The sequence below is a fragment of the Microcaecilia unicolor genome, chromosome 6 (genome assembly GCF_901765095.1).
Source record: "Microcaecilia unicolor chromosome 6, aMicUni1.1, whole genome shotgun sequence".
NCBI classification, from domain to species: Eukaryota; Metazoa; Chordata; class Amphibia; order Gymnophiona; family Siphonopidae; genus Microcaecilia; species Microcaecilia unicolor.
In genome coordinates this window covers 237,714,272-237,786,360 of record NC_044036.1, presented here as the reverse complement: position 1 = coordinate 237,786,360, position 72,089 = coordinate 237,714,272, and positions in this window count along the sequence as shown.

Below are 72,089 nucleotides of genomic sequence, written 5' to 3'. Positions count from 1 at the left end.
AGGTTCAAAAGATAAACCTTGCTTTCTCTACCTCACCAGCTCTCCCTCCACTAGTCCGTTCCCCTCTCTCTCCTTCCCCTCATTCCCTTTCCTCCTTTCCTGAAGTTACTATTGAGGAAACTACACTTCTCCTTTCTTCCTCAAAATGTACCACCTGTTCCTCTGATCCCATTCCCACCCACCTTCTTAATGCCATCTCTCCTGCTCTTATTCCTTTTATCTGTCACATTCTCAACCTCTCACTTTCCACTGCGACTGTCCCTGCTGCCTTTAAACATGCTGTGGTCACACCTCTCCTTAAGAAGCCTTCACTTGACCCTACTTGTCCCTCTAATTACCGACCCATCTCCCTCCTTACTTTTCTCTCCAAATTACTTGAGCGTGCTGTTCACCGCCGCTGCCTTGATTTTCTCTCCTCACATGCTATTCTTGACCCATTACAATCTGGTTTTCGCCCTCTCCACTCAACCGAAACTGCGCTTACTAAAGTCTCCAATGACCTATTAATGGCTAAATCCAGAGGTCAATATTCCATCCTCATTCTTCTTGATCTTTCCGCTGCTTTTGACACTGTCGATCACAGCATACTTCTTGATACCCTGTCCTCACTTGGATTCCAGGGCTCTGTCCTTTCCTGGTTCTCTTCCTACCTCTCCCTCCGCACCTTTAGTGTTCACTCTGGTGGATCCTCTTCTACTTCTATCCCTCTGCCTGTCGGCATACCTCAGGGTTCTGTTCTTGGTCCCTTCCTCTTTTCTATCTACACTTCTTCCCTTGGTTCATTAATCTCATCCCATGGCTTTTCCTACCATCTCTATGATGATGACTCCCAAATCTACCTTTCTACCCCTGATATCTCACCTTGCATCCAAACCAAAGTTTCAGCGTGCTTGTCTGACATTGCTGCCTGGATGTCTCAATGTCACCTGAAATTAAGTATGACCAAAACCGAGCTTCTCATTTTCCCCCCCCAAACCCACCTCCCCGCTCCCCCCGTTTTCTATTTCTGTTGATGGCTCTCTCATTCTCCCTGTCTCCTCAGCTCGAAACCTTGGGGTCATCTTTGACTCTTCTCTCTCCTTCTCTGCTCATATCCAGCAGACCGCCAAGACCTGTCGTTTCTTTCTTTACAACATCCGTAAAATCCGCCCCTTTCTTTCCGAGCACTCTACCAAAACCCTCATCCACACCCTTGTCACCTCTCGTTTAGACTACTGCAATCTGCTTCTTGCTGGCCTCCCACTTAGTCACCTCTCCCCTCTCCAGTCGGTTCAAAACTCTGCTGCCCGTCTCATCTTCCGCCAGGGTCGCTTTACTCATACTACCCCTCTCCTCAAGACCCTTCACTGGCTCCCTATCCGTTTTCGCATCCTGTTCAAACTTCTTCTACTAACCTATAAATGTATTCACTCTGCTGCTCCCCAATAACTCTCCACACTCGTCCTTCCCTACACCCCTTCCCGTGCACTCCGCTCCATGGATAAATCCTTCTTATCTGTTCCCTTCTCCACTACTGCCAACTCCAGACTTCGCGCCTTCTGTCTCGCTGCACCCTACGCCTGGAATAAACTTCCTGAGCCCCTACGTCTTGCCCCATCCTTGGCCACCTTTAAATCTAGACTGAAAGCCCACCTCTTTAACATTGCGTTTGACTCGTAACCATTTGTAACCACTCGCCTCCACCTACCCTCCTCTCTTCCTTCCCGTTCACATTAATTGATTTGATTTGCTTACTTTATTTATTTTTTGTCTATTAGATTGTAAGCTCTTTGAGCAGGGACTGTCTTTCTTCTATGTTTGTGCAGCGCTGCGTATGCCTTGTAGTGCTATAGAAATGCTAAATAGTAGTAGTAGTAGTAGTAATTGTAGCCTGCTCTTGGGGAAGGCTTTCCTCAACCATCATCTTTCACACCGCTCCTACGTGTATCTTCTGTTCCAGCCTGTGTCTGTGTCATCTGCTCCAGCCTGCATCACCTACTCCAATCTGCATCGTCTGATCCAGCCTACATCGCCTACTCCAGCCTGCATCGTCTGCTCTAGCCTGCATTCTTTGCTCCAACCTGCTTCATCTGCCCCAGTCTACATTCTCTGCTCCAATTTATATCCTCTGCTCCAGCCTGCTTCATTTGCTCCAGCCGCTTCACTTGCCCTAGCCTACATTTGCTGCTCCAACCTACAACTGTACTAAGCTGAAACAATCCTAGCGAATTCTATACTCACAAGTTATATTATCAAAATGAATATCACAACATTATTTTTCATCATCTACTCAATCACCCTAATTCATCACATGCTTTCCACCCCCCTACCAGAAAATAATATTATCCCTACAATTTGCATGCCTCACCGACCATCCAAATACAATAATCATCGCTATAATAATAATAACTACCAAAACAATGGACTCATCACCTCAACTGAACATCATCAAAACAAAGAAAATAATAATCACAATAAACCTTTACAACAAGTTAATAGACAATTAAGAAAAATCAATATAATTCCTAACATATCTGATCCCTTTCAAAAAATCCAAATTGGTTATACAAACGCTAGATCAGCTGTCAACAAGACAACAACTCTATCAGATTGGATCACTGATGATAATCTGGATTTATTAATCATTAATGAAACTTGGATCCATTTCCAAAATGACCCAATACTAGCAGATCTCTGCCCTCCAGGTTACAAAATAATTCACTGGCCTAGAAATGGAAAAAGAGGAGGAGGCACTGCATTTATATATAAATCCCACTTCATAGTAACAACTATAGCAGAATCCATGTCTCCACAACTAGAAATTGCCTCACTTAATATTAACCATCCTACATTATCTGACCACCTAAACATTATTCTGTTTTACAGACCGCCAGGAATCTGGCAAGAAAGTCAACAAAATCTTATGGACTTCATCTCGAATTCTTGTTTATCTAATTCCAATCTACTCATACTAGGAGATATAAATTTGCATCTAGAAAACTATAATGCTAAAAACACACAAGAATGCAAAGATTTTTTTCCAGCTTTGGGATTTTAATTGGATAAATACTCAGTCAACCCATATCAAATGTCATACACTTGACCTCATTACATAAAAATTTACTCCTGATCAAACCTTTACAATAACAGATATCAATTGGACTCAAGTACCCTGGTCAGATCACTTCAAACTAAAAATATCCATGCAATGAAGAATAAAAATAAATTCGAGCCTGAATCAAGAACGAAAAACTTTCACCACAAGAGGTCACATTGATTCAGTATTATTCTGGCAAGTGGTCTACAGGAATGAATGGTCAGTACAAACAGACTCCAATCAATATCTTTTAAACTGGGACACAGGATGCAATAGCATACTTGATACAATAGCACCAATACAAACAAGAATATCACAAAGAAAAAACTCACTCCCATTGTTTAACAACGAATTGAAAAAACTAAAAACCCAAACAAGGAGACTTGAACGTGCTTGGAACAAAAAGAAAGATGAACAAACATTCACTGCTTGGAAATTAATGTTAAGAAAATACAAATATACCATCAGGCAATCCAAGAGGTCATATTATAATTCCAAAATAGGACAAAACCATAAAGACTTACACAAGTTATTCCAATTTGTACATAATAGTCTAGACACCACACCAGTTACCTTAACTAACACGGATACCCCATCAGCAGATAAACTAGCTACCTACTTCAATGAGAAAATCATTAAACTAAGATCCACCTTATCAGCTAACTCCTCCAACTATATAAAATTCATTGACGACTCAGACCCAACAACCAATGAGTATCCAGCAGATCGAATTTGGACACATTTTTATTCACTAACGGAAGATACTGTCCCCCAAGAGATCAACAAATTCACCAAATCCCACTGTAAACTGGACGCATGCCCCAGCTACTTAATAAAATCTGCCCCCCAGCATTTCATAGTAGATCTCACCTCCTACCTGAATCACATGCTTCAACATGGATCCTTTCCCAAGGATAAAGGAAATATCCTACTAACACCAATTCCCAAAGATCAGAAGAAAAAAACTAAATGATATATCTAATTATCAGGCAGTGGCATCCATCCCATTGGCAGTCAAGCTGATGGAAAGCCTGGTAACTAAACAACTTACCAACTACTTGAATCACTTCTCAGTATTGCACACATCCCAATCTGGCTTCCGTGCCAATCACAGCACCAAAACAGTTCTTTTAACACTCATGACCAAATTTAAACAAATTATTGCAAACGGTAACAATGTTCTTTTACAATTCGACATGTCCAGCGCGTTCGACATGGTTCACCATGGTATCCTATTAAACATTCTTGAATATTTTGGAATTGGAGGTAATGTACTGAATTGGTTTCATAGTTTCCTAATGGCAAGAACATACCGGGTAATATCTGAATCGATCATATCATCGCCATGGAGACCTGAATGTGGTGTGCCACAAGGATCTCCACGTTCCCCGATCCTCTTTAATTTAATGATGTTACCACTAGCCAGATCTTTATCCAACCTAAACCTTAACCCTTATATTTATGCTGACGATGTGACGATATATATCTCGTATAAAAATGACGTCTGAAATTGTAGATAAAATTAATCTCAGCTTCCAAGTTATGAATTCATGGGCGGATGCATTCCAACTAAAACTCAACGCAGAAAAAACACAATGCCTTATATTATCATCGCAGTATAATAAAATCAACTATACCAATATAAATATACTAAATCACACTCTTCCTGTTGCGGACAACCTGAAACTCTTAGGTGTAACACTCGATCGTAACCTTAGTCTAGATAACCATGTGAAAAATGTTATAAAGAAAATGTTTTATGCAATGTGGAGGCTTAGAAGAATAAAACCTTTCTTCCCAAGAGAGACATTCCGCAAACTAGTGCAATCACTGGTATTGAGCCATTTGGATTACTGCAATTCCTTATATGCGGGATGCAAAGCTCAAACCATTAAGAAACTCCAGACTGCCCAGAACACCGCAGCCAGACTGATATTCGGAAAGGCGAAATAGCTAAACCCCTTAGAGAAAAATTACACTGGCTTCCACTAAAGGATCGAGTTACATTCAAAATATGCACCTTAGTTCATAAAATTATTTATGGAGATGCCCCATCTTACATGTCAGACCTTATAGATCTACCAGAGAGAAACAACAAAAGTTCATCACGTACTTTCTTAAACCTCCATTATCCCAATTGCAGAGGACTTAAATACAAATCAGTACATACATCTAGCTTTTCATACATCTGTACACAACGATGGAATGAATTACCAACCACTATAAGAAAAACACGCGACTTGATGACCTTACGGAAACTACTGAAGACTTACTTGTTCAAAAAAGTGTACAAAATGGATCCCTCATAACGATCTGACTCCTAAACTACACCAGACACAATTTTATATTGGAACTCTTTTATTTTGCCTATTTTATTTACACCCTAATTACTGATAATCATACCCTGTCCTGATATCATTATGTTATGTTGTTATCCATTTATCCTAATTACTGACAATTATACCTTGTCCTGATATCACTATATTATGTTGTTATCCACTTACCCACTTCTTAATCAACATAATTTTCGTATGAACCTTAATAGCAACTAGTAAAAAAGGCCCGTTTCCGAAACCAATGAAACAGGCGCTAGCATGTGGTTTTTTTTTGTATGTGTGTGTATGTGTCACAGAGTTATTTTGTGTGTGTGTGTGTGTGTGTGTGTGTGTGTGAGTGTGTGAGGATGCGGTGTGTGTGCAGGTTGTTGATGTGTGTCTTTTTTTGTTTTGTTTTTTGCTTGGGGGTTGTGGGATGTGCTGTGCTGGCAAAGTGGGTTGGATTGGTGTGTGGCTTTGAGGGTGTGTTTCTGTTGTATTGTGTGTGTGTGGTTTTGTCTGTCATGGAGGTTTGTGGAGGGGGGTCTTTCTGTTGGTGAAATGTAAATGTGGTTGTAGGGGGGTCAGCATTTGCTGAGTGGTGGTTTTTTTTTGTGTTGTGCTGAGGCAGCAGTGTTGTTTTAGATGGGCGGAAGGTAGAGGAGCACGTTCTTTGTCTGTTGGGTTTTTTTTGCCCTTTCAGGGCTGCTGTAGGGGAACGCTGGAAGAGAAATGTGCTGTGGGAAGCAGCGCTGTCTTTTTCCGTTGGGCTGGGGTTCTGGGCATCCTGGAGGTGGGAGACGGCTTGCCTGAGGACGGGGATGGTTGTTTTAAGTTGGCGGAAGGGAGAAGAGCACGGTCTCGGGCCATCGGGGTGTGATCCGGTATGTTTAGTCCATTTCAGGCCAGCTGCAGGGGAATGCTGGAACATTTATGCGCAGCAGGAATCTTTTTCCGGGTGCTCGGGGAATCCCCGAGGTGGGAGACAGCTTGCCTGAGGCTGGGGATGGTTGGGCACGTCCTTGGCCGCTTCGGCAAAAGGGGAAGAGGAAGGGGATGGGGAGTTACCTGCAGCCGCCTGAGAAACCATGTATTCTTTGTTTGTTTTGTTTTATTAGTTTGCATTTCTGTTGAAGAAAGAGTGGATGCCTTTCGAATGATGGAGGTGGTGCGTCGGTGTGCGGTTGTTTCGTTAGTTTGGCAGCCAGTCTCCAGCGATTCCTAGGCAGGGAAGGAGTACTCCTCCCCCTTCCTTGGTCGCTGTTTGCTGCTGGCTGGGTCGCGGGTAATCCTTCCAGCTGGGCCGCAGCTTGTCCTGTTCGCCCACGTCCCAGATGGTGACGGGCACGTTGTTTTCCGGCTCCTCCGACTCCATGTCAAGCGATCCCAAATATAGTCTTTGCTATAGGCCCTCTGGCACTCTTCAGTACTGGCATTAGGCATTTAAAAAAATCTTCCCCCCCCCCCCCCCCCGGTCTATTTTTGCATATACCCACAGCAGGAATATTCTTCTCTCGTTCCAGCGGTAGTTCTGTGCTTTCCGTGCTGCACAGATAATGAGCCATTCTGCTGGGGAATACTCCTCCCTTATTGTCACGTAGTTTCCTCTGATTGGTCCATCTTACGTTGCCTAGTGTTGCCTGGGAACGGTGTTGTGATGGTCCTTTGTGTTTCAGAATGTTGAGGGTGTTTTTTCTGATTGGTCCGTCATGCGAGGGCGGGGCAGAGAGACATGGTCAGTGTTGTGGCTTCACCACCATGAATCCATGAACCCTTCAGGGAGTGACTGAGTGACTTCAGAACGTTGTCTTCAGAACGTTGAGGGTGAGTTTTATTATAGCAGATAATTCTGAAATTCTTCTCCGTTAATATGATTGCCATAATATTCCTATGCACCTTATATGTTATATATACTCTGATTCTCTATTCCATCAATGTGATTGTAGTTGTATTATATTGTAAGCCACATTGAGCCTGCAAATAGGTGGGAAAATGTGGGATATAAATGCAGCAAAATAAATAAATAAACTCCTTTTCTAAAGCTTCCTTTCCATTTATTTCTTTACTTTCCTCCTTTCTTATTCATTTCTTGTCATCCTACTATATAAATGAAGAGTGACCGGTGCCGCGCAACTCACTTCCCTGCCACAGCTCTGGCTTTCTTCAGCCCTGCACCGACAAAATCCTGGCTCCACCCCATCAGCCCTCAGGCCCCGCCCTATCAGCCCTCTGATCGATGTGACCGTCACGAGCTCGACGCCGCATGCTCTTCCCTGCCACAGCTCTGGCTTTCTTCAGCCCTGCGCCGACAAAACCCTGACCCCGCCCCATCAGCCCTCAGGCCCCGCCCTATCAGCCCTCTGATCGATGTGACCGTCACGAGCTCGACGCCGCATGCTCTTTCCTGCCACAGCTCTGGCTTTCTTCAGCCCTGCGCCGACAAAACCCTGATTCCACCCCATCAGCCCTCAGGCCCCGCCCTATCAGCCCTCTGATCGACGCCAGATCCTCCGTCCACGTGATCTGCTTTGCACTAGTCAGGGCCAATCGCTATTCCCTCCCGATCTGACAGGTTGGATTCGCGCAATTTTTCTCCAGTCGGAAAGAAGATGGTGTAGAGTAGGTGGAACCTGCTGTGGGCACTGGGCAGCAGCGGGAAGACAGGTTTAGGAGGATAGAGAGTGATGGCAGTAGGGGCAGGACTCCAGGTAACACTTTCTCTGTCTGTCTCTCTCTCTCTCTCTCTCTCACACACACTTACTCACTCTCACACTCTCCCTCTCTTTCAGACAGGCGCACACACACACACTTTCTCTCTCTCTCTCTCTCTCTCACACACACACACAAAATATTACCTCCTGTACTTTTACAAGACAAACAGAAGCAGGGAGAAATTTATCTTCTCCTTCCTTGACTCTCTCTCTCTTTCAGACAGGCGCGCACACACACACACATTCTCTCTCTCTCTCTCTCACACACTCACTTTCTCTCTCTCTCACACACACACACAAAATATAACCTCCTGTACTTTTACAAGACAAACAGAAGCAGGGACAAATTTATCTTCTCCTTCCTCGACTTTCTCTCTCTTTCAGACAGACGCACAGACACACACTTCCTCTCTCTCTCTCACACACACACACACTCACTCTCTCTCTGAACTCACTCTCACACTCTCTCTCTTTCAGACAGACGCACACACACACACTTTTACTCTCTCTCTCAAACACATACGCAAAATACTAGAACAAGGGGAGGGGGGCAGGTGACTCAACAATGAGCCATGCTTTGCTGCCTCAAACAACTGGCTATAAGGAGCAACTGACCCTCCACTGTCACAGGGATACCTAGAAGCTCTCTCTCTCTTGATGGATATGGATGGGATGGAAGGGCAGGGCAGAGGACAATCTCTGGGGAGGGCAGAATTGCCGGACACGGATAGGAGGCTAGGCCACAGGACAATTGATGGACATGGAGTGGAGGACAGAATCGCAGGACATAGAGGGGAGGGCAGGGCAGGGCAGTGGAGAATCGATGGACATGGATGAGATGGGAGGAGAGGAGAGAATCACGGGACACAGATGGGAGGGCAGAGGAGAATTGCTGCACATGGAGGGGAGGGCAGAAATGCGGGACATGGAGGGCAGGGGAGAGGAGAATCACTGGACATGGAGGGGAGGTCAGAATCGCGGGACAGGGAGGGGATGGGAGGGGAGGAATGAATCGCTGGACATGGAGGGGATGGCAGGGTAGAGAGGAAAAATCGCTTAGACGAGAGCCTTCCTAGGGCCAATTTCAAACGGGCTTGGTTCCACTAGTACATCCATAAATAAAAGCTGGGTTCTCCAACATGGAATTGACTGGAGGAGGTATACGTGGATCCAGCTTTTGCCTATTTTCTCCATCCATGTGCAGTTTTTCTCCTTTCTTCTCTTTCCCTCATCTCCATCCATGTGCATCTTCTTTTTTCTTTCCACCCGTCCATCCATATCCAGGTCTTCTCCTCTCTTCTCCCCTCCACCCAAGTCCAGCATTTCTCCACTCTCTCCCCGCCAACCCCTCCATCCATCCATCCATGTCCAACAATTCTCCTCTCCATCCATGTCCAGCGATTCTCCTCTCTCCCCTGCCCTCCCCTCCCATCCCTGACCAGCGATTCTCATCTCTCCCCTGCCCTCCCCTCCATGTCCAGGAATTCTCCTCTTTACCATGCCCAGCGATTCTCCTCTCTCCCCTGCCCTCCTTTCCCATCCATGTCCAACGATTCTCCTCTTTTCCATGCCCAGCGATTCTCCTCTCTCCCCTGCCCTCCCCTTCCATCCATGTCCAGCGATTCTCCTCTCTCCCCTGCCCTCCCCTCCCCTCCATGTCCAGCGATTCTCCTCTCTCCCCTGCCCTCCCCTCCCATCCATGTCCAGCGATTCTCCTCTCCCCTGCCCTTCCCTCCCATCCACGTCCAGCAATTCTCTCTTCCCTGCCCTCCCATCCATGTCCAGCGAGTCTCCTCTTTTCCATGTCCAGCGATTCTCCTCTCTCCCCTGCCCTTCCCTCCCATCCATGTCCAGCGATTCCCCTCTTTTCCATGTCCAGCGATTCTCCTCTCTCCCCTGCCCTCCCATCCATGTCCAGTGATTCTCCTCTCTCCCCTGCCCACCCCTCCCACCCATGTCCAGCAATTCTCCTCTCTCCCCTGCCCTCCCCTCCCATCCATGTCCAGCAATTCTCTCTTCCCTGCCCTCCCCTCCATGCCCAGCGATTCTCCTCTCTCCCATGTCCAGCGATTCTTCTTCCAGCTCATCCTCCTCCCAGCCCATCCTCCTTCTCCACTGCCTGCCAGTGTCGGACTCAGCAGCACGAATGGTGCAGGCAGCGATTGAAAGAGGCTGTCAGCATCGGAGCTTCCCTCTGCGAGTCTCACCTATACGGAAACAGGAAGTTGAAACAACACGTAGGTGGGACTCGCAGAGGGAAGCTCTGATGCTGACAGCCTCTTTCAATCGCTGCCTGAACCATTCGCGCTGCTGAGTCCGACGCTGGCAGGCAGTGGAGAAGGAGGATGGGCTGGAAGAAGAATCGCTGGACATGGGAGAGAGGAGAATCGCTGGGCATGGATGGGAGGGGAGGGCAGGGAAGAGAGAATTGCTGGACATGGATGGGAGGGGAGGGCAGGGGGGAGAGGAGAATCACTGGACATGGATGGGAGGACAGGGGAGAGAGTTTATATATTACCCCCTCATTCTATAATCTTGAGTGCAAATGTTTGTGCTTACCAGGCAACATTTCACATACAGGTTATAGAATACTGCCAGTTATGCATATAACTTAATTGGCATAATTAGGTTTGAACAAATACTAACAAACACAATTCAGTGATTATTGGAGTTGATTGGCCCAATTTGCAGTTACATGCATAACTGCACTTAGGCATTATTTTATAACTAGGAAAAAAGTCCCGTTTCTGAAAGAAATGAAACGGGTGCTAGCAAGGTTGTCCTCTAATGGCAATTATGTTTTTAAGGGAACTGTTAGGAGAGAGTATGTGTGAGAGAGAGTGAGTATGTGTGAGAGAGTGCATGAGTATGTGTGAGAGAGAAAGAGTGTGTGTCAGAGAGAGAGAGAGAGAGTGATTGACAGAGAGACAGAATGTGTGTGTCTGTCTGTGTGAGAGAGTGTAGTGTGTGTCCCGTGTGCACCAATTATGCTTTAATATTGTGATCAAATATCATTCCACACCTGTGCTGTGCTGAATCCAAATTATGGATTCGTGGAGTAAGGAAAGTGAAACCAGCTCAGAATGTGGATTTGCCACCTGGGCAGTGAAAAAGTACAGCACAAATGGGCAGACCCTCTGATCACAGGAACTTTACCTGTTTCCGGAAGGGCGGGACCAGAGGCAGAGCTGAGACACATGCGAAGGCAGTCTGAAGCGCCGCTCACCTTCACTGTGGACGCCGCACCCCAAGGTAAGATTTTTTAAAATACAGCCAGCACTTAGGAAGGCGAGGGGCTGCCGGAGGACAGGTCGTGCTTGGAGGACAGAGAGAGAGAGAGAGAGAGAGAGAGAGAGAGGGAGGGAGGCGCGGGGGTTGACAACTATACAGAGTTCCCTCAAGGACGGGGCGATTATGAACCCTACGAACACTACATGGCTTCACTGTCACGGAGTCAGCTTCAGAACGTTGGAGGTGCAAATTATTATCTTAGATGTTGTGCTATAGCATGTAACTGCGAGAGAGGCATAGGTGGGGCAGGGGCATGACAAGCACTTACCCGCATGACCTCACCTATCTCCCACAATCCTATGCCTCCACAGTCTATGCGTAAAAGACTGCCAAGATAGAAAGTTGTTTCCTAACCCACTCTAAAGACCCAGATCCTCTGTGTCTAGCCTTGAACCAGATCTGGGTTTGTTTGATTGTTTGTGACTGTTTGAATTTATTACACAGTGTATGGGGCCAGGCAACAGGCTTCTACAAATTTGAACTCAGTAATAAAGATTTTTTTCTTTTTCCTTTTACACCTTATCTGGCGGTTTCTGTGAGGCCCTGCAACTGGCCCTCACTCATACTAATTCAGCCCCCTCATCTTTAAGATGAAAAACACTGGCCATTTCAAGAGCCGTTCTCTGGACTTACTCCATCCTGTTTATATCTTTTTGAATTGTACACAATACTCTAAATGGGGTGGCATCAGAAATTAATACAGAAGCACTTATCACTTTCTTTTACCATCTGGCCATTCTTCTCCCTATACATTCAAACATCCTTCTAGTATTTGCTGTTGCCTTGTCTTTGGCCACTCTAAGATCATCAGATATAATCACCCCCAAGTCCCACTCTTCTTTTGTACACAGAAGTACTTCACCTCCTATATTGTACTGCTCCCTTGGTTTTCTGGATAAATAATGAGGCATCAAGTTTTGTTCCAACAGGTTAAAAACATGCCCTAGGCCATCCTATTTTTAAAAAACCTGATCTAACCCCTAGTGATCCTGTTAACTATCGCCCTATTTCTAACTTATGCTTTCTTTCTAAATGTCTCAATAGACTTTTACAGTTTATTTAGCTTTTGATATCCTGCCCACTGCATATCATCTGAGCAGTTTACATATTATAAATCATAAAGAGAAAAAGAAAGCTGAAGTTACATCATGATAAAAATAATAAAATTATAAAGGAAAGAATATTTTTCTTTGCCAATCATTCCAAAAAGCCAGCCGATACCCTCAGATTAACCGCACATATCTATTTATAAATCAAATGCTTTTTGAAATAAAGCAGTTACTCACCTGTAGCAGATGTTCTCTGAGGACAGCAGGATACATTTTTCCACCAATGGGTGACATCATCCAACAGAGCCTGGCACAGATGTGTTCCCCAGGTTCTAATTATAGAAATCAAATAGGCCTAGTGGGATGGAGTTGGATTCTAGACCACAAATAAATTCTGAAGGATTGACTAACCAAACCAGCTGTCACATTGGGAGTTTTGTTCAATGCAGCAGTGCGATGTCAATGTGTGGACAGAAGATCACATTGTAGGTCTCTTCAATAGAGGCTGATCTCAGGTGGCCGAGGTGGCTAAGTCTGAGCTTGCCTCAGCCTGCTGGACACGTCCAGAAGCCTGCCTCGGCCTGCTGGACTCACGTCCAGACTCTGGGCGGAACTGCAAAAGAAAAGAGTCTCTCCTGGACCTACAATAAGCTCCCTCTTGAAAGGGGCTGGAAAGAAGCACATTCTCAGCCTGCACCAACACTGATGCCTGTGACGGGATTTATAGGACATGGCCCCTCACCCTTAAGAAAAGTTCCTCTTTAAGTAGCCTGGGCCACCTTAAGAGAGCAGGTCCCGCTCTGGGAGGAAGTAAGCTAGGTGGAGTGGAGTCACTACCAGGAAGTTCAAATAACAGGGCCATGGAGAAAGTAAGAAGGTCCAGGGGAGGAAGAGAAGAAGTCCCCGCATATGCCCTGATTGAATACATCTAACTGCTGTGATCTGGCTGAGGTAAGCCAACCTCTTTGTGCTTTTGTTAAGACTTACAAGCTTGCTGAGGTCTGGCGGGAGCCAGACTTGAATTCTGACAAAGATTTGAGAACTTACTGCTGTGTTTGGGGTGTGGCAATCCTAGCAGCCACAAACTGTGGTAGGCCAGTTTAATAACTGAATTTCTGAACCGTAAAGGTTTACCCACGCTATCACCCGGCCCTGTGAAGTAATAGGCCCGGGAATCCTGTAAAAAGTACTTATTTTGCATTCATACCTGTTGTCTGGCTGTGTTATTCCACTGGCCCACTCCCCATTCTCACTTGGGGTCTCACGATGCCCTTCTGGGACTGGGGTTGAAGCTCAGCCAACAGGCAGGGCACGGATCTCCAGAATGGCCTTGGATGGCACCAAAGCCGACATAATTCTCTCAAAGTCTCAGTGTCAAGTCAAGCCAGGATACACTCCAGCCTTTCCTGCAAAATGACATAGAATCGCTCATTGAACGCAGGCATCAAGGAAGGCTGGGCCGATGCCAGTACAGTCCAGGTCCACAGACGTTATCAGGGTAAAATCAGAGGCTTGGTCCCAGCATGCAGGAGGCTGGCATATAAGGGGCAGTCCTGCTTTGTGCCTCAAAGAATAAGAAAATCCTGAGATTCCACATCGTTGACCATCACACGAGCTCATGGTGCCGAATATAGTGCTCTAATAGCTGACAGAAAACGGCCCGAAAAACCATATCTAGACAGGGTTGCAAAAAGGAAATCCCAGTGCACCCTGTCAAAGACTTTCTCGGCATCAAAGCTAACAAGGAGCAAGTGTAAGTCTTTCATGTTTCGATATTCTAGTGTGGCCAAAATTTTCCAAAGGTTTTTAGCTACCAATTGGCCCTTAACGAAAACCACCCAAGAGTCATGAATGAGTTTAGGAAGAAATCAAGCCAAACGGTTCGCCAAATTGACTTTATAATTCAATCATGAAATAGGGCGATAGGATTTTGGAATAGTAGGATCGTGTCCCGGTTTCAGAAGTACTATAATTTGAGCTGTGTTTGATAATGGGGGCAGTGCTTCAGCATCCACCATTACGTAGAACAAACTGTGAGAGAGAATACAATCTGCTCACCCAAACATTTGTAGAACTTGGCACGAAAGCCATCAATGCCAGATACCTTTAGCAAAGGACTTTGTCGAATCACTAAATGCACCTCCTCAGCTTGTATAGGTTGACTTAACACATCCCAATCTGCCGAATTTAAGGAAGGTCAATTTTATTTTAAGTATAAATCGCTCAAAATCCCCTCGTCCAGCGGGGCAGCATAGAGTTGTTGATAATAGGAATAAAATATTTGACAAATATCCTTATCTATGTTAACCTGGACTCCCTGCTTCGTTCGCATAGTCAAGATTTTTGAATGACCCCCCTTCTCTGCAATTAATTGAGACATCAGCTGGCCCACCTTACTCATATTTATACAACATATAACTATAATAGTTCTGGGATTTAGGGGCCCACTGATGCAGAAGTTCGTTTAGTGCTGCCTGAAGCTCTAAGACTCTCTTTTCAAGCTCTGTAGTATGTCTGACCAAACCGCTGGTGCGCTGCGCAGAGTTCGCGGCTCAACCATAGTATCTCTTGGTCTCTAGCCTTCTTAATGTAGTGAGTGTAGCTGATCTCCCCCCTCAAAACAGTTGTCGCTGCTTCCCAATAAAGGGTCAGATCAGTTTTGTGTTCTACGTTGTGGGTTTTATAGTCCTTCCAGCAGGTAAGGAGCTTAGCGTGAAAAGCTGGATCCTTATATAGTTCCAAGGGGAAGACCCACAGTCCCCCCCTTGCTGCGGTCTTACTTGGACACCAATCCATCCACATCCAAGCGTGGTTGGAGATAGTATAAGGTCCTATTTCTGCTTTGGCTACCGACCCAAATAACTACCTAGATATCAACAGATAATCAATACAAGCCTGCAAGGAATGCACCCAGGACATATGCGTATAGTCTTTCTCTTGGGGGCGGAGCACCCGCCAGACTTAAATTAAGTCTAATTGATGGCACATATTAGGCAAACCTCTGCTGTTATGGAGGTCTGTGGCAGCTGTGGGGATTGATTTGTCCACTGTCGGATCCCAAACAGAATTAAAGTCACCTCCCACCACTAAAGGTGTCGTGGAATTGTTTAAAAGTTTGGTAGTCACCTTCTTGTACAATTTATGATCAAATTGGTTAGGAGCATAAATATTACATACTAACACTTTCTGATGGTCTACTGTTGCTTCACATAAAAGATATCTACCCATAGGGTCCACATAAGTAGATTGAATTTGCTCAGCTATCCCTTTCCTAAATAGGATGGCAACTCCTCTCTTCTTCCCTTGTGCCGCAGCTGCTACGCATTCCTCCACCCACCATGTTTTAAGTTTGGCGTGTACAGAAGCATTCAGATGTGTTTCCTGTAGAAGAGCAATATCTATTTTATGTAGGTGTTGTAAAATTTTTGTGCGTTTAGTAGGTGAATTTATCCCCCCCCCCCCCCCCCCCCCACGTTCCAAGTTACTATTTTCACTGTGATGCAGCAAAATATGAATCATAATCCAAAACCAATCCAGTGTGTGTTTCCCAGAATGGGTGTCCCAGCCAGCACCCCCCCCCCCCCCCCCCCCAAGGAGAACTTATTCCAATGGTTGGATTCTCCCAATGTCAGTGCCTCATCAATATTCACCTCCCAAAATTTCATGTATATATCGCCAGTACCTGCCCCAAAAGACCCCTAAACCCCCCTCCTCCCCTACCTCCCAATCACCCCGCCCACCCCTTTCCCTGCCGTCCCCTTTTTACATACTCCTGGGTTCCCAACATGGGACTGTCACGTTTAACACCCCTCCCCCAAACACTCCCCTTCATAATAGTTACATTGATAATGTTATCAATCCCTTTCTATTGAAAGCAGTCAGGAACAAATTTTACCAAAATTAAAAAAAAAAAAAAAAATATATATATATATATATATATATATATATATATATATATATTCTGCCTCTCACTCATCCCAAACAAGAGAGACCGAGTCCCCATGCTCCTGTACCGCCTCTTGATACAAAGAGGCCTGGATACTTGTCCCAGAACTGGTCCGGTCTGGAGGCAACATCTAGGGACTGCAGCTTTCCCCACCAGCCGCACCTGAAGCAGTTGTCCTGGATCACATGGGTAGGCGGTCAAACTTTGACCGTCAAAGCGTGCAGTATCAATGAGGGACATGGCGCAGTTATGAATAAGCCCCCTCAATTAGTTTCCAAGCATGGTGGGACTTGGTAATATATCTCGCTCTCATACAGAACTGCGTACATCTAGTAGCACTATAGAAATGATAAGTATTAGTAGTAGTAAATCCAAGGGAAGAGTGGAAAAAAAATCCAAGTGCCTTTTACACAACTGGAGATAGCGAGACCGGTCCACTGCATTCCTTTGCAGACTCCTAATGCTTAGGCAATCTGGGTGCTAGACTCAGAATGAGTCATGAGGCAACATCCAGGGATCACCACTTCCACTGCTGGTTGGCCCTTAATGGAGTGGAGGAGTAGCTTAGTGGTTAGTGCAGTGGACTTTGATCCTGGGGAACTGAGTTTGATTCCAACTGCAGCTCCTTGTGACTCTGGGCAAGTCACTTAACCCTCCATTGCCCCTGTTATGATTCTGCCGGTTTGGCTGAGGGGGAGGGGGGACGTCTCTTCTGATTGGCTGCCAGGGGTTGTGCTGACGTCAGGGGATAGTACTTTAGCCTGCAGCTGAAGAGTTTCTCTGCTTTTGCGTTACTTATCTGGTGGTAACAGGAAAGCCTGATAGGTTTCTCTCAGAACGTGCTCTAGGTTCTGACAGGGATCTGTGTTGATTTAGAGTATTCTTTTCCTTCCCTCTGGGTTAGCTGCTGCTGTGTGTGTGTGTGTGTGTGTGCGTAGCTCTGTAATCAGGGTCAGCTGCTCGTTTGTTTAGTGGGGGCTGGGCATTGCTCAGCCTCCGGGGCTCTGGGCTGAGTGAGAGCGTTCTCCTTTGTTTGTTTGTTTTAAGGATTTCTCTTCCCAGTGTCCTGGCCTGCTGGCTCAGTGAGTTTTACCCTTTGTGTACTGTGTGTATTGTATTCCTGCCTCTGCCAGTGTGTTTGTTTGGATGGGCCCCACTCCCTCTCGGGAGGGGAAGCATTCTCTCTGATTGTTTGTTGATTTATGGCACTCTCTCTCTGCTGGCTCTACAAGCTTAACCCTTTATGTTCTGTGTGCCTCTGTCTACAGTGGGTTTGAGGCAAAGGCTTTCTGCCTTCCTTTGTGTTTGGTTCCTCTGGCTTCTGCCTGGGGCTCCTACCCTGGTGGGGAGGGGGTTGCTGTGTTAGTTCCCCTGTCCTGCGCTAGTCCCCTGCGTGGGCGTGGCCCGCTCTGGTCCTTTGTTTCCCCCTCTGCCCTATTCCTGGTGTTCAGCGCGTGTCTGGCATCTTGGGGCCCTCTGGGTTCTTTCACCCCTCCCTGTGTGTGATTGGGTTCCAGTTCAGCCGTGAGGCTCGCACGAGTGGCTCTGTCTGCGTGGGTTCCGGTTCGGCCGCGAGGCCCGCCTGTATGCCTATTTCCCTTCTTCCTGAGGGACTGGGGGGAGGGGTAGCTTAGGGGGTATTGTGTAGCTGGGGTGTGCGGTGGTGGGTCGGTCTCCCCTTGGCCTGGGTCGGCGCCCTGCTGGCCTCGGCCAGGGCCCAAGGGCTCACGACCAACCCAACGGATTACAGAACGCAAAAGCCATGAGCTCGACCGATCCATCCCCCATGCAGCTGCTCCAGCAATTGCATGCTCAGCTACAACAGGTATCGGGAGTCGTGAATGCACTGTCTCAACGGGTAGACTCGCTGACTGTCACGGGGGCTGCGGAGGTCCCGCCAGCAGCTACTCCGCCTAGTTCCCACGCATGTGGCCGAGGGATTCGGGTGGCTACGCCCCCGAGGTACGAGGGCGACAGTAAGACCTGCCGGGGGTTCCTCAATCAATGCCAAATTGTCTTCGAGTTGCAGGCCCGGGATTTTCCTTCGGATCGGGCGAAGGTGGCTTATATTATCTCTCTACTGGCAGGCCCCGCTCTGGCCTGGGCCTCGCCCTTATGGGAGAAGAAGGATCCCCTCCTGGATAATTTGGCAGAGTTTTTGAAACAATTTCGGCTCATCTTTGAGGAACCCGGGAAGCCCTCCTCGGCGGCGACTCAGCTGTTGAACCTACATCAGGGGCGACTCTCTCTGGGTGAGTACGCCATCCAGTTTCGGACTTTGGCCGCAGAGCTAGGTTGGGATAACCCAAGCCTGACTGCGGTATTTTGGCATGGTGTCTCGGCCAACATTAAGGACGAACTCACAGGCCGGGAGCTACCCTCAGATCTGAATGACCTCATCCGTCTCTGTACCCAGGTGGACATCCGGTTCAGGGAGCGGGCCTGTGAACGTCGCGCTGGTCAGCAGGTTGCAGGGGCTAACTCGAGGAGCTCGCACAAGAGCCCTGCTTCCCCGTCGCTGGGTGTGCCCGATGGGTCTGAACCTATGCAGGTTGACCGGGCGGCCCAGGAGAGACAGCGGAGACGCTCTAAGGGGCTGTGCCTGCATTGTGGAGTGAAAGGGCACTTTGTCCGTGAGTGCCCGAAGAGAAAGAAGTCGGGAAACCAGCAGCCCTGATACCGGCTAGGGAGACCGGGTCAGGGCCAAAGTCCTTCTCCCCTTGGATGCAGGTTTTGGTGCCAGTTCTACTGGCGATTAAGGATACCCCTTGTTTTGAGGCGCTAGTTGACTCGGGGGCGGGAGGCAACTTTATCAGCGCGGACCTGGTGCGGGTTCATCAAATTCCTACGATGGAGTTACCTCAGCCCATCACCGTCTCAGCGGCTTGGGGACTGGTTCGGGGAGTTCTCCGCTCCAGAACCGTGCCTATGACCATACGGGTAGGAGTCTTACACAAAGAAGTTATCTCCTTCTACGTCCTTCCGTCGGCCACTGAGGCCATAATCCTGGGATTACCCTGGCTTCGCCTGCATAACCCTTGCATTGATTGGGCCCGGGGTGAATTGACGGCGTGGGGCCCGGGCTGCCAGAAGGTCTGTTTGGATAAGGTCTCGCCAGCCCCAGTGACGCTTCCTTTGGATCGAGCCAATGTTATGTTACCGGGGCCCTACAGATCCTTTGGAGATGTTTTTTCCAAACAGCAAGCAGAGATTCTGCCTCCTCATCGCTCCTATGACTGTGCCATAGAACACCTACCTGGCACTGAACCTCCCCGTGGCCGCGTATACCCCCTATCCCGGCCAGAGACGGAAGCCATGTCCCAGTATATTCGAGAGAACCTAGCTCGAGGCTTCATCCGGCCCTCTAAATCACCCACGGGGGCTGGATTCTTCTTCGTGGAGAAGAAGGATGGGGGGTTGCGCCCCTGTATTGACTACAGGGGACTCAATGCCATCACGCGGAAGGACAAATACCCCCTTCCCTTGATTTCTGAGATGTTTGACCGCCTCCAGGGGGCCCAGATCTTCTCCAAGCTCGATCTCAGGGGGGCCTACAACCTTGTGCGGATCAAGGAGGGGGATGAGTGGAAGACGGCGTTTAACACCCGCGACAGGCATTACGAATATCTGGTAATGCCCTTTGGACTTGCTAATGCTCCAGCCGTCTTCCAAGCCTTCATGAATGACATCTTCAGGGATCTCCTGTATAAGTTTGTGATGGTCTACTTGGACGATATTTTGATTTTTTCAAGGGCTGAGGAAGAGCACCAGGAGCACCTGAAGACCGTATTGCAGCGGTTGAGGGAGAACCACCTCTATGTGAAATTGGAAAAATGTGAATTCCATCGCTCCGAACTGCTCTTCCTGGGGTACATCATTTCTAACCACGGGCTGCGTATGGACCCCAGTAAGCTGACAGCCATCCTGCACTGGCAGCAACCTACGGGGCGTAAGGCTCTACAGCGCTTCTTAGGTTTTGCCAACTACTATAGGCAGTTTATTTGGAATTACTCGTCCCTGACTGCCCCTCTTACTGCCTTGACTAAGAAGAACGCTGACGCTCGCAACTGGTCGCCTGAGGCGTGTCAGGCCTTTGAGAATCTGAAACAGGCATTTGTTGGAGCTCCAGTGTTGCGCCATCCCAACCCGACAAATAAATTTTTCGTGGAAGTGGATGCATCATCGGTTGGCGTAGGAGCAGTGCTGTCCCAGGCCCACCCCAGTGGGAAACTTCTCCCATGTGCATTCTTCTCTAAAAAGTATACCCCTGCCGAGAAGAATTATGCCATCGGGGATCAGGAGCTATTAGCCATTAAATTGGCCCTGGAAGAATGGCGTCATCTGCTGGAAGGGGCGCAGGAGCCCTTCACGGTGTTCACGGACCATAAAAACCTGACTTATTTACGAGAAGCGAGAAGGCTGAATCCTCGCCAGGCCCGGTGGGCACTATTCTTCTCCCGCTTTGATTTCATTCTGACCTATCGTCCAGCGGAGAAGAACATCAAGGCAGATGCCCTCTCCAGGTCCATGGAGGCTGACCTGGAGGAAGAACCCCTGCAGTATGTAATTAAACCTGATGTCATTGTGCCCGCGATGACGCTAGCAGTACCTGCAGGTATGACCTTTGTGCCACCCCGGCTGAGAGAAAAGACACTCCAATGGGGGCATGCCTCTCGAATGGCAGGACATCCCGGGATCCTGGGAACCAAGCGGTTCATCTCCCAGCAGTATTGGTGGCCTTCACTTGATCGGGATGTGCAGGAGTTTGTGGCTGCGTGTCCTGAGTGCGCCCAGCATAAGGCTGACCGTCGGAGACCCCAGGGGTTGCTGATGCCTTTACCGGTACCTGAGAGACCGTGGACCCACATTGCCATGGACTTTGTTACGGATCTGCCTAACTCTGAAGGGCACACAGTTGTCTTGGTAGTGGTGGACCGGTTTTCTAAAATGGCCCACTTCATACCCATGCCTACCCTTCCTTCGGCGGTGAAGCTGGCACAGTATTTCATCAGCTCTATTTTTCGTCTCCATGGTCTGCCAGAATCTATTACCTCTGATCGAGGAGTACAGTTTGTCTCAAAGTTCTGGAGAGCCCTGAATCGGGCCCTTGAAGTAAAGCTGAACTTTTCGTCGGGATATCACCCACAATCCAATGGCCAAACAGAACGAGTGAACCAATGCTTGAAGCAGTTCCTACGGATGTATGTCAATGAGCACCACAACAACTGGAGTCAGCTGCTGCCTTGGGCAGAATTCGCTCATAACAACCGAGTGAGCTCGGCCACGGGCGCGTCGCCCTTTTACATCGTATATGGACGACACCCGCGGATACCAGCCCCCTTGAAAACCAACTTGGATGTCCCGGCAGCGGTTGATGGGGTGACCTCGCTCCAAGCAATTTGGTCATCAGTTCAGAAAGAGCTGCGAGTGACCTCCACTCGTATGAAACGCCAAGCGGATCGGTCTCGCAGAGTGGAACCGCACTTCCAGCCTGGCGACTTGGTGTGGTTGTCCACGCGTAATCTTCGTCTGAAGATTCCCTCCTCCCGCTTTGCACCTCGATTTGTGGGCCCGTATCCCATTGTGAGGCAAGTGAATCGGGTCTGTTATCAGCTAAAGTTACCACCTACATTACGGGTACATAACACCTTTCATGTGTCCTTGCTGAAGCCTGTGATTCTGAGAAAAGGGGCTTTGCCCGCGTTGCCTGCTAGTCCAGCCATCTCAGCCTCCCAGGGGGAATACGAAGTCCGGGATGTCTTGGATGCAAGGCGCTTCCGGGGACATCTCCAGTATCTCATTGCGTGGATGGGATATGGACCGGCAGACAATTCCTGGGAGGACGCTACTCATGTCCACGCGCCAATCCTAGTCAGACGGTTCCATCGCCTTTTCCCTCACAAACCTAAACCTCGTGGACGGGGTAGGGGGGGCCCTTGAAGGGGGGGTGAAGTTATGATTCTGCCGGTTTGGCTGAGGGGGAGGGGGGACGTCTCTTCTGATTGGCTGCCAGGGGTTGTGCTGACGTCAGGGGATAGTACTTTAGCCTGCAGCTGAAGAGTTTCTCTGCTTTTGCGTTACTTATCTGGTGGTAACAGGAAAGCCTGATAGGTTTCTCTCAGAACGTGCTCTAGGTTCTGACAGGGATCTGTGTTGATTTAGAGTATTCTTTTCCTTCCCTCTGGGTTAGCTGCTGCTGTGTGTGTGTGTGTGTGTGTGTGCGTAGCTCTGTAATCAGGGTCAGCTGCTCGTTTGTTTAGTGGGGGCTGGGCATTGCTCAGCCTCCGGGGCTCTGGGCTGAGTGAGAGCGTTCTCCTTTGTTTGTTTGTTTTAAGGATTTCTCTTCCCAGTGTCCTGGCCTGCTGGCTCAGTGAGTTTTACCCTTTGTGTACTGTGTGTATTGTATTCCTGCCTCTGCCAGTGTGTTTGTTTGGATGGGCCCCACTCCCTCTCGGGAGGGGAAGCATTCTCTCTGATTGTTTGTTGATTTATGGCACTCTCTCTCTGATGGCTCTACAAGCTTAACCCTTTATGTTCTGTGTGCCTCTGTCTACAGTGGGTTTGAGGCAAAGGCTTTCTGCCTTCCTTTGTGTTTGGTTCCTCTGGCTTCTGCCTGGGGCTCCTACCCTGGTGGGGAGGGGGTTGCTATGTTAGTTCCCCTGTCCTGCGCTAGTCCCCTGCGTGGGCGTGGCCCGCTCTGGTCCTTTGTTTCCCCCTCTGCCCTATTGCTGGTGTTCAGCGCGTGTCTGGCATCTTGGGGCCCTCTGGGTTCTTTCACCCCTCCCTGTGTGTGATTGGGTTCCAGTTCAGCCGTGAGGCTCGCACGAGTGGCTCTGTCTGCGTGGGTTCCGGTTCGGCCGCGAGGCCCGCCTGTATGCCTATTTCCCTTCTTCCTGAGGGACTGGGGGGAGGGGTAGCTTAGGGGGTATTGTGTAGCTGGGGTGTGCGGTGGTGGGTCGGTCTCCCCTTGGCCTGGGTCGGCGCCCTGCTGGCCTCGGCCAGGGCCCAAGGGCTCACGACCAACCCAACGGATTACAGCCCCTGGTACAAAATAAGTACCTGAATATATGTAAACCGCTTTGAATGTAGTTGCAAAAACCTCAGAAAGGCGGTATATCAAGTCCCATTTCCCCTTAATTATTACAGACCTCTTGGGTAGGCACTCAGGGCATGTAGTGACAATGGGAGTAGTGGCGCAGTCATAATAAGCCCCCGCAACTAGTTCCCAATTAAGGGGGACTCAGTAATGCATCTCGCTCTCCAAAATCTGAGGGGAGAGATTAAAAAAAAACCTTCCAAGGCATAGTATATTCCTGCTGTATAAGTTGAGTAGGGCAGCGTAAGACCAGGTTAGACTAGGAAACCTCCCGGCAGTCTTCAGCAATTAGTGGGTGCTGTCGTAACCTCCTCTCCTTCAATCCTGTTCAAATATGCATGGGCTTCTTCCACTGTTTGACAAATCTGAGTAGTATCATCATGGGTCACTCGCAGTGTGCCCGGATAAAGCAATGCAAAGCAGATTTTTCGGGAGAATAGTTTTGAGCAAATAGGAGCAATAGCCTTGCGCTGCCACCCCCAAGGAATAGTCTTGAAAGCATAAAACATGCTTGTTGTCATAACTCAGTTTGTTTCCTGTGCGCACCACTTGCATAATGGTGGTTTTGTGCGCAAAATTTAGGATCTTCAGTATAACCACACGTGGTCTGGTGTCTGCGGCCTGCTTGGGGCCTAGTCTGTGAGCCCGTTCCACCCATAGGGGTCCAAAGCATGTGGGTAGTTGGAGTTCCCACATTAACCACAGTTCTAAAAAGTGAACTAGTTCCCTGTCTGCTATTGTTTCTGGGAGGCCCGCTAGACGAAGGTTATTCCTCCGATATCTATTCTCTAAATCATCCATCTTGCTTTCCAGCACCACTACTCTTTTTGCTAATTGTGTGTAAGAGTCTTCCACTATGGTGACCCGATCTTCCACCTGTTAGTAGATAAGGAAGTAGCATAATAAAAACACAGCCAGTACACACCACACTCATCCGTACCTGCCAACCAGCTTGGTTCCTGGTTAGCTCCTCCATGTGCATCTGCAATCTTTCCAGTTTAGAGTCAGCTGCCTCTCTAGCATAGCTTCCAGGCTGTCACGGTTGTGGCTGTGCCCTTATGTTCAGACCTACTGTTTCTCTGTATCTAGCTCTGTGACCTCTCCAGTCTGCCTTTTTTCCTGTTGTTGTTCTTCCTGTTAGCCAAGCCTCGCTTTGGTGTCCCTGAAGCCAAGCCTCACTTTGGTCTCCCTGCTTCTGCTTCACTTCCTACTTGTGACATCATCAGACTATGCTGCCTTTTTTCCTGTTGTTGTTCTTCCTGTTAGCCAAGCCTCACTTTGGTGTCCCTGAAGCCAAGCCTCGCTTTGGTCTCCCTGCTTCTGCTTCAATTTCTACTTGTGACATCATCAGACTACTTCTTTATAAGGACCCAGGGAGCATTCCTGCATTGCCTTTGCAACAGGTTTACTTTCCTTTTTCTTGTTGTACTGTTGTGCGATTCTGAGGGAACTGATCTTGTTATGCTGTGCCTTTGGGCACAGCCTTGAGTCCTGTGTGAGTGGTTTTGGTTTGAATCTGTGAGCTCTTTGAGCAGGGACTGTCTTTTCATGTTTGGTGTACAGCGCTGCGTATGCCTTGTAGCACTATAGAAGTGATAAGTAGTAGTAGATAACATAGTAACATAGTAGATGACGGCAGAAAAAGACCTGCATGGTCCATCCAGTCTGCCCAACAAGATAAACTCATATGTGCTACTTTTTGCGTATACCTTACCTTGATTTGTACCTGTCCTTTTCAGGGCACAGACCGTGTAAGTCTGCCCAGCACTATCCCCGCCTCCCAACCACCAGCCCCGCTTCCCACCACCGGTTCTGGCACAGACTGTATAAGTCTGCCCAGCACTATCCCCGGCTCTGCCACCCAATCTCGGCTAAGCTCCTTAGGATCCATTCCTTCTGAACAGGATTCCTTTATGTTTATCCCACGCGTGCTTGAATACTGTTACCGTTTTCATTTCCACCACCTCCCTCGGGAGGGCATTCCAAGCATCCACTACTCTCTCCGTGAAAAAATACTTCCTGACATTTTTCTTGAGTCTGCCCCCCTTCAATCTCATTTCATGTCCTCTCGTTCTACCTCCTTCGCATCTCTGGAAAAGGTTCGTTTGCGAAGGAGGTAGAACGAGAGGACATGAAATGAGATTGAAGGGGGGCAGACAAGAAAAATGTCAGGAAGTAGATTACTTCCCTGTTAGGTTTGCTGTCAAGCAAAGCCCTCTTCTGTTTCTGTGTGTGTGTTGTTCTGCTTTAAACCTGTATGGATTACTAGCCTGTCAACTTTGCTTCCAAGCAAAGCCCTTTTCTGTTTTTCTGTGTGTGGTTCTGGTTTCAACCTGAATAGATTCCTTCCTTGTTGTCTAGGCTCTCCGCTTAAGCCTGTTCTGTTTCCTTGTGTGGCTTCCCTTGTTACCTTTCACTGTTCAGACAGCTGGTTGTTGCCAGCCCAGCTGCTTTCCTTGATTACTTTGCTTCCACAGCCTAGTTGCTTTCCTTGATTACCTTGCACTCGTGCAGCTGGGTGTGCTCTGTCTCTGCCTGTCTTTCCTTTCCCTTCCTGGCTGAGGTCTGGTAAGAACATTGTTTGTTTTTTCCTTTGTTTGCTTTAATTCTTTGACTGCAGTATAAGCCCTGCTTCTTTCTGATGTATATTAAAAGCAGCCCTTCCCTTTAACCTGCTTTAACTCTATGCTGTGTTTGTCTCCTGATTCTTGTGAGCATTGCTCCTTATCTGATCTGTGTAAGTAAAGGCAGCTTTCCCTGTTTGCTTACTTTTACCTTTGTCTCTAGTGTCCTGTATGGCCAGCCTTGTGTATTCCTATGAGTGGTTTCCCTTTTCCCTGAGTGCTGTATGGTACAGCCTAGAGTGCATTCCTATAGTTGGCTCCCCTTTACCCTTGAGTGCTACAAGGCCAGCCTTGTGTAGTTTTATGAGTGGCTTCCCTTTTCCCTTGAGTGCTGTGTGGCACAGGCTAATGTATTCCTATGAGTGGCTTCCCCTTTCCCTTGAGTGCTATGTGGCACAGCCTAGTGTATTCCTATGAGTGTGTTCCCTTTTCCCTGAGTGCTGTATGGTACAGCCTAGAGTGCATTCCTATAATTGGCTCCCCTTTACCCTTGAGTGCTGTGTGGCCAGCCTTGCGTATTTTTATGAGTGGCTTCCCTTTTCCCTTAAGTGCTGTATGGCACAGCCTAGTGTATTCCTGAGTGGCTTCCCTTTTTCCCTTGAGTGCCTGGTGGCACACCCTTGAGTATTTTTTGAGTGGCTCCCCTCTTCCCTGAGTGCTGTAGGTACAGCCTAGAGTGTATTCCTATAGTTGGCTCCCCTTTACCCTTGAGTGCTGCATGGCCAGCCTTGTGTATTTCTATGAGTGGCTTCCCTTTTTCCCTTGACTGCCTGGTGGCACACCCTTGAGTATTTCTTTGAATGGCTCCCCTCTTCCCTGAGTGCTGTATAGTACAGACTAGAGTGTATTCCTATAGTTGGCTCCCCGTTACCCTTGAGTGTTGCGTGGCCAGCCTTGTGTATTTCTATGAGTGGCTTCCCTTTTCCCTTGAATGCTGTATGGCACAGCCTAGTGTATTCCTATGAGTGGCTTCCCTTTTTCCCTTGAGTGCCTGGTGGCACACCCTTGAGTATTTCTTTGAATGGCTCCCCTCTTCCCTGAGTGCTGTATAGTACAGCCTAGAGTGTATTCCTATAGTTGGCTCCCCGTTACCCTTGAGTGTTGCGTGGCCAGCCTTGTGTATTTCTATGAGTGGCTTCCCTTTTCCCTTGAGTGCTGTATGGCACAGCCTAGTGTATTCCTATGAGTGGCTTCCCTTTTTCCCTTGAGTGCCTGGTGGCACACCCTTGAGTATTTTTTTGAGTGGCTCCCCTCTTCCCTTAGTGCTGTATGGTACAGCCTAGAGTGTATTCCTATAGTTGGCTCCCCTTTACCCTTGAGTGCTGCATGGCCAGCCTTGTGTATTTCTATGAGTGGCTTCCCTTTTTCCCTTGATTGCCTGGTGGTACACTCTTGAGTATTCTTTTAAGTGGCTTCCCTGTATCCCTGAGTGCTGTATGGTACAGCTAGAGTGTTCCTTCATGAGTGGCTTCCCTTATCCTTGAGTGTCGTGTGGCACAGCCTTGTGTATTCCTGTGAGTGGCTTCCCTTTTTCCCTTGAGTGGCTGGTGGCACACCCTTGAGTATTTCTTTGAGCGGCTCCCCTCTTCCCTGAGTGCTGTATGATACAGCCTAGAGTGTTCCTTCATGAGTGGCTTCCCTTATCCTTGAGTTCTGTATGGCATAGCCGTGAGTGTTCCTTTGTGTGTCCTTGTCTTGAGTTTTTCCTGTGTGATTTCTGTTTGAGTGGGTGGTTCTCCTGTTTAGCTGGGACTATTAGCTCAGCCTTGAGCTACCTCTCTGTGTGATTTCTGTTTGACTTGGTTAGGATTATTCATTTATTCACCTTGGGAGCATAATAAAAAAGACAAAAAAAGCAAAAACGGTTTCTTCTAGCTTTGATACATTAGTAAAAGAGAAACCAGAGCAATCAGCTACCCCAGAGACAGAATAGTGCTAATTAAATTTTAACTACCAGACCCTTGACCATTCTTCTAACGTTTGGAGATCCCTTCTCATCATTTCTACTCCCTCCAGGGTATCCACTCTATTGGCTATTTTCGTGTCATCCGCAAAAAGGCACACCTTTCCTTCCAACCCTTCAGCAATATCTCCCACAAATATATTAAACAGAACAGGCCCCAGCACCGACCCCTGAGGAACTCCACTGCTCACCTTCCTTTCCTCCGAGCGGATTCAATTTACCTCCACTCTCTGCCACCTGTTGGCCAACCAGTTTCTTATCTAGTTCACCACTTTCGGTCCTAAGTTCAACCCTTTCAGCTTATTCATGTGTCTTCTGTGGGGAACTGTATCAAAGGCTTTGCTGAAGTCCAAGTAGATTATATCCAGTTCTTTGGTCATCCAATCAAAAAAGTCAATATGATTCGTTTGGCAGGATTTTCCTTTGGTAAAGTCATGTTGCCTCGGGTCCTATAACCTGTTGGTTTCTAGAAAGTTAACTATCCTTTCTTTCAGCAGTGACTCCATTATTTTTCCTACCACTGACGTCAGACTTACCGGTCTGTAGTTTCCCACTTCTTCCTTGTCTCCACTTTTGTGAAGAGGGGCCACATCCGCTCGTCTCCAATCTCGCGGAACCTCTCCCGTCTCTAAAGATGTATTAAATAAATCTTTAAGAGGTCCCGCCAGGACCTCTCTGAGCTCCTTCAGTATCCTGGGATGTATCCCATCCGGCCCCATAGCTTTGTTCACCTTCAGATTCTCCAGCTGTTTATAAACTCTTTCTTCTGTAAATGGAACAGTATTTATTTATTTTTTGTTACATTTGTACCCCGCACTTTCCCACTCATGGCAGGCTCAATGCGGCTTACATGGGGCAATGGAGGGTTAAGTGACTTGCCCAGAGTCACAAGGAGCTGCCTGTGCCTGAAGTGGGAATCGAACTCAGTTCCTCAGTTCCCCAGGACCAAAGTCCACCACCCTAACCACTAGGCTACTCCTCCACTCCATTCCCAGACGTTCCCTCAGTAGCCAACTGCGGTCCTTCTCCGGGATTTTCCTCCATGAACACCGAAGAGAAATAATTGTTTAGCACGTTCACTTTATCTTCATTATCTTTCAGTCTCGCAATTCCATTCCTATCCCTTCCTCTTTCTCCAACATATCTGAAAAAAGTCTTCTCACCTCTCTTTACATCTTTAGCCATTTTTTCTTCCGCTCGCACTTTCACTAGCCGTATTTCCCTCTTCCCTTCTTTCAGTTTAATCCGATAATACCGCCCAGTAGCATCTATCCCAGTAGCGGTCAAGCTGATAGAAAGTATGGTAACAAAGCAACTCACTGATAACATACACAAATTCTCAATACTGCACGAATCACAATCAGGATTTTGCTCCCGCCATAGCACCAAAACAGTGCTAACCATCCTCCTGGCCAAATTCAAGCAGGAAATAGCAACAGGCAAAAGCATACTTCTCCTCCAATTCGACATGTCCAGTGCATTCGATATGGTAAACCATAACATACTACTAAGTCTCCTAGACTACTTTGGGATTAGTGGAAACATACTCAGTTGGATCAAGGGTTTCCTAACCACCAGAACATACCAAGTGAAATCGAACTCAAATATATCATCACCGTGGAAAGCAGACTGCAGAGTACCTCAAGGGTCACCACTATCACCGATCCTTTTCAACCTGATGATGATCCCATTAGCCAAGTCTTTATCCACCCAGGGCCTCAACCCATTCATCTATGCACACAACGTTACAATATACATCCCCTTCAAACATGATCTGACAGAAATCACCAATGAAATCAACCTTGGCTTGGACACCATGAACTCATGGGCAAATGCATTCCAACTGAAACTCAATACAGAAAAAACACACTCTCTCATCCTCTCATCCCAATATGATACGAACATACCCACAAACTTAGTCACCCCAGACCACATCTTCCCGATTTCAGATAGCTTGAAAATCCTCGGTGTCATAATCGACCGGAACCTTACATTCGAGAGCCAAATTAATTCCATAATCAAGAAAATGTTCCACTCAATGTGGAAACTCAAACGCGTGAAACCATTCTTCCCAAGGGCAACATTCTGTAACCTAATCAATGTAATGTAATCAATGGTACTAAGTCATGCAGACTACTGCAATTGAATTTATGCAGGATGCAAAGAACAACTCATAAAGAAACTACAGACTGCTCAAAACACAGCATCCAGGCTTATATTTGGAAAATCGCGATTCGAAAGCGCCAAACCCATCCAAGAAAAACTGCATTGGCTCCCAATCAAAGAATGTATAACTTTCAAAATCTGCACCCTGGTCCACAAAATTATCTATGGCGAAGCCCCGGGATATATGACCGACCTTATAGACCTGCAAACCAGAAACACAATTGGACCATCACAAACATACCTAAATCTTCACTACCCTAGCTGCAAGGGACTCAAGTACAAATCAACTTACGGATCCAGCTTCTCCTAGAAAAGTACGCAACTGTGGAATGCACTACCAAAAGCCATAAAAACAACGTACAACCACCTTAGCTTCCGGACTTAAAGACCATCCTGTTCGAAAAGGCATACCCTACTGACCCAACTTAAGTGAATAAACCCAGCGACACAATGAAACCAAAGCCCGTAATGAACACTGTATAACTCTTCTTCTCTATGATTCTCCTAATATGTCTGTAACACATGAACCTCTTTGATAATAACATCACTTTGTATTTGTTTCATTACCGGAGGCGACTAACGCCTCACAGTACTATGTAAGCCACATTGAGCCTGCAAATAGATGGGAAAATGCGGGGTACAAATGTAACAAATAAATAGCTGTGGATCTAGCTCTGTGTGATTTCTGTTTGACTTGGTTATGATTATTCATTTAGAACTGTGGATCTAGCACAGCCCTGAGTTCCCTCTCTGTTTGGCTCTGTTTGTGCTTGAGTGGGTGGTTCTTCTGTTTAGCTGGGACTACTAGCCCAGCCCTGTGCTACCTCTCTGTGTGATGTCTGTTTGACTTGGTTAGGACTATTTATTTATAGCTAGGGTTCTAAGCCCAGTCCTGTGCTGCCTTCCTGTGTGGTTTTCTTACCTTTTACTTGTGGTTTCCACCATGTGAGTCTAAGTGGGGTTGTCTTTTCCCCTTCAGTTTCTTTGTGTCTGTATGTAGGGTCTTTTGACCCTTTGTTTGTGGCTCTGTTTAGTGCAGTATGTGTGCACTGCTTGAGTAGTGCTTGCTCAAGAGATTCCGTTCTGTTTCTTTTCCCTTCCCTCTGGTATGATTTGGTTCCAGTTCGGCCGTGAGGCCTGTACGCATGGACTCTGTATGAGTGGGTTCCAATTCGGCCGTGAGGCCCGCCTGTGTAGTCTATCTCCCTTTTCTAGTGGTCTTGTTGCTTGTCTTGAGTGTGCTGTCTATTTGCCATGTCTGGTATCCTGTGTGTATTCAGTGCCTGGTTCGCCTCTGCTCTGTGCCTCCCCAGAGGTCTGCTGTAGCCTGGCTGCAGCCCAAGGGCTCACCATCCCGGGTTCCGTGACACAGACCGAGGTCACTTCTGATGTAATTTCTGCTATCCAAGCCAAAGATACGACTGTTCTGGCGGTTTTAGGGACAGCGACATTTTGTCTTCCAATGCACAGTTGTGACCTGTTTTGCCTGAGAATGAGCCGTCATGTGTATCGGGGCAGCGGCTCAAGCGTTTCAGAAAGGGTTCACTTCTCGCTGCCAAAGTGGAAATATTCAAGTTAGGGCTGATGACCAATAGAAAATTGGGGATTTGATGGGGTAGCCGGAGAGGCTCTTTCTAGCAGCTGCTCACAGTCATGGCATCACGTGATCCTCCAAGCCGATGATTTTAAAAGAAGGATCCACCAGAAGATTTTGTTGTGATGAGCATAGAGGGACTATAAGGAATTAAAGTTGAAAACAAAATAGGGGTTCACCTGAGTGAAAAATCTCAAATGTTGATTTGAAGAAGAAGGATAAAGTTCCCATGTAGAAAGTGGAAAAGTGAGGCACTTGATCAAACGAAGACAATCCAATTAAAATAGCAAGAAGTCTAATACTATATTCATCAACCAGGGTTCGTAGTACAAATAAAAGGACCTGACATGGCTGTGTTTTGTCAAGCAATGCCTGCGTCAGGAGTCACAAAGTTCTAAAAATGTGTCACTTAACAGGAGTTGATGATGAATGATTTGTAACAGCCAGATCTGACTACTGCCCAAATATAGAGAATAAAATCATCAGCTGCAATTTCAATATGTTGTATGGAATTCTTGATGAAACTGCCCAAAATGGCGTTACACAAAATCTCTCTCCCACCCCACCCCCATATAATATACCATAAGAATATATACATAAAAGAAAGCTAAGTATTAAAAACGGAGGTTTTTTTGAGCCGATATAGAGCTGATGTCCAATGAGTCATGGAAATATATTAATGACAAAGGACACGCAGAGGCTTTTTCCTCCACTTTAAACAAAGTTAAAAAATTAAAAATTAAAAAATAAAACAACATAGATAATAAAAGAACATAGGAGAGTAATTAGAGGATACCATCTTTTGTTGAACCTGCCACACCTGTGCATTTGCAAACAGAGAGAACAAGAGTTAGGCTGAAGGTCTGGCTCAAGGCACCTGATGCACCAATTGTGCGGTTCCGTCACATAAACACCCAGTTATATTAGGCACACCTTTTGAAGACACTTGGAGTCTTCTTAGACATTGAGAAAGGAGTCAAGGCCAAATTAAACTCCTCAATTGTGAACAGAAAAAGGGGCAGCGTTCAAATTGAAGTTGGTGCTCCGGCCTAAATGGGCCTAGCAACTTGCATAAGTACACAAGTAATGCCACACTGGGAAAAGACCAAGGGTCCATCAAGCCCAGCATCCTATCCACGACAGCAGCCAATCCAGGCCAAGGGCAACTGGCAACCTTCCTAAACGTACAAACATTCTATACATGTTAGTCCTGGAATTGTGGATTTTTTCCAAGTCCATTTAGTAGTGGTTTATGAACTTGTCCTTTAGGAAACCGTCTAACCCCCTTTTAAACTCTGCCAAGCTAACCGCCTTCACCACGTTCTCCGGCAATGAATTCCAGAGTTTAATTATGCATTGGGTGAAGAAAAATGTTCTCCGATTTAAATTTACTACACTGTAGTTTAATCGCATGCCCCCTAGTCCTAGTATTTTTGGAAAGCGTGAACAGACGCTTCACATCCACCTGTTTCACTCCACTCATTATTTTATATACCTCTATCATGTCTCCCCTCAGCCGTCTCTTCTCCAAGCTGAATAGCCCTAACCTCCTTAATCTTTCTTCATAGGGAAGTCGTCCCATCCCCGCTATCATTTTAGTCGCCCTTCGCTGCACCTTTTCCAATTCCATTTCATCTTTCTTGAGATGCGGCGACCAGAACTGAACACAATACTCAAGGTGCAGTAGCACCATGGGGCAATACAATGGCATTATAATATCCTCACACCTGGTTTCCATACCTTTCCTAATAATACCCAACATTCTATTCGCTTTCCTAGCCGCAGCAGCACACTGAGCAGAAGGTTTCAGTGTATTATCGACGACAACACCCAGATCCCTTTCTTGGTCCGTAACTCCTAAAGTGGAACCTTGCATGACGTAGCTATAATTCGGGTTCTTTTTTCCCACATGCATCACCTTGCACTTGCTCACATTAAACATCATTTGCCATTTAGCCGCCCGGTCTCCCAGTCTCGTAAGGTCCTTCTGTAATTTTTCACAATCCTGTCGCGAGTTAATGACTTTGAATAACTTTGTGTCATCAGCAAATTTAATTACCTCGCTAGTTACTCCCATCTCTAAATCATTTATAAATATATTAAAAAGCAGCGGTCTTTGTACAGACCCCTGAGGAACCCCACTAACTCCCTTCTCCATTGTGAATACTGCCCATTTAAACCCCACTCTCTGTTTCCTATCCTTCAACCAGTTTTTAATCCACAATAGGCCATTTCCTCCTATCCCATGACCCTCCAATTTCCTCTGTAGCCTTTCATGAGGTACACTGTCAAACGCCTTTTGAAAATCCAGATACACTATATCAACTGGCTCCCCTTTGTTCACATGTTTGTTTACTCCAATTCTTTTGCTGGCTTCCTGCTTTTAATATACCGAAAATTTTTTTTTGCTATGCTTTTTTGCCTCTAATGCTATCTTTTTTTCGTAATCCCTCTTGGCCTTCTTTATCTGCGCCTTGCATTTGCTTTGACATGTTGCATGTTGCTTCTTGTTATTTTTAGACGGTTCCTTCTTCCATTTTCTGAAGGCATTTCTTTTAGCCCTAATAGCTTCCTTCACCTCACTTTTCAACCAGGCCGGCTGTCTTTTGGAGTTCCGTCTTTCTTTTCTAAATTGTGGAATATGTTTGGCCTGGGCCTCCAGGATGGTATTTTTGAACAGCGTCCATGCCTGTTGTACAGTTTTTACCCTCTCAGTTGTCCCCCTAAGTTTTTTTTCCACCGTTCTTCTCATTTTATCATAGTCTCCTTTTTTAAAGTTAAACGCTAATGTATTTGACTTCCTGTATATAGCTACTTCAAGGTTGATACCAAAACTGATCATATTATGATCACTGTTATCAAGCGGCCCCAGTACCATAACGTCCTTCACCAGATCATGCGGTCCACTAAGGACCAAGTCTAGAATTTTTCCTTCTCTCTTCGGCTCCTGCACCAGCTGCTCCATAAAGCTGTCCTTGATTTCATCAAGGAATTGTACCTCTCTAGCGTGTCCCGATATTACATTTACCCAGTCTGTATTTGGATAATTGAAGTCACCTATTATTATCACATTGCCCATTTTGTTTGCGTCTCTGATTTCTTTTATCATTTCTGCGTCTACCTGCTCATCCTGGCGAGGTGGACGGTAGTACACTCCTATCACCATCCTTTTCCCTTTTATACATGAGAAAAAGGAAGGAAAATTAAGAGCAGAAAACACTACAAAAAAATAAAAGGGAAACAGAAGAAAATTAAAAGTAAAGAAAAAATTAATGAAAGGAACAAAAATACCCAAACGGAAAGGCACTATAGATCAGAGTAAATTTCTCACTGGGAGGAGAATATGATGATGTGTCCTCCCTGCTCCACGGAAAAACAAAGAATGAGGAACCCATGCTCCCACGTTGGATGGGTAGGCACCAGCGCATGTGCAGTGGGACACTGCTGGAAAGTCTATAATAATCTCACTAGTGAGTGTCCGCACTGGTCTCCATCAGATGATGTCACTCAGCTGTGAGAATACAAATAGCCTGCCTGTCCTCGGAGAATTTCAGCTTTAATCTTTTTTTTACCAACATCCCTCTTTGGTGGGTTAAAGTTTCAGGAGTCTATTAAACTGTAGCCACTATGACCCCCAATGTTCACGATCCATAAGCAATATAAATTTAATATTATAGTGTATATATATATATATATATATATATATATATATATATATATATATTCGTATATTTTATGTATATAACTCTATATAAGTATATCTACCTATATACACAGATACACATTTACATGTGTGTGTGTGTGTGTGTGTATATATATATATATATATATATATATATATATATAACATGCGTAAACATACATATCACCAGTGCATAGTTGTATGTGTGTGTTTAGTACACACGTATTTTGATGTCTTTTCTGAATGAGCTGCTCTGTAGCTCTTTTCTGAGATCCATGGCCAGAAATGTTCTCATGTTGGCTATTTTCCCAGGCTCAGTTTCTCTTGCTCCCTTTCTCTTTTGTCAGATAGCAAGGCCCTCAGCCCAGCACAAGGGTACCCTGACAGACCTGGTTCCCACACTCAGAATTGCTGGGTCACAAGAGATACAAAAGAAGCTGCTGTGCTCTGGGGACTTGTTGGCCAGGGAAAGAGGAGGGGCAAGCATAGGCTCTTTCTCTGCATGTGAAAAACCCTCTTCTGCTCTTACCTCATTCCTTTCACCCTCACATTGACCCACTCTTTCTCTTCTGCTAATCTTTCCTTATAATCCTCTTCTCCATTGTCTCCCTGAGGAGGGGTCTGCCCCATTCTCCTTTCCCCCTTCATCTTAGAGATGTCACCCTATATCCCTCTGAGCTCAGATGGCAAGGCTTCCCCTAGATCATAGTTGTCACCTCCCCCATTTTATCTGAGTTCAAGACATAGCTCTTCATCTGTCCCTGAAGCACAGTTTGCTTAAGGTATGGCAGCATTCTTGGGTTTGAAATACAGTACTTTTGGCTTCCCTTACATACAAGTACATGGGACAAGAGGGGCTTTGTTTTTAAGGCTCCATCCCTCTATAAAAATAGTTCTGTTGCTAGTTCTCACCCCTGATCTGAAAGATGACATCTCCAGAAAGCAATAGGTCCCTACCTGCACAATTAGTGCAGACCTTACAACTCTCAAGTTGTTTGTGAGGGTGAGAAAGACAAGAAGAGCAGGCTTGCATTTTCAGGCAGAAAAGTATGGGAGCCCAGCCAGTGCACATTACAATAACCTTGAGACATAAGGAAGAGAGAAACGTTCATAAAATGACATGGAAGGAAGGTCACTCATGAGAAGTAGGAAGATTGACAGGCCCCACCGCCCAAAATGTGTGATGATGCACTGAGAACAAGGCTGGTGAACTCAACCTGCAACCAATTTTCCTAGTCATAAATGCAGTGATGTGAGCTAAGCAGATAAAATTGCAGGTTACTAACATGCTGCGGATCCCTTTAATGCCAAAAATGGTTGCATAGAAATACATCAAAATCAAACAAAGTCCCCACTGGACCCTATTTCAAAAGATTTTTGCTATAGAAACAAATTGGAAAAACCTATCGGGCAGCAGGCGGAGAACTAGAAAGCGTTGTTCAAATCCTAGTGCCGCTCCTTGTGATGTTAGGCAAGTCACATATCCTTCAGGTACAAACTTAGGGGGCAAATCTATAACTGAGAACCCCCAGTTAGGCGCACTGATGTGTGCACTGAGCATCAAGCCTATAACAGCATCTGTGTAATAAAATACTATTACAGAATACAATCTTAAATCAGCTCTGATGCACCTAACTTTAAATATAATCTTTTACACCAGGTCAAGGGTAGACAGAAATGGGTACCCCAATGTGCATAACTGACAGTATTCTCCTCCTTGCAGTTACACACTAAAACATTTACAAGTTAACTTATAGAACACACAGCATTTATGTGCACAAGGCATGTGTAACTACACCCACCAAGTTAAAGAATTACCCTTTTAGAATAGGGAAATACCTACTGTAAATTACTGAAAAAGGCATAAGGTAAATCCAAACCCAGTTTTTCCTCTACTTGAAGAAAAATGGATAAAAAGCTGCTGGAAAATGGTAGAAAATTTTTAATCGATTGGTAGCATTTTGTTCTCCCTGCAAAAAAAATCAGATCATTTGGCTGGTAACATGTTTTTCTCCCTGCAAAACAATCAGATCATTTACTACTACTACTATTTAGCATTTCTATAGCGCTACAAGGTGTACGCAGCGCTGCACAAACACAGAAAAAAGACAGTCCCTGCTCAAAGAGCTTACAATATAATAGACAAAAAAAAAAATAAAGTAAGCAAATCAAATCAATTAATGTGAACAGGAAGGAAGAGAGGAGGGTAGGTGGAGGCGAATGGTTACAAGTGGTTACGAGTCAAAAGCAATGTTAAAGAGGTGGGCTTTCAGTCTAGATTTAAAGGTGGCCAAGGATGGGGCAAGATGTAGGGGCTCAGGAAGTTTATTCCAGGCGTAGGGTGCAGCGAGACAGAAGGCGCAAAGTCTGGAGTTGGCAGTAGTGGAGAAGGGAACAGATAAGAAGGATTTATCCATGGAGCGGAGTGCACGGGAAGGGGTGTAGGGAAGGACGAGTGTGGAGAGTTATTGGGGAGCAGCAGAGTGAGTACATTTATAGGTTAGTAGAAGAAGTTTGAACAGGATGCGAAAACGGATAGGGAGCCAGTGAAGGGTCTTGAGGAGAGGGGTAGTATGAGTAAAGCGACCCTGGCGGAAGACGAGACGGGCAGCAGAGTTTTGAACCGACTGGAGGGGGGAGAGGTGACTAAGTGGGAGGCCAGCAAGAAGCAGATTGCAGTAGTCTAAACGAGAGGTGACAAGGGTGTGGATGAGGGTTTTGGTAAAGTGCTCGGAAAGAAAGGGGCGGATTTTACGGATGTTGTAAAGAAAGAAACGACAGGTCTTGGCAATCTGCTGGATATGAGCAGAGAAGGAGAGAGAAGAGTCAAAGATGACCCCAAGGTTTCGAGCTGAGGAGACAGGGAGAATGAGAGAGCCATCAACAGAAATAGAAAACGGGGGGAGCAGGGAGGTGGGTTTTGGGGGGAAAATGAGAAGCTCGGTTTTGGTCATATTTAATTTCAGGTGGCGTTGAGACATCCAGACAGAAATGTCAGACAAGCACGCTGAAACTTTGGTTTGGATGCAAGGTGAGATATCAGGGGTAGAAAGGTAGATTTGGGAGTCATCAGCATAGAGATGGTAGGAAAAGCCATGGGATGAGATTAATGAACCAAGGGAAGAAGTGTAGATAGAAAAGAGGAGGGGACCAAGAACAGAACCCTGAGGTACGCCGACAGGCAGAGGGATACAAGTAGAAGAGGATCCACCAGAGTGAACACTAAAGGTGCGGAGGGAGAGGTAGGAAGAGAACCAGGAAAGGACAGAGCCCTGGAATCCAAGTGAGGACAGGGTATCGAGAAGTATGCTGTGATCGACATTTAGCTGTAATACTTTTCAGAACAGTGATTCATAACTGTAATCAGTTATTTAGAAAAGCAGTCAGATGAGAAGTCTCTACTAACTGTCTTGGGGAGCAGTAAAAGAGTTGTGAGGAGATTGCACATTGTATAAAATATGGCAGCTAGGATCATTACTGGGTTGTGATGATCATGTATCTCCCATCCTTGAATCACTTCAGTGGCTATGTGTTTTTTGCATTCATTTTAAATGAATGTTGGAACATATTGGGGCTCATTTTCAAAGTACATGGACATCTCAAAAAGGCAAAAAAAAAAAAGTCCATCTTCCCAAAATGTCAGAATTGCGATTTTGGAATGTCAGAATTTGGACAACCTACATTGCAGTTTGTACAAATAGAAAGGGGATGTGTTGTGGGCGTGTTTTGGGCAGGACTAGGGAAAGCCCAAAATTAGGACTCCAAAAGCGATGATTAAACGGGAAGAAATGTCAAAGTCTAAAAACAAGGATGTTTTTATTTAGACCTGTTTCAGTCACACACAGGGTACAAAATGTTGCTCTTATTGAGCAACTGACCACTGGTGGAATTAAGAAATGACCCCTCATGAATCCCCCAGTGGTTGCTATCCCTCTCCTGAAAGTGAAACCAGAAAGGAATACCAGGCTCTATGACAGCAACAGATATTATAGGCATTCTGAGCAAAGCAGAAAGCAAAGCAGAAAAGTAGCCTAGTGGTCCAGGGGACTCAGGATCACATTGAGCCTGCAAAACCACTCACCTCCACCTACCCTCCTCTCTTCCTTCCCGTTCACATTAATTGATTTGATTTGCTTACTTTATTTATTTTTTGTCTATTAGATTGTAAGCTCTTTGAGCAGGGACTGTCTTTCTTCTATGTTTGTGCAGCACTGCGTACGCCTTGTAGCGCTATAGAAATGCTAAATAGTAGTAGTAGTAGTAATAATGTGGGGTACAAATGCAATAAATAATAAATAAATAATAATAATAATTACACTTCAACTTTTTGTTTTCCTTTAAATTGTGAGCCCTCCAGAAACAGACATATACCTACTGTATCTAAATATTTATGACACCTGCAAGACTGAAGGCTATTGAGGTAGTGTACAGTCAGGTACAGTAGGTATTTCCCTGTTCCTAGAGGGCTCAACATTTAAAATAAAAGAGTTGGTATCAAAGTGAAAATATTCTGGAAAAGGATCCATATTTACCTTGAGACTCTCACAGGCCACAGACTAATTCCCTTGTGGAGAGGGGTGTTATTAAACAAAAGGGGGGCCTATGAGCTATCAGACAAGAACATGGATCTATTACTGGGTAAGGCATACGCAGTGGGGAAAAAATGTATACTGAGGCATTGGTTGCAAGAGGAACCACCCACCATCTGGTTTTGGAGGAATAAATTTCATGAGTTAATGTTATGGGAGGCTAGAGCGGCACGCGGCACCCCAAAGAAAAGAAAAGCCTTTATTTCAATTTGGAACAGATATTTACACAGTATCTCACATAAAGCGAGAAGCGCAGTGCTCAATAATCTGCCCCTATTATAAGAGGAGCACAGTGCCAAAGAAGCAAGACCAATATTTTACACTATTTTACAATATTTTGCATGTGCAGAGGTAGAGGTAACTAACCATGATGTTTAGAGAACATTTTATGCGAGTAGAGGGGGAGGGAGGTTGGGGGGAGGGGGGTATAGGAGTGGGAAGGGTAATGTTCAATGCTTAATAGAGGGACATGTGTATTATTAGATAGGAGAACAATCCTTTGAAGGAGCACATTAAGAGGACTCACCAGTAAATATTGTTGGGATAATACACTGAGTAAAACACGAGTTATAAATATTGGAGTTTCATATAAAAGTTTATTGTTAATAGTTATGCAACTGCACAGTAATTATACATGTACACATTATAAATATAGGAGAAGACAAGAAAGAAGGGATAGGGGAGAAAAGTTTGGAAAACATTGATGATGGACGTTTCAGGTTTAGTAATGTGTACTAGATTTCGCTGTTATACGATTTATATTGACTGAGATGGAATTGTATACCATGTGACCTCATCAATTAAAAATTGTTGAAACATAAAATAAAAGAGTTGTAGGGGGATATGAACCTGGGTGCCCTGACTTACAGTCCACTGCAGTGACTACTAGGCTGCCCATCTGCTCTGCAAAGACATGTGTGTGGCCATTTTGGTTAAAATTCTGCAAGATAGACTTCCTTGTCCCTGGATTTCTGGCATTCATTATTTGTACACTTCAGTTTGTAAAATGGCTGTTCACTTCAGACATCTACTATAATAAAAAGCACCTCCAACGTTCTGAAGCTGACTCCGTGGCAGTGAAGGGTTCGTGCTAGCTGTATCCATCTCCTGTGCTGACGTAAGCGTGCTTCCTGGTTCGTCACAAGCAGCACTGACCAACCACATGAGGGGACGCTGCAGAGTTGCCAGGCAAAGGAACGCGACGTTTCAAGCATGAGTGAAACAAGCGAGACACTTCTCTCACAGGACAGCTGGCCGCACACACGAACCACGTGAGACGCTACAGCCCTTTCTCGACACTGACAGCTCAATGGCAAAGATGAAGCATGTGAGACGCTTCAGACGTTACCCCACACGAACCGCGGGAGCCCTTGACTGCCACCGACAGCTGAACGGCAGCGGCCACCAACAGACGCTTTAGCCGTGAAGCCCCTAACGGTACCCCCTCTGAGTTCCAGGTACCCCTCTCGTCCTCCCCCCTCTCCTATGAGTTTCAGCCCTCCTCCCTCTTCTCACTCAACAGCCTTCCTTGGTTTCCTGCCGCTCAGCCATAGCTTAAAACTCATTTTATTAACCTGACTGAAGTTGTGACTGCAAAAGAAGCAGAGTACAGCTGGCTCACCTTCAGCTTTCTCCTTCTCTCTCAGCTGTGGTCAGGGCCGTGCCGATGCGGTAAGCGAGGTAAGCGCCGCAGGGGGGCACCCACCTCTGGAGGGTGCCGCCGCGGTGCTTACCCTCGCCCCGCGCCGCCAAGGCCTTTAAATCTTTTGGTCGCAGCAGCGTCAGTGAAAGCGCTGCCGACCGTAGCAAGGGCGGGGCGGTGGGGGCGGTCCGCCCCGGGTGTCACCAGAAAGGGGGGTGCCGCCGCTCCCGCTGCTCTTCATCCTGGCACCCCCCCCCCCCCGCACCAGCCCTTTAAAAATAAATTGCCGACGCGATAGCGAGCACAGCACCTCGTGTGCAAGTAAAAGAAGCGGATCCGATCATCTCATTGGGCCTTCCCTCACTGTCCCGCCCTCCTCTGACACAACTTCCTATTTCCTCTAGGGCGGGACAGTGAAGGAAGGCCCAATGAGATGATTGGATCCGCTTCTTTTACTTGCAAACGAGGTGCTGCGCTCGCTATCGCGTTGGCAATTTATTTTTAAAGACCGGGTGGCAGGGAGAAGATGAGGCAGGGTGAGGGTGGGGGACAGATGGGGTGAAGGTGGGGGGGACTCGGATAGCAGAAGGGACTGGGTGGGAGCCAGATGGGGTGAGGGGGACTCGGATGGGCAGAAGGGACTGGGTGGGAGCCAGATGGGGTGAGGGGGACTCGGATGGGCAGAAGGGACTGGGTGGGAGACAGATGGGGTGAGGGTGGGGGGCACTTGGATAGCAGAAGGGACTGGGTGGGAGCCAGATGGGGTGAGGGGGACTCGGATGGGCAGAAGGGACTGGGTGGGAGCCAGATGGGGTGAGGGGGACTCGGATGGGCAGAAGGGACTGGGTGGGAGACAGATGGGGTGAGGGTGGGGGGCACTTGGATAGCAGAAGGGACTGGGTGGGAGACAGATGGGGTGAGGGGGACTCGGATGGGCAGAAGGGACTGGGTGGGAGCCAGATGGGGTGAGGGGGACTCGGATGGGCAGAAGGGACTGGGTGGGAGACAGATGGGGTGAGGGTGGGGGGCACTTGGATAGCAGAAGGGACTGGGTGGGAGCCAGATGGGGTGAGGGGGACTCGGATGGGCAGAAGGGACTGGGTGGGAGCCAGATGGGGTGAGGGGGACTCGGATGGGCAGAAGGGACTGGGTGGGAGACAGATGGGGTGAGGGTGGGGGGCACTTGGATAGCAGAAGGGACTGGGTGGGAGACAGATGGGGTGAGGGGGACTCGGATGGGCAGAAGGGACTGGGTGGGAGACAGATGGGGTGAGGGGGGGCACTTGGATAGCAGAAGGGACTGGGTGGGAGACATGGGTTGAGGGGGACTCGGATGGGCAGAAGGGACTGGGTGGGAGACAGATGGGGTGAGGGTGGGGGGCACTTGGATAGCAGAAGGGACTGGGTGGGAGACAGATGGGGTGAGGGGGACTCGGATGGGCAGAAGGGACTGGGTGGGAGACAGATGGGGTGAGGGGGGGCACTTGGATAGCAGAAGGGACTGGGTGGGAGACATGGGTTGAGGGGGACTCGGATGGGCAGAAGGGACTGGGTGGGAGACAGATGGGGTGAGGGTGGGGGGCACTTGGATAGCAGAAGGGACTGGGTGGGAGACAGATGGGGTGAGGGGGACTCGGATGGGCAGAAGGGACTGGGTGGGAGACAGATGGGAGAAGGGGCATGGAGCTGGAACTGGGGTCTGAAAAGTGAGCAGGAGGGAGAATGGGGTCATGCCTGGGGCAGGGGTGGGTGGGAGAATCAATGGATCTGGAACTAGGGGCAGCCGCAGGTGGGAACTGGGAGCCGAAAAGAGGGGGCAGTGAGAGAGGGGGGATAGATCCTGGATGGAATGGGGAGTGAGAGGGAGGGCAGACCCTGAATGGATGGGAGAGGGCAAGTGGTGAATCAAAGGAGCAGAGAGAAAGGGCAGACAGTGGATAGATGGGAGTGAAAGAGCAGACAGTGGATGGAAGGGGGCAGAGATAGAGGGCAAATGCTAGAGGGAAAGGAGAGAGAGAGGGCAGATGGTGGATGGAAGGGGGAGAGAGAGATGGCAGACTGGGGCAGATGGTGGATGGAAGGGGCAGAAATAGAGGGCAGATGTGGATGGAAGGGACATTAGAGAGGGCAGACACTGGATGGCAGAGAGAGAGAGCGAAGACAGATGCTGGATGGAAGGAAGACGGTGAAAAGAAGATGAGGAAAGCAGAAACCAAAGACAACAAACTGTAAATATATATTTTTATTATTTTGCTTTAGGATATGGTATTGTAGCTGTGTTGTTTATAAATAGAACATGTAAATAAGGTAATCTTTTTATTGGACTAATTTTAATACATTTTGACTTAACTTTCAGAGAACAAAACCCCCTTCCTCAGGTCAGGATAAGATACTGTAACAGCACTATACTGTACTGACCTGAGGAAGGAGATTTTGGCCTCTGGAAGCTAAATGTATTAGTCCAGTAAAATGGTATTATTTTATTTTCTGTATTTGTTTTATTTCTATTTGTTAATTTGTAAAGTGGTGATTGGTATTTGTTAGTTTTTTCAAATTTACATCTGCTGTCTTTATATTTTGCACAATACTAGGAGACATTTTCTGTTTCTGTGGTGTTGCATTGTATGCAGAGTCTGGCATCGGGGGTTCAGTTTAATTTTTGTCTAAATAGAAAGTTTATGATTACTTATTCTATAGTGGATTAGGGTGTATCTGTGTTTGTGAAAAAGACATGGCTTTCAGTTGGCATTGACTGTGCAGGATCGACGATCTGTACTATTCTGTCTGGTTTCGTTTTACAATAGGTGAATTGATGTTCTAGTGCTCACTGTAGTGCTTAAGATGCTTTCCTTTTCCTTGTGTGACTCGTAGAAATGACTGCTTATGGTATGGTAAAATTGCTCTATAGGTCGTGAGTGTTTTGTATTCTCGGTATGCCTAGTACTGGATTTGGGGGGGGGGGGGGTGTTAAAAAATGACCGGCCCCGGGTGTCAACTACCCTAGCTACGCCACTGCTGCCGTCTCCCTTCCCTTGCACTCGTTGGTTCCCTCAGTGTCCCGCCTTCTTCTGACGTCAGAAGAAGGCGGACACTGAGGGAACCAAGAGCACAAAGGGAAGGGAGACGTCGGCAGCGCTCCGCTTTCACTGACGCTGCTGCGACCGGAAGTAAAAGATTTAAAGGCCCCAGGGCACGGAGGGAAGGGCAGAGAGGCATGGATGGGAGGGCAGAGAGGCATCGATGGGAGGGCAGGGCCCAGGGAGAGGACAAATTGCTGGAAGGGGAGGGGAGAGAGGATTGCTGGCTATGGATGGAGGAGGGAAGGGCAGAGAGGGACAAGGATGGACATGGGGGCCCAGGGAGAAGACAAATTGCTGGAAATGGAGGGGAGGGGAGAGAGGAGGCAAGGATTGCTGGCTATGGATGAAGGAGGGAAGGGCAGAGAGGGACAAGGATGGACATGGGGGCCCAGGGAGAGGACAAATTGCTGGAAATGGAGGGGAGGGGAGAGAGGAGGATTGCTGGCTATGGATGGAGGAGGGAAGGGCAGAGAGGGACAAGAATGGACATGGATGGGAGGGCAGGACCCAGGGAGAGAGGAGAAATTGCTGGAAATGGATATAGAGCAAGAAATGAAGAAGAAAGGAGAAAAGTAAAGAAATAAATGGAAAGGAAGACCTGGAAATGGAGTTAAGAGGACAGATAGCAGCAGAATCAGATACTGGACCAGCATGATTGAAAAAAGAAAGTCACCAGACAACAAAGGTAGAAAAAAATTATTTTATTTTCATTTTAGCATTTGGAATATGTCCACTTTGAGAATTTACATCAGCTATCTTATTTTGCAATGTATAGCAATTTGTTTCTAAGAATATTGCTGACAATTCCTTTCAGTGTGGCAAGTGGTGAGCGATCATTTTCATGGGGGGGGGGCGTGATAATTTTCACGGGGGGGGGGGGCAACTGATAGTCTGCAGGGGGGCGCCAGAGACCCTAGGCATGGCCCTGGCTGTGGTCCCACCCTCATCTCCTGTTTACACAAGGGCGGGATGCTGAGAGAGAAGGGGAAAGCTGAAGGCGAGCCTGCTGTACTCTGCTTCTTTTGCAGTCATGACTTCACTCAGGTTAGTAAAATGAGTTTTAAGCTATGGCTGAGCGGCAGGAAACCAAGGAGGGTTGCTGAGGGAGAAGAGGGAGGGGGGCTGAAACTCATAGGAGAGGGGGGAGGAGGAGAGGGGGGCCTGGAACTCGGAGGGGGTACCGTTAGCTTCAGTCAGGTTAGTAAAATGAGTTTTAAGCTATGGCTGGGCGGCAGGAAACCAAGGAGGGCTGTTGAGAGAGAAGAGGGCGGGGGGGGGGGGGGGGTTGGAACTGGAACCCGGGGGGAAGGTGGGGTTTGGGGCGTCACTGGACATGGAAGGGAGGGCAGAGGAGAATCCATGGATATGGATGGGAGGGAGGGGAGACAGGAGAAATCACTAGACATGGAGGGGAGGGCAGGGGACAGAGGAGAATTGCTGCATATGGATGGGGGGAGAGGGCAGGGGAGAGAGGACAGTTGCTGGACATGAATGGATGGAGAGGAGGGCAGGGGAGAGAGGAGACTTGCTAGACATGGATGGAGGGGAGGGCCAGGGAGAGAAGACAATTGCTGGACATGGATGCAGGGGAGGAGACAGAGGAGAATTCCTGGACATGGATGCAGGGGAGGGCAGGGGAGAAAGGACAGTTGCTAGACATGGATGCAGGGGACAGCAGGTGAGAGAGGAGAGTTGCTGGACATGAATGGATGGAGGGGACGGCAGGGGAGAGAGGACAGTTGCTGGACATGGATGCAGGGGAGGCCAGGGGAGAGAGGAGAGTTATTGCACATGGATGGAGGGCAGGGGAGAGAGGAGAGTTGCTGGACATGGATGGAGGGGAGGGCAGGGGAGAGAGGAGCTGGACGTGGAGGGGAGGGGAGGGCAGAGGAGAGAGGAGAATCACTGGATGGCTGGAGGAGGGGGCAGGGGAGAGAGGAGAATTGCTGGGTGGCTGGAGGGGGGGTAGGGGACAGAGGAGAATCACACACACTCTCTCTCTCGCAGACATACTCGCACCCAGTCTCACTCTCTCTCTGCCACACACACACACTCGCACTGTGCTGCCAACCACGCAGAGGGGGAGGGACAGGGGGTCCTGAGACCAGAGGGGAGGGGAGGGGAGCCTGAGACCAGAGGGGAGGGGGTCCTGAGACCGGAGGGGAAGGGGTCCTGAGACCTGAGAGGGGGGGGAGGAGGGGGAGGGGGTCCTGAGACCAGAGAGGGAGGGGAGAGGTATTTCTGTCACACACACACTCTCTCTCTCACAGTCAGTGTCTTTCTCTCTCTCACTCTCACACATTATGTCTCACACTGTATCACATTCACTCTCTCTGTGTCACACAGTCACACTCACACACTCTCTCGGTCTCATACACTCTCTCAGTCTCACAGAGAGTCTGTGTATCGCACACATACTCTCTCACACTCTGTCTCACACACACTCTCTCTCACACTCACTGTGTCTCACATACATACTCGCACACACTCTCATTCTCACACATACACTCTCTCTCTCACAGACACACTCGCACCCAGACTCACTCTCTCTCTCTGTCACACACACACACTCGCACATTCACTCTCTCTCTCTCTCACACAGTCACTCTCACACACACTCTCTCAAACATACACACTCCGAGGAAAACCTTGCTAGCACCCGTTTCATTTGTGTCAGAAACGGGCCTTTTTTTTTTTTTTTTACTAGTTATTACATATTTTCAAACAGGAAACCCCGACATATTTCCTGTTTGAAAATGACTGTGAGATGGATGGGTTTTTTTAATGTTATAAGCAGGACATCACAATTCTGACTTGGATATCCTTTCAAAAATGTCCCTCTATGTCTCTCGGAGACTGTTGTGATCCACAGGAAGGGAGTTGTTGGTGATTTTAGGGTTGGTGGATGTCCATCTGGAAAGAAGGAGGGGGAAGCCATTTTTGATTTGAAAGAATAATCTGTCCGATGAGATTAGACTGTCCTGAACACTTACAGTACTGTTGATTAGTAAAAACCCGACTCTTAAAGCAAGCTTTTTAAATTGGGGTGCTGCATTTGATATTGTATGTAAAAGATCTTGGAAATGTGTGGAAATAAATAAACAATGTACTGATAAAGTTCCATGCAGAACAGTTATCCCTGAAAATCTTCAAGAAACTGTGAATGCAAAAAATGCTGTGCAGCTTAATATCTCTGGAAGTGTGGTACTCAAATTCCACCCCCCTATCTGGTCTATCACGTAGATATCCTAGGTAGCTGTTTGCACCAGATATAAACATGCTCTTAACTCTATTGTTAAGAAGTAGGGTCTGAAACAGTTACAGAAATTTAGACTGGAACATCATTTTGAAACATGCAATCCTCTCCCCCTACACTTGTCATTAAACTAGGAGCGTGGCTGTTTTTTTATTTCTTGTTTTTATTGTGACTGGTGCTATTTTGTTTAGTATGTTTTCGCTGGCTTTGTCCCAGTTTCTCAGTGTATATCTTTGGGTGTTATGTTGCTGTGTTCATTTATCACTGTTGTCCAGAAAGTGTGTGTGTCTACTTTTCCTCTATTTGTGAATGTGTGTGGTGTTCTTGGTTCTTTTTTCTTGCCGTTTTCTTTCCATTTTAGTGGAAAAGTTAATTTGCTGTGATCTGACCATAGTACCCATTTGTGATTTTCTAATACGTTATTGTTGTGGGCTAGTAAGTCTAGTAGGTGTCCTTTTGTGTGAGATGAGGCACCTTGTACTGTTTTAAAGTTCCATTGGTTTATGAAATTCATTGGTTCTTGTGTTCATGTCATTTTGTTTTTTGAGGTGTAGATTGATATCTCCTAGTAGTAGGACATTTTGCTGATTGGTGCAAATGCTTGATACGAAGTCCATGAAATCACCTTGAGCGTTTGACCAGCTTCCTGGGGGACGGTATAACAGTGTGATACATAGTTGGTCGACTAGTGTTGTGTCAGTAATTTTGCACGCCAAGATTTCAACTGCTGAGGATGTGTGTTTGGCGACAGGTTCTACTGTGAAGGAGGATTTATATATTATTGCGACTCCTCCTCCCTTTTTTTTTTAGTTCTATTGATGTGAATTGTTTTGTATCTTGGTGGGCAAAGGTCTAGTAGTGCAGGGTCGTCTTCGAGAAATAGCCATGCTTCCGTTACGAGCAGTAATCCAAGTTGTTCTGTTTCTATCCTATCTCTTAGTAGTGCTGACTTTAACTGCTGATCTTGCGTTTATATATCCTGTGGTTATATGGGTGTATTTTCCATGTTTGATGGCTGTGTGGCTTGTTTGTATTCATATTATGTCGATTCTTTTTCAGGTTTGGTTTTATATTATTTGTTGTTGGTTTGGTTTCTGTTTTGTTGTTGGAGTTGTGATAGGTCTCTTCCAGTTGTTGGTGTGGGTGTCGTCTCCCGTGATGCGTACTGGAATTTTGTTCCAGTCTTTGGGTGTTGTGGCAGGGCTCTGCTTCCTCTTCAAGGTCTCTCTTTCCTGTGTGTCAGTGTTCCAATGCAGGAAGTGCTGCAGGGACTGCAGGACGTAGTCAAAGGGACCTTAGTGTTGTCTCAGGTGCTGACTCTTGCCCACATGATTCTCCCCCACCAGCCTCCCTTGCTGGTTCGGGTATCTGGTCACGGCTCATGAGTGGTGGTCCCACATGCATTCTTAGCTTCTCCACTTTCCCTCTCAGGCCTCCAGTTCGCGTGGGCCTGACACAGTTCGTGTTGTAGGACACCTTCTCCAACACTTTTTTCTCTGGAATCGGCTACCCTTGTCTTGCTTGTTTGTCTTTCTACATTCTATTCCACCTGATGAATCCACACTGTGCACAACAGCAATATTGAAGTCTCTTTCTCTCCTATAAACCAGAGCCCATCTCCTAACTTCAGTAACTCTTTCTCCAATTCTTCATACAAAGGCCTTTGGTTGGTGTTAGACACATATACTGCTGCAACATTATATATAGTCAAGTGGATCGCCACTTGATCTGCCAAGTATCTTCCATCCAGGTTTTTCACCTGTTAAAAGCACTTGGGGCTGGGTGTCAACGAGCAAGCATAATACCCATCCCTCCCTTCTTCTTTTTCTTCCTATTAGAGGCCATCAGTATCAAAGAAAACTGAGTTGTTTTTTAGTAAACCCTCATTTGCAGCTAATGTGTGCATAGGAGCCAACTTTTCAAAATCATTGAGGGTGCAAAGCTCAGTGGAAATAACCCCTCCCTGGACACAAACAAGGAATTTTCTCAATATTGGGGGTGCTCAAGCACCCACATCACCCCCAGAGTCGGCTCCTATGATATGTGTGTCTCTCATGAATCAGGCAGACTGAAGCAGATAGGTGCACTGCTTCTTTTATTACACATTGCCTCTTAAAGGGAGAATTCAAGCCCTTCATATTAATGGACACGATTTGTAATTTCTTCCCCACCATCTGAGCGTTACTTATTGTTTTTTCCTCTTGCCCTGGGCAGACGCAATAAACCTGCCACCCCCTTTTCCTCCTTTCCAACTCACCATCTTTTCCCCTATTAAGCTCCTTTCCTCATCCATCCCCCCTTCCTTCCAACCTTCTTCATCCTCTCTCTCCCTCCCAAGCAATATATCCTGCCAGTTTGCTCCCATACCAGCTGCCTCCAATCAAGAGAAAGTTTGTCCACCCCTCCCAGTCCTCACATAATTCATATCAACACACATATATCCAATCACTCCCTTTAATCTTATCTCATTTTCACTTGCTCGCTGTGTCTAGACACTCATTGTACACCATTCACTCACTCACTCCAATCTCTCCAACGTTCACTTTTTAGTGCAACGCAACAGCAAAAGTATGCACCCCTTGTAAATATATCTATTTTTCAGCCATCTCTAATCACCAAGCTTTCAGAGGGCTTCGGTAGTGCCATTTCTTATTGATGATAACTGTCTATAAAGTTGCTCTCTTACTTTGGTAACTCATTGCCATCAAGTTGTCATCCTGTTGCCTCTTCTCTCAAGTTAACATGATATGTTTTTACTTTTACTGTGAATTGCAAACCAATGGAGTGCAGCTATTTGTAGCACACATGTTCCGTCTGCACTACAGCTTGGTAGTGACATCTCTAAGTTCCCTCCTCCTCCAAAGAGTAATTGGAGACAGATCTGGATAAATTTTGATTTTGTGAGTGTCCCATGATATCTGGTCTATTGCTCTTGCCTTCACTGCCATAAGTTCCTTAACCTGAAAACTGTGGAAGCAAACTATTATTTCATTTTGGACATTCTGCTTAGCTCCTCCGAAGGCTCTACATGCTCTCTCAATTTCAGTGTTGGATTCTTTTTGCCTGTTCTCCATGTCAGTCAGCAAAGATGAGGCAATCTGCTGCACAACCCACACACAATCCATTTCCTCCAGCAGCCTAGGGATACCACATAATTGAAGGTTACAGTGTCTTTCCCTGTTTATCAAACAGATTGCCTCGAACTCCATATACTTCATCTACTCATTTCTTCAAAGTCTTTATTGACAGCCACATGTTCTTCTGTTTTCCCCTCTGTTTCTTCCAGCCGATATCCAAACTCTGTCAGATCAGTGTGTAAATCAGCCCCTAGTGCTGCTATTTCTGTTCTCACTGCTGCCAGATCATGCTTGAGATCTCAAAACCATGCTTGCAATTCTGCAAAGACTGTGAGTGGTAGGTCCTCACTCCCACCGTCTTCTGCTTCCTGTCCCAGCATCTGCTGTGCCTCTGCAGCTGCCATCTTAGAATGTTGACAATTCTGCAGGCAGCTGCTCTGTAAGAAAACTTTTGTAACTCAGCCACCCTCTTCTTCATGAGCACTGTGGATCAGTACCAAAGACTTCCAGCTCTCCTCTATAGCTACTTTTATGGCAATGCAAGGTTTTATGTCCTGGTGATGCTCAGTTTTTTTCACCTGGGGACCAGAGCTCACTGCTTAGAGCTCCATTCAGATGGGTGACGTCAATTCCCCCTACCCACTAAAGTTACTTGTATGTCTCTGTCATCTATCCTGCTTCCCTCCTAAAGTATATGTATTTATATGTTTAAATCTGACTCCATATGTTTTATGAATAAAACCACAAATCATTTTCATAACTACCCTCTGGGCCAAATCTATCCCGTGTACTGTCCTGATGACCATTCCTCTCCCTATGCACCCAAACATCCTTCTGGCTTTTGCCATCACCTTAAGATAATCAGATATGATCACCCCTAGTTTATGCTCCTCTTTCATGCACAGAACTCCACTTCCTATACTGTACCCCCAACCTCTATGTCTTCAGTTGATTCGAGATCATCAAGAACATGCTAGGCTAACTTCATTGCATTTGTGGATGTGTAGTTATGCTTTACTTAGTAAAACTAGAGCAACAATTTTATAAACACAATGGGGGTCATTCTATAAATAAAGTGCTAACAGTTACATACTGAATATATATGTAAACTATTAAAATACATGCACATATGCACATAAATGCTAAAAATCCACCTGAGCACTATTCTGCAAATAAGTGCATATCTTTTATACAGTACATTTTACAGGTGCGATACCCGACGTGGCCACGTTTCGCCCTCAGGCTGCGTCAGGGGTACAAACTATAAAAACAAAACATAAGTATAAAAACATGTATAACCATACATATTAACAATGTCATAAGCATGATTCAACTAATAAAAGGCAATTATTAAAAAAATTCAACATATATAAAACAATCCTTTAAAAGTTCTAAAAAACATGTATAGACATACATGATATCATCTGTAAAACAAATATTTATAATTATCATTAAAATCATACATCACATAAAATTTTTATCAGAACATCTACAATTACTCATATCACATTTATAACTCTCAATAAAAAATGTTAAAATCATACAATTAGAATCAAAACAATTCAATGAAGAGGGGAAGAAATTTCTTTATACATACCTATCAAAAGTGTATGTAAATATATCATACACACTAGTAGTTCCAAAAATCTAGTTCTATACAGATATAAAAACAAAAAATAAAAGTGTCATCAGACAAGATGCATATCTAAATGTACACAAAACTTTTAAAAGACTCTAGACATTCTAGTTTCTCCACTGATATTCTTAACACAAAACCAAAAAAACTCCTTAGAAATAAATAGCCAGTCCACATTACTGCTAGAGGCAGGAAACAGTTCACTGAATAAAAGACTTCTCACAAGAGCAAGGTAATCCAAAGGCTTCAGAGCAGAGATGAGCTTTGAGCAGAGATATTAATCTATAATAACATGATTATTGATGGAGATGAGGTAGGAGTGCGTTTCAGAGGGAAGGGCCAAGGAAACTAAAGGAGGATTGATGAGAGATGGTCAAGTGGAAAGCAAGAAGAGAGGGCAGCAGATCCAGAGAGACATAAGGGATCAAAGCCGAGTGAAGGTAGGCAGGAGCGGAGATGTTCTGACCTGGTTTTACAGCCTGACTCACTAACACAGTGCTAACACAGACTACTCAACAATTACTGTAGATTCTTTTGGATTCATATTAGGTAAATGAGACTTTTATTAGAGGTTAACTTTAAACGGAGAGTCTAAGATACACAATTATTAAGATACTAGTGAAAAAGGCCCGTTTCTGACAGAAATGAAACAGGTGCTAGCAAGGTTTTCCTCGGAGTGTGTATGTTTGAGAGAGTGTGTGTGAGATTGAGTGTGAGAGAGAGAGTGAAAGTGCGAGTGTGTGTGTGTGACAGAGAGAGAGTAAGACTGGGTGCGAGTGTGTGTGTGTGAGAATCAGAGTGTATGCCAGGGGCCCCTCCCTCGTCCTTCCCAGTTCCAGGGTCCCCCCTCCATACCCCCTTCGAGTTCCAGGGTCATACCCCCTCCCTCCGAGTTCCAGGGTCCCTTCCAGTTTCAGGGTCCCCCCCACCCTCCCTCAGAGTTTCAGGGTCCCACCCTCCCAGTTCCAGAGTCACCTTCCCGCCCTCCCTCCCAGTTCCATTGTGCACCTCCCAGTTTAAGGGTCCCTCCCCCTCCCTCCCAGTTCCATGGTCCTGTCCCCTCCCTTCCTCCCTCCCTCCCTCTGAGGTGCTTGGTGGGGGGGGGGGGGGGTTGCTATTTGCTGTCAACCTAAGGAGACACTGCTTCTGGCGTCCACCAGATAAGTCCTGTCGTGACCCACAGGCAGCTGGAGCTCCCTCATACTCTTTCAGTGACACACATTGACAGGGAACGACTGGATAAACTGTTTTAGTGATATGTAGTTTAGATTTCATGATATTGATATGTACAGATGTGTAGCTTGCACATAAATGAAAAAGGTGTGCAGTAAGAAACCAAAAACAAAAACCTTTTGTCCTTTACCTGTAAAGGCGCAGTTTATCCAGTAGAAATAGCTTTAGACGTGTTTCAGATGGAAGAAGGGAAAAAAAACGACAATGTGTATCAGCAGCTCGTAGGTGTGCTTGGTTTTGAGTGTATGGGAATGATGGGTGTGTTGGGGAGTGGAAATAGAGATTAACCAATGGGCCTCCTTGCTTACATTGTAGTTGATTGGGTCAGTTCCACTCGTGTGTAGTAATCATCCTGCTGCAAGGCCAGAGTCGGAGAGGAGAGGGGGGTGCGATGGAACGGTGCGCAAGCGGCTGTGGGGGGCGGTGGGTGAGGGGGAGTGTGGGCGGGGGGACGGGGTGCAGTGGCAATTTTGTTTGGTTTTCAGTGTATGGGAATGACGGCTGCGTTGGGGAGTGGAAACAGAGATTAACCAATGGGCTTCCTTGATTCGTTGAGTGTGTTTGTTCCGCCCTCGACGTCATCACATTGTGACGCGAGGGCGGGGCAGACACTCATGGCCAAACCGGATATCTCGGCCGCCTCAAGTTTCTGGCTTGAGGCTTCATTTGAACGTTGGAGGTGCCTTTTATATAGAGAGATATAAACAATGATTAAGCTATATACCTAACAAGAAACAATACCTATCTATAGTTAAAAAGAAACAATCATTACATCACTGGTCACCACATACAAGCAAATCTAGGAGTTTCTAGACCAGGAAAAGAAGAAAAATAATAAACTATACATAATATACATACATCATTGATCATTAATCTCTACATCTAGGCTCTTATCATCAGCTGGTGGGGGGGGGGGGGGGGGGCGTTCACAGCGATAGCCAGGAGTATCTTGACCAGGAAATACAGTTCTCTGCGCAGTAGGTACTCACAGACGAGCTCCCCAATTTCACTGGCAAAGATTCCCCTTTTTATTAGTCTTAAAACTCATTTTCAGAGTTAAGGAAAATTACAGAATGCTTGAAAACAAGCCATAATGTGGGAATGTGGTCACATGTTTCTCCGTCCAGGTGGCCAGCCTGAACTCTAAACACGCTCCACCTCCCCCTGCACATAGCTGCGTCTTATCTTCTTACACATTCCAAATCATTTTCACATGAAAAGAATTATCACTTTAATGAGAGAGTGCACTGTCAGTCACTCATAGTTGAAAAGCAATCTTTAAAATCCTTTACAGGAGGGCAGGCAGGACTTGAAGACAAAGCATAAGATCTTAAATTGTAATCTACTGAAAACAGGGAGCCAGTGTTCTGAACGGAGGAGGGACGTAACGTGATCGAAACAGCCAACTGTATCAGCTGAAGACATTTAAAAGAATATAAGGGAAGACTGACAAACAGAGAATTACAGTAGTCTAGGTGCAAAATAACAACAGAGTGAAGAAGGGAACAAAGGAGGGAATGCTCAAGGACAGGACGAAGGGCAAGAACATGGTGTAGTGCAAAGAAGGCAGAGCATATGACAGTGTTAATGTGAGATGAAAAAGTGAGTTTGGAATCAAAAGTGACCCAAGGATTTTAACAGTCTCAGAGAAGGAAATGGAACAGCCCTAAATTAAGGGTGGTGGGGGCAAAGAGATGGAGGGGTTGGGAAAAATTATGGCATCACATTTGGAAGAATTAAGAAACAAACATTTGTCTTTTAACCAGGTGGAGACATGGAGAAGGCAGGTATTGAGTGGGGAGAGAGGGGCAGAAGGATCGGTAACTCTGTACAGGATTTGAATGTTATTAACATAGCAGAATGGAGTCCAGCCTTGTTCCTGAATGAGTGTAAGAAGGGGTGAAAGGACAATGTTGAACAGGATGGGTACCAAGATGGAACCTTGAGGAACACCTGATTTGATGGGATAGGATCAGGAGAGAGGTCGGAAAGTGAAAAGTGAGGTCGGAAAGATAGTTGGTAAACCAAGCCAGGACAGTGCCATGGATCCCAATAGCATGAAAATGAGGCAGCAGCAAAGAATGAATGTGTTTCAAGAATTTAGGAGTAAGCATTTACACAGCTCTATGGCTGTATGGTAACATGATCGAGTGTGTGGCTTGGATCTGTCACAAACGCAGGGTTTGCAAGCAAAAGGAAAATACTTTATTGTTATAACTAAGGTGTTCCGAATATTCGTATTCAATTCGGCCCTGAACAGTACCTGCATACATTATTCGTATTTGGCAAACTAGTAATTTAAATTTGAATATGAATAATCTGGAGCTCTTCTTTTACATTGCTTCTTTTATTATTTGTTATGTTAAAACTCAATGCCCATTATTCATATTCGGTATTCATATTTCGCTGAATAATATTTTTAATTATTTGTATTTGGCTGAATAGTAAAATACGCTGTTCGGTACAGCTCTAGTTATAACTCAACATATGCATCCCTGTTACTTCATAGGCTTATTTCTGTCTGGTTCTTCATGTATCAATGCCAGCACTCTCTTCCTAGGGCGAGCTCCAATCCATGGGCATAGTTTGACTGTTTCATTTAGGGGGACAAAGGATGGGGCAGGGCATATTCATTTGCATATATATATATGCTAATATGGAGGATGGTTATTCCCAAAAAAGCCAGCTCTTTCTCCCTTCCTTCCTTTCTTTCCTCCTTACCCAGCACTCCCTCTTCCTCTCCAGAAGTATTTTCCCACCCTTTTCCCATACCATGCCAGTGTTGACCTTACAAATGCATGATTTAGGCTCTAAAACCCTTTCTGTTATTTTGGTGCCACCTCAGTAAGGCCAACACACAATCTCTCCACTGCAAAACACTATACACAAACTTGTGCAAAAACACACTCATAACCTTACCAAACCATAACAGCACTAATTCCAAGGAGAGGACAAGCTACAACCTTATGCATGGAAAGGCAGCACTGTAATTACACTGGGCTGTAAAACATCAATACACTGCCTAGTGAAAAAAAACAAAAAGGGCTGCAAATACTACATGCTAGCAGAATACTGCACCTTGATCACAGATGAAAAACACATGACACAACAGATATGACACAAGGAACTAGAAATCAAAAAATATGAAGGCAAAATACAGAACTGGAAAGTTACCTCAAGAAGTCAGACTCAGCATGCAGCAATACTAGAGAAATTGAAACTTACATACAAAATATCACAGATGCACATTTCCAAAAGCTGACATATTCCAATTAATAAATTCTGAATAAAATACTTTTTTCTACCTTTGTCGTCTGAGCATTTAGTTTTTCTATTCGCTTTGGTCCCAGTGTCTTCTGTTTTATGCAGTGTCTTCTTTCCATTTGATATTTTTTCTCTCACCAAGTCCACCATCCTCCTGTGTCCTTATACGTCCTGTCTACCATCTGTAGCCCTGTCCCTATCCTTCCTCCAGTTTCAGCATCTGCCCTCAAAGTGTTACGATCCTGCCCTTAAATTCAGCAGTTTTCCCTCCATCCATATCCAGAATTTCTCCTCATTCCCCTCCCCTCCATCCATGTGCATCTACTTCCTCTGTCTTCCCTCCTCTCCAACCATATCCAGCATTTCTCCTCTCTCCCTTCCCCTCCATCCGTATCTCATTCCTTTGTATTTCCTTCCCTCCATCCTTGTTCAACATTTCTCCTCTCTTCCCTGCCCTCCATCCATCCATGTCCAGCATTTCTCCTATCTTCCCTCCCCTCCATCCATGTTCAGCAACTCTCCATTCTCCCCTGCCCTCTCCTCCATCCACCCATATCCAGCAAATTTCCTCTCCCCTGCCCCCTCCATCCATCCATGTCCAGCAATTTTCTTCTCTCCCCTGCCCTCCACTCCATGTCCAGCAATTTCTCTTCTCTCCCCTGCCCCCATCCCATCCATGTCCAGCAATTTCTCTTCTCTCCCCTGCCCTCCCACCCATGTCCAGTGATTCTCCTCTGCCCCTCACATCCATGTCCAGCAATTCTCCTCTGCCCCTGCCCTCCCATCCATGTCTAGCGATTCTCCTCTTCCCTCCCCTTATCCACGTCCAACGATTCTCCTTTGACCCCCACCCTCCCCTCCCATCCACGTCCAGTGACTTCCCCAGCTCCCCATTTTCACTCCCCGAGTTCAGTTCCAACTCAGTTCCACCTGCCCCCCCCCCCCCCCGTCAGCTCCCCGACAGCCCTCCTCTCCGTTCTTACCACCCTGCGTGTCAACCTTTTATTTTAAGTTGCAGTGACGGCACCGGAAACAGCACAGCGGGCTCACCTCCAGCCTTTCCCTTCCCTCTCAGTGTCCCCCCCTCGCAGAAACAGGAAATACATCGTCAGAGGAAGGCGGGACACTGAGAGGGAAGGGAAAGGCTGGAGGCGAGCCCGCTGTGCTGTTTCCAGTGCCGTCGCTGCGACTTAAAATAAAAGGTTGAAATGCAGGGCAGCAGGAACAGAGAGGAGGGCTGTTGGGGAGCTGAGGGCAGGAAGGTGGGACCGAGAGCTGCCTGCAGCCGGCCCTGCATTGGGGGGGGGCAATGCCCCCTTCACCCCCCAAAACTACACCCATGCTCCCAGCCTAGTCCAATACAGTGACTACTAACACCATCTTGGGTCCCCTCTGGACATAAACCAAACGCAAGTACTTTCTGAATACAATTCAAGGCTATCTCCTACCTTGATAGTCTTCACACACAGGCTCTGGACCTTAAGCTTGTACCACACTGCTTCCCTGATTCTCTCATCAGGTACTACAGCTCAGCTTAGAACAGAAGGGAAAGGGACTTGATATACTGCCTTTCTGTGGATACAATCAAAGCGGTTTACATATTATATACAGTTAGTTATTTTGTACCTAGGGCAATGGAGGGTTAAGTGACTTGCCCAGAGTCACAAGGAGTTGCACCTGGAATTGAACCTAGTTCCCCAGGTTCTCAGGCCCCTGCACTAGCTATTTGGCATGGAGTCCTCTTCCCTCGGGACCTCCCTCCTAGAAGCCCCTATACTCGGGGCCTCTTCTTCTCTACATTGACTCAGGGCATTTAACTCCAGCCTGGTCTGAACCTCGCCCCCTCCCCCCAACTCAGCCTCTGACCTGGCATTTTAGTGTAAGGATGCTTAACTGCACAATTAGTGAGGAAGTGAGTAGCATAGGGACACCTGTCCCTACACTACTCACTCCCTCACAGGCTAGTATAGTGCTCGTACCTAAATTATAGGAACATATCTTACCTGTTATGTTAAGTGACTATTTTCCTTTATTGAATACTATTTACAGAATTGCCCTCAATGGGACAAATTGGCCATCCTGACATAAGAGTTTAGAAAAGGAGTATTATACCCAGAACTGTGAGAAATATATCCAAACCATATTAAAATTATTTAGATAGGAACCAGGACAGAAGTCTTGGATGGTTCCTTAGCTACTGTGCTTGCTCTTAGCTCCATCCCAGAGACAGACCTTCTTAATGATTTGTATTAGGGTCATGTCACCATCATCAAGGAATTAAAAAAAAATGCAACTCTGATTGCAGGCTTTCTGGTGGGAACACTTTACAACTGAAATAGGTTTTCCCTAAGGAAACAGCACCAAAATAACCAAGGGATGAGGCAGGAAAGAGGAAACAAAGTTTAAAAACTGCATAATCCTTCTGGGAAAAACCCTATTAGTTCCATTTGGGAACCAGTTCATCTGATAATCATGGCTTTTTAAAAACTAAATAAAAATCTGGCACCATAAGTCAAGCACATACGGTACCATTTCTTATATCTACTGTTTCAAACAAAATATCAAATATTCTGAAAATGTTTCTATGATAAACAGTAACACAAGATAACAAAAAGAAATAGAAAAAAAAGAAAAAAATCAAAAGTAAATAATTTTTAGTCTAAACATTGAAATGTTTCAACATGTTTAAGATTGACCTAATATCAGAGGTGCTGTACCACTACTGAACAGAGATATTACTGTGAAGATTCTATGCTTGCTATGTACTTTCCAGTGACACAGCCTATATTCCAGCTGGGGATCTCAGAATCTGAAGCTGCTCCCAACCAGGCACTGTACTGCTGAGTTAGAGAAGCAACCCCCATAGCTAATCTTACAGAAGGACCCCATCAACTAAGTCAAGTTGCTTATATCCATCCTATTGCTCCAGCATGTCATACTTACCCAAATTAATATCCTTTGGGGAAAAAACCCAAATAGCAGAAAATGTCAAAATCTTGAAATCTGAGGATTAAAGTCACTAAACAAAATCCATTCTTCGGCATCAATGTTAAGAATTACTTTCTGCAGCTAAAAGCTAAGGCATGAGCTTCCATTTTGCACAGATATGGGGGATTTGGATTTAGCTCATGGCTCTCTCAGTAGTTCAAGGATACTGAAGTAAGAATTGAGACATCCAGGTGGAGATATTCACAATTTCCCCAGTATTTTACAAACAGCTTTGTTAAATCTGGAGCCTTTTGTAAAATACATATAAAAATGCTTGCAGATACACTTGTATTTGCTGGCACGTACAGCAGAAGTATCAATTTCAAGAATTTACACATATAGTAAGAGTAGCATATTCACAATAATGATAACACATATAAGTGCCAGCAACTATATGTATAAGAGCCATATTTCAGACACTTGCATATGTGTAGCTCTAAAATGTAATTTTTTAAATCTGAAGGCTAGAAAAAGTACTGGTAACTAAGCGCAATTGCCCCATCAGTCACTTGTTTTAAGCCCTGACTAGTATGAGCACTAAATAAGATTCCATGCATGCCTTGGAGTAGGTGCAAAAGCAGATGGGGAAAACTTTGGGACTATACATATATGCTCATTGTAAATTGTGAAATACACTTATAACCTTCTGACCTGCACAAAGCATGCTCCTGCATATGGACACGCTGTGCAAGGTTTCTAACATGATCTTCTTAAAATATTAAAGCTGCAATTTCCATCTAGCTGATCAGTACATCAATGTCCAGAGTTCAATATTATGGGCACCACTTAGACTGTTGGGCAATTGTAGCAAGTGTAAACATATTATACATCTTTTTTTGAAATATTATTGGTTAGCAGATTCATTTAAAGTTAGATTTAAGGTGTTAACTTTAACACTTAAAGCATATTATTCCTTACAACCAGGTTATTTAAATTAATTTACTATTCCTTATACTCCCTTGAGGGTTTTGAGGTCCTTACAAGACCATAGATTAATAGTTCCATTGTTACATAGAGCTAGATAAAGTTCAGTTGGTCAAGAGACTTCTTTTATTTGGCACTTTCCCTTTGGAATCATCTTCCAAACTACATTCGTTTAGACGGAAATTCTAAGAAGTTAAAAATCTTATTGAAAACCCTTTTGTTCAAAGAAGCCTTTAATGTGGATTGCTGTACTAATGGCCAGGTGTATTAATGTCTCTGATAAGAATAAGGTACCTGCAAACTGAATGAGGAGTTTGAATGCTCTTTGTGTAAATGTAGTTAGGTCTATCCTATCAATATAACATAGGCAGGCTGCACACCATCTTGCCCTCTCCCTCTCGCTCTTCCCATTAACGCACCCACAGATCAAGCATGAGACAGATTTTTCTTTTGGGAATAAATGGCCACAGCTTTATTGAAAACACATTAAACAATCCCTAGGAAGCACCAAGCCTTGTGCTTGACGTTGTAGATGCTTCCGCCCTCCGCCATGCCTTTCCAGCTAGAGAGCCTGAATCACTGCCCCACATGTCGGCCAATCGTGACTTCGCCCCAGCATGGCAGAGCATCTGCCTGCTTAGGACTGCACTCCACGACCAGTGCTCCGCCTGCCATGTATAACCAGCGAGGTGATTGGTCTGCCACCAGTGAGTGTTCCTGTACCTTGCCTGAAACGGCCGATCATCGTTTCACCTGTTGTTCCAGCACATCCCAGAATTCTCAGGCTCGGGTGCCTCCGCTGCTGTGATAGTAACATAGTAGATGACGGCAGAAAAAGACCTACACGGTCCATCCAGTCTGCCCAACAAGATAAACTCATATGTGCTACTTTTTGTGTATACCCTACCTTGATTTGTACCTGTCCTCTTCAGGGCACAGACCGTATAAGTCTGCCCAGCACTATCCCCGCCTCCCAACCACCATAGGGCGCTCTGCTGAATAGCTAGGGTCACTTCCTCCTCCGCTATGGGAACATTGAGTTTTCTTAAATCACCCTCCCCAATGTGAGGTAAATCCAAACTATCCAAATATATATCTCTCTCTAAAGTGGATTCCGGAGGGTGATCATAGAGCTGTTGATAATACTGCTGAAAAACTGCTCCCAATCCATCCGCACAAACACTCCATCCCCTCTATCTACCTGCAATATAGTATGAGATCCCCGATTGTCTCATCAAGTTAGGAGCTTCCCTGATTTATTTCCATGAAGATACAATTGATACTTGAAAAATGTAACCAATTTCATTAACCTCTCATGAAGAAGTTTATTAAGAGAAGCTTGAAGAGCACGAAGGGAGCTTCTTAACTGTGGTGTCAAATGTGCCCCATATTGTATTTGAGTTTTTCTAACCTCAAGATTTCTCTATCCCGTGACCTCTTTTTAAAGGAAGTATAAACCAAAATCTCTCCTCTAAGCACTGCTTTAACCGCCTTCCAATAGAGTACTGGCTGATATATGTGGCCTGCATTATGATGTTGATAATCCGCCCATTTGTGTGGCAAGTGTTCGCGAAAGACGGAGTCCCAATATAACTGGTGTGGGAAGTGCCATCGATACTATGTATCTCCTGATCCCCCAAAATCCAGAGAACACCAAACGGAGGCATGGTCTGATACACCATACAGGACTATCCCAGCCTCTGCTACAGAGGAAAAAAGCACCACGGAAAGAAGTCAATAATCAATTCTAGATTGGACCTTGACAGATACATGTAATCCCTCTCTAGGGGGTGAAGCGTTCTGCAAACATTTAAGAGATCTAAACAAGCATAGCTACAGAATGCCCATGGAGGGAGTTCCACCCTTCCCCTGCGGAACCCCGGGATCTATCCATCGAAGGCTCATGAACCATATTAAAATCACCCCCCTTAATAATAGGCAGCTCAACTAACCGAGCCACTCTATGAATAATGGTCTTCACCCAACTATGATCATACACATTAGGGCCATATACATTACAAAGTAATAGGGGTTTTTTGTTAATAGAGACCTTAACAAGAATCTGCCCTGTGAATTCCTACAGCTCCCAGAGTGCACTCTGACATTCCCACATATTAATCCCCCCTAGGACTACAGCTCCCAGAGTGCACTGTGACACTCCCACAAAGTAATCCCTCCTAGGAAGGACTACAGCTCCCAGAGCGCACTGTGACACTCCCACACATTTATCCCTCCTAGGAAAGACTACAGCTCCCAGAGTGCACTGTGACACTCCCACCCTGGTCGTTAATGCTGCTTTGTTTTGACAGGTTTTCTACAGTATATAAGTCTGGAATGTGGGTTTTTTTTTCTTTTTGCAGGATTTGGTTACTGGAGCTCGGATTCTGTTATGTAAAGTTTGTGAAATAATCACAGAGGGGCAATTCTGTACCTCGGCTCACTGAGCAACGATTCTACTCTTTCACAAAGAGGCAAACCTTACCAGAAAACCCTTCAGCAATATCACTGAAAAAATGTCTCTTTAGGGCCCATAACCAAAGGCACTCAGTTATTTATTAATCATCTATGTGGAATCGTGTCAAAGACTTTGCTAAAATCTAAATACACCACATCTAGTGCTCTCCCTCAATCAAGCTCCCTGGTCACCGAGTCAAAGTAATTAATCAGATTTGTCTGACTAGACCTGCCTCTAGTGAATCCATGTTGCTCGGATTCGGTAATCCATTGGATTCCAAAAACTTTACTATTCTCTGTTTTAAAAGTATTTCTATTAATTTACATACCACAGAAGTCAGACTTACCGGCCTGTAGTTCCCAATCTCTCCCTTACTTCCACTTACTCTTTTCCAATCCTCTGGGACCACTCCCAACTCTAGAGAAGCTTTGAAAAGGTCAGCCAGCAGAGCTGCTAGAACTTCCCTAATTTCCTTCAATACCCTCGGATGCATGCCATCCGGCCCCATTGCTTTGTCCACCTTTACTTTAGCCAGCGTCTCACGAACACAATCCTCTTAAAATCGTTCATGGAATACCAACCCTCCATTGTCTTACGATGTACCGCTGTCGACAGGTGGGTCTCTTGCAAAAATGCTTTATCTGCCTTCTGGCGATTCAGAGCTTGTAAAATATTTTGCCTCTTAATGGGTGATGACCCCGTTAACATTCCAGGAAACCAATTTAACCCACAGTACGTGGTCTAACCAAGAATAGAAAAAACGAAGTCCAAATGGATATATCGATTGGAGGACTGTCCCAGCCAGCAGCCCTCCAACCAAAAACCGGTAAAAAGATTTCATGGACTGCAACTGCACTCACCTGTCAGGAAAGAAGAGGGTGGGTGGGCTGGGAAACTCCTGCACCGCTCGCTGCCGAAGGAGGAGAGACTCCCCTTGTCTCGTCGGCAGCTCTTATGCGGTCCAGAAGGGCACCAACAGCGGCTCCTCCCTCCTCTGGCCTCCCCACCAATGACGAGCTGGGTCCCCCTGCGATGTCATCCAGGCAAGTGGGGAGGCCGGAAGAGAAGGGGAGCTCGGCCCGGGTGCTGCCGTGTGGCAGCTGCCATGTTACATGCGGCTGCTTGGCAGGCACCTCGCCGGCCTTCCCTAACATAGGCAGGCCGCACACCCTCTCGCTCTTCCCAATAATGCACCCACAGATCAAGCATGAGACAGGTTTTTGTTTTGGGAATAAATGGCCACAGCTTTATTGAAAACACATTAAACAATCCCTAGGAAGCACCCAAGCCTTGTGCTTGATGTTGTAGATGCTTCTGCCCTCCGCCATGCCTTTCCAGCTAGAGAGCCTGCATCACTGCCTCACGCGTTGGCCAGCCATGACTCCGCCCCAGCGTGGCAGAGCATCCACCTGCTTAGGACTGCACTCCCCGACCAGTGCTCCACCTGCCATGTATAACCAGCGAGGTGATTCGTCTGTCACCAGTGAGTGTTCCTGTCCCTTGCCTGAAACGTCCGATCTTCATTTCACCTGTTGTTCCAGCACATCCCAGAATTCTCAGGCTCGGGTTTCTCCGCCACAACCTGGGCGGCCTGAACATCAAGGTCCTCCGGGTCCCCCCTTTCCCCAGTCCTTTTCAGTAAAGTCTCTCAAGTGCCTCCTGGAAGTAATTAAGAAGGAGGTAATCTGCTACTTCCGAGAAATGGATATCATCAGGTAGGAAGTACCCATGAATGAGAGGGGAAGCCCAATGGTGCCAGATCTTGGCTCCGCCAAGTTGTTTCACCCACTTGCCAATCTGGCGACTGACCTTGGTTACACCCCTGGACCACAGCCTGGAAGCGGCTCTGTGCCATTGCGGGATGATGTCCGACCAGAGGATAGTGGTCCCAGCTATAAGCGCAGACAGTTCTCCAGGAGATCTTGCTTTGCCCTGGCGATCAGGCGACGGCATGAAGTGTGCCCAATGTCGTTGCCCCCCAGGTGCATGAGTAGGACATCTGGATGGGGTGCGGTGTCCAGTAGACGGAGGACAGATGGCAGAAGCTGGTGCCATCTCATGCCAGGAATTCCGATCCTTGTAAGTGTCGCCCCTTTACTGTCCAACCCCAGGTGCAGGTCCGTGCTTCCAGCTGAAAGGCGCCTGCAAGCATTGGCAATGTAGGAGTGTCTGATGATCCACACTGCCCCTGGGTGTGGCTGGAGACCTGCAAAAGGAAGGGATTAGTTGTATTGTTGCAGGCTCGCAGAAGGTGATGGTCTGATGTAGGTTTGGTATGCTGCGGATTTCCAGCGGCCCAGCTGTTTGATCGCATGGGCGGAGAGGCCATGCCACAATGCAGTAGTCGCTGCCCCTATACGGAAAGAATGAGTCCCATAGTTGTTGGGGCGCTGGCCAGTTTCCAGGAGAGCTTGTCCTGGAGGGGCGGACCCCGCTGGCGATCTAATGTTTAGATATGCTGCGAGGTTGGCTAATGGGCAGGTTGGCAAGTCCGGGACACCATGTAGGGTAATGGTGTGCCCCTTCCCCGCCTGATCCGTCTTGGACCTAGTGACTCGCAGGCAGACCTGCCCCTGTGTTATGGAGATGTCATCCCTCTGCAGGCCTCCTGTTGGTTTGTACTTGGATTGCACAGTAAGCTCGCCTATGCATAGAGCAGCAAAGAAGGCCAAAGAGAAGGCCGCCCTGAACAGCGCAGTCTCATAGTTATCAGGGCACACCTTTTCCAGCGCTAGCCATAGTCGATGGAGGATCTCGTGCGTTAAGGGACCCCTGCTGTCTGGGAGCGCCGGGGTGCAACGCGCCCATCCTTTCAACAGCGTCTGGATCAGGAAACTGGCGCGAGGGTTACCCCATCTGCGAAGCTTGGCAAAGAAGGAGAAGCAGGCAATGCGTGAGATGACCGCCGTCCTGGAGACGCCCCCTTTGAATGTGTCCGCGATGTAGCAAGCAACAAAGTGATCCAGAACCGCTCTCCTTCTCCACCCGTGGCTCTGGAGGTATTCGCACACCTGGTAAAGGTACGCCGCTATGTGCGCAGGGTAGTAACGGCTAAGGAGCTGGTGATGAGTAAGTGCATGGTGTTGCTACCAGCTGCCACAGTTGCTTGGGAACTGGAGTTGGTTCCTTGTTTGCTGCAGGGGCCAGCTGTTGAAAGAGTGAAAAGTGAAATCGTGAAAGAGCATCAGCTATGCAGTTATCAACCCCGGGTATGTGCTTCGCTCGCACAGAGGGGCATAATCGAACGGAAACGCCTATCTCCATGGGCGTTTATCCCCGAGAACGGGTCCGTGAAGGGGCGGGCTGAACCGTATTTTCGAAAAAATGGACGTTTATGAGCTGGGCGTTTGTTTTTTTAGCGATAATGGAAACTAAAAATGCCCAGCTCATAAACGTTCTAATCCGAGCCATTTGGTCGTGGGAGGGGCCAGGATTCGTAGTACACTGGCCCCCCTGATATGCCAGGACACCAACTGGGCACCCTAGAGGTCAGTGCGGTGGACTTCAGACAACGCTCCCACATGCATAGCTCCCTTACCACGGGTGCTGAGCACCCAACCCCCCTCTCCCAAAACCCACTACCCACAAATGTACAACACTACCATAGCTCTTAGGGGTGAAGGGGGCACCTACATGTGGGTACAGTGGGTTTTGGAGACCTCCCATTTACTAGCACAAGTGTTACAGGTGGGGGGGGGGATGGGCCTGGGGCCACCTGGCTGAAGTGCACTGCGGTACCCACTAAAAGTGCTCCAGGGACCTGCATACACGCAGGCCTCTAGGACTGGTTGCTGCTATATAACATTGGCACACCAGTTGACACCTGAAGACTAATCTTTCCGAAAACGTCCTTTATTGGAATAACCGCCTTTACTCACAGTTAACTGCAGATCAGAGGTTGTGCCCCACTGGCAACGAGTCTCCCTGGTACTGAGATGAGCAGTAGGTCAGAGCTGGCAGAATGCTGTACAATGCCCTCTTTCAGCCACATTCAAGGTAAGAACTAAGTTCTGTAACGTGGCTAACACAGGAAAGGGAACTAAAACTGGCTTACAAAAATGGCCACTACCGCATGGACTACAACAGGAAACACAACAGGGCATACTCTGACCCAGTAGGCAGGGGGAAAAGCACCATGGGAGAAGAGCCTACCAACTACCAACATCGTGAGACTGTAACACAAGCTAATGAAATCACGGAGCCCAACACCCTACACCCACCACAATGCAATGCTGATGTGACCCTATACTGCACCCGAGAGCCACATCTGACCCAGGGGAAGGCTGTGACAGGATCGAACACATTCTGCTGTCATGGAGGTGGGTACGGCATTTGAGGCTGGCATAGAGGCTGGAAAAAAGTTTGTAAAGTGGGGTTTTTTTTGGTGGGAGGGGGTTAGTGACCACTGGGGGAGTCCGGGGAGGTCATCCCCGATTCCCTCTAGTGGTCATCTGGGCAGTTGGAGCACTTTTTTGGTACTTGTTCGTGAAAAAAAAGGGTCCAAAAAAAGTGACCCAAAATCGCGGTAAAAACGCCTTTTTTTTCCGATTATCAGCTAAAGATGCCCATCTCTCCTTGGCTGATAACCACGCCCCAGTTCCACCTCCACCACGCCTCCGACACGCCCCCGTCAACTTTATTCGTTTCCGCGACGGAGTGCAGTTGGAAACGCCCAAAATTGGCTTTCGATTATACCGATTTGGGCGCCTTTGCGAGAAAAACACCCATCTCCCGATTTGGGTCGAAATATAGGCGTTTTTGTTTGTTTATGATCTCTACCACTGCTGCGTTGTCCGACCAAAGGATAACACTTCTATTGGCCAGCTCCAGGCCCCAGACGTGGACAGCTGCAACAATGGGAAACAGTTCTAGGAAAGTGATGTTCTTGGTGAGGCCGCAGAGGATCCATTGCTGCGGCCAACAGACAGCGAACCAGGCCCCGTCGTAATAGGCTCCGCACCCCAAGGACCTGGTGGCATCTGTATAAAGGTTGAGGTCCATGCTGGAAGTTGGTTCCGATTGTACCAGCGCTCTGCCGTTGAAGTCCTGTAGGAAGCGCAGCCAGATGCGTAGGTCCTGCTTCATGGGAAGGGTTATGCGCAAATGGTGGTGCTTGCGCGACACGCCCACCGTGACTAAAGCCAAACTGCGGACAAACACTCTACCCATGGAGAGAACCCTACAGGCAAAGTTGAGTGAGCCAATAAGAGACTGCATTTGGTGGAGGGTGATCTTGGATGAATGAAGGGCCTTGAGGATTTTCCGTGCTAGCCCATGCAGCTTGTCTTCCAGGAGTTTGGTGGTCTGGGCTGCCGAATCTATCTCTATGCCCAAGAAGGTAATGACAGTGCTGGGTCCTGTGGTTTTGCTGCGTGCAATGGGCACTCCGAATTCATGTGCCACTGTGTGGAAGACATCCATGAGGTCACCGCAGATGCTGCAGAGTCGGGGCCCGACAAAGAAGAAGTCATCCAGGTAATGTATGATTGTGTCCACTGTCGACCGCTGGGATACCACCCAATGTAAGAAGGAGCTGAATGCCTAAAAAATGTTGCAAGATACTGCACACCCCATGGGCATGCATTTGTCAAAGTAGTAAAGGTTGCCATGGCAGAAACCTAATAACGGCAAACAGTCAGGGTGAATAGGCAGCAGAAGGAAAGCGGATTCAATATCAACCTTGGCCATGAGCGCATCCCGTCCAGCCACCCGGACCAAGGCCAAGGCCAAATTGAAAGGCATGTAGGACGGATGCGGTGCCATCTGGTATATAGTCGTTCACTGAATGACCAGGGGGGTATGAAAGGTTGTGGATGAGGCGGTACTTGCCATGTTCCTTCTTGGGGACAGCTGTAAGGGGGGAGACAAACATTCTGGGAAAAGGGGGATGGAGGAATGGGCCAGCAATGCAACCTACTGCTTGTTCAACTGCTAGCTTATCTGAGATATCTGTTTCCGTATACAATTCAAGCTCCTCTTATTAACCTATAAGTGCATTCACTCTGCTGCCCCTCACTACCTCTCCCCTACACTCCTTCCCAGGAACTCCGTTCACTAGGCAAATCTCTCCTAATTGTACCCTTCTCCTCCATCGCTAACTCCAGACTCCGTTCCTTTTATCTTGCTGCACCTTATGCCTGGAATAGACTCCCTGAGCCTTTACGTCAAGCTCCATCCCTGGCCGCCTTCAAATCCGGCCTAAAGGCGTACCTGTTTGATGCTGCTTTTAATTCCTAACTTGTCACCTTTATCTTGTCTTCCTCTCTTCAATAGTCCCTTTCCCCTTATGTCCTATCTGTCTGTCCTACCCTTTTCCCTTATTTGTCCTGTCTGTCTGTCTTGATTTAGATTGTAAGCTCTTTTGGGCAGGGACTGCCTTTTCTTCATGTTAAATTGTGAAGCGCTGCGTACGACTGGTAGCGCTATAGAAATGATTTATAGTAGTAGATAATGAGGGGCATAATCGAACGGAAACGCCTATCTCCATGGGCGTTTATCTCTGAGAACGGGTCCGTGAAGGGGCAGACCAAACCGTATTTTTGAAAAAAATAGACGTCCATGTTTTATTCGACAATTTATGAGCTGGGCGTTTTTGTTTTTCAGCGATAATGGAAAATGAAAGCGCCCAGCTCAAAAACGAATAAATCCAAGGCATTTGTTCGTGAAAGGGGCCAGGATTCGTAGTGCACTGGTCCCCCTCACATGCCAGGACACCAACCGGGCACCCTAGGGGGCACTTTTACAAAAACAAAAAAAAGGTAAAAGAGCTCCCAGGTGCATAGCACCCTTCCCTTGTGTGTTGAGCCCCCCCAAATCCCCCTCAAAACCCACTGCCCACAAGTCTACACCATTACTATAGCCCTAAGGGGTGAAGGGGGGCACCTACATGTGGGTACAGTGGGTTTGGGGGGGTTGGACGACTAAGCATTAAGCAGCACAATTGTAACAGGTAGGGGGGGATGGGCCTGGGTCCACCTGCCTGAAGTCCACTCCACCCCCTAACAACTGCTCCAGGGACCTGCATACTGCTGCCAGGGAGGTGGGTATGACATTTGAGGGTGAAAATAAAAAGTTGTGAAACATCATTTTTTGTGGTGGGAGGGGTTAGTGACCACTGGGGGAGTCAGGGAAGGTCATCCCCGATTCCTTCTGGTAGTAATCTGGTCATTTAGGGCACTTTTTGGGGCCTTATTCGTGAAAAAACAGGGTCCAGGAAAAGTGCCCTAAATTCTAGCTACAAACGCATACTTTTTTTTCCATTATCGGCGAAAGGCGCCCATCTCTGTTCGGGTGATAACCATGCCCCAGTCCTGCCTTCACCACGCCCCCGACACGCCCCCGACACGCCCCCATCAACTTTGTACGCTTCCGCGAAGGAGTGCAGTTGAAAACGTCCAAGTTCGGCTTTCGATTATACCGCGTTATTCGTTTTTTGTGAGATAAACGTCCATCTCCCGATTTAGGTCGGAACTTGGGCGTTTTTCTCGTTCGATTATAAGCAGGAATGTGGGCTAGGTGGGACTTGGAGCGAGATGGTAAGGCAGGGGTGGCTGACGATATGAGGCCTTGAAATGGTATAATGAACCCATCATGGAAGCTGCGTAGGAGTAAGTTCGCAGCTTGTCATTTGGGGTACCACACCAGCCAAGGCCTCATAGCGTCCATGCAGATGGGAGTGCGTGTCCTAGCAAATTGGTCAAGATTTTGGCGGTCCTCCCTGTCTTGGCATTGTTTTTCTAGGACACAAGGCAAGGGGATGCTGGACACCACATGTGGCGCACAGGTGCTTGAATTTGCAGTCGTGGATGGTGCAGTTGCCTTTATTGTACTTCAAGCATACGTCCTGGGAAAGCGTGGCAGGCCTCCCTTGCCTTTTTTCCGGAGGGGGAGCCCTGTGCTGGTAGGAACGTCTTGATGCAATGTTGGGTCGCGTGAGGACATTCCGCAGCCGTAAGCCCCCATCATCCATATCCCATGCCATGTTAGGGTTCGCTTCCAGTTTGTCCCTAAAATGTTCATCGTAAGTCAGCCAGACATGTCCCTCGTGCTACCGATAGATGCTAATGACTGATTCAAGGTAACAGAGCATGGGATCGAGTTGATCGCATTGCTTCCTGCATACAATGCTCATCATGCGTGCATAGGATATCACCCAACACGCAACGTTCCGTGGGAGCACTCTGTTGTAATCCGGTAACAGGTCGCCCTTCTTAGCATGTTTCTTAGCATGCCGTCTGTGTCTGCCTTCAGCCAGCTTGACTATATCAAAGTACTGTTGTCGCTGTACCTTTTTTCGCAGGGTCCTGGGGAACTCTCTGCCATAGGCGCTCTTGGGGAACACCATAGGTGAATGCAGGCGCGAGTGCCAAGGGTGGTGCATTGGGTGCTCTGGTAGGGGAGGGTGAGGAAGAAGAGGAGGAGGACAAGGAAGA